A 63628-nucleotide genomic window follows, 5' to 3' on the forward strand; every position below is an offset into this window, starting at 1 on the left:
CAAATGCAATTAGTCATTAAATACAAAAGTTTCAACTTTAGACAAGTAGAAAAGAAAGTGAATCATATCTTTAAAATCTTGGTGAGGAAATGGAGTTTAAACATAGAAGAAAAAGATTTTATTAAAATGGGAAAGTGGATCAGATTTAACTACATAAAATATAAAAGTACTATATTAAAAAATAAGAAAAATATAGGAAAATATTTGTTGTAAATATGGCAAGCAAATGTTAGTATATTATTATCTTAAAAGGTCGTGCAAATAGAGTAAGTGTTCTGAAGACCAGAACACTATCTTGTGTGCTATTGTATTTCCTAAGTCTATAGATCAGTAAATACTTGCTGAATGAAGACATTTAAATAAAAAAACTTAAAACCTCAGGAGATAAGTGAGAAAATGACATGAAAATAATTCACAAAAGAAGAAATGCAATTATTCAATATGTAGGAACCTATTGCTAACCTCACTTGTGATATAAGAAATAGAAGTATTTAAAATGCCAATGGGTTATTATTTTGTCTATAAAATTAGCTGAGTTTTTTGTGTTTTTTTAACCATGGCATATAATGACAAGGCAGGCTCCTTCATGCTGTCATTGATTCGCCCACTTTGGAGGCCACTGGGACAGGTTCTGATGGTACTGAGATGGTCACTGTTACAGGAATCATGGGTTATATCTGACCAGCATCCCTCCATCCCCCTTTCTGACACACCCATGATGCTCAGGCAGTGCACTTACCTTCTGAGCCATGAGGGAAGGACACAATGAAAGGCTGCTCAGCCCTTTGCTGGTAATTTCAAACCAGCGCTGGCTGGAAGATAAGCCCTTTCTTTTCTCTGGTTGTAATTCAGTAAAGATGTGACTCTGGAAGCTGCCAGCAGTCATGTCTGTTGAAGCATGCAGAGAGTATGTCTGTACTAGGCCAAAAAAAAAAAAAGGCTAGTTTGCAGAAAGGATCTGATTGGCACTAGATTCCCCAGTTTCCATCATTCCTGAGGTCATTTTCTGTGTCCCTGCCCTCCCAATGTGTCAATGACATGAGCCAATCAACCCTCTTCCTTAGTTTACACCAGAGTGGGGCTACTCTGACTTGCAAGAGCCTATTAAATTGTTAGGAGTTTTATGAATGAGTTGTTAAAGAGTTAAAACTTGAAATCAGCCCAGATAGCAGTATTAACTCTATAGCCACAGGGGCATTTTCAGCCCATCCAAATTTGCAAACACTGAATCAGGGCTGATTTTTTTTTTTCCCCCTAAAGAGCCAGTTATTAAACATTTACTAGTGTGCCACTGTCTGTAAGCTACCCAGGCTGGATTTCTCTAGCAACCCAGAGAACTTCCTGCAATGCAGCCAGAGATGCTGAATCCCACCTGAAACTTTTATTATCCTCCCTTTACAACGGAAGAAATCTCCCCAAGGGGTCCTCAAAGGAGGGAAAACTCCAAGGGGGAGTTTTATTTTTAGCTGGGCTTTAGTCTTTGCTCCTCAAAGCAGAATTCTGATGCATGAAACTGTTCAGCAAGGTCACAGCCAGACACCTAAGGTGCAGTCCTCTCCCCTGACCTGAATATCAGGTCAGACCTTTGCGAGGAAGGGAGATTCAATGCCCATCCATCAGTGCTGGGTGAGATGGAGCCACAGAGAAAGAGATTGCAACAAATCTTCGTGTTTGCCTCTGACCCCAGCAAGGAGGGTCTCAGGCCCGCTTGCCACATGAGAGTTTTGAGAGCAAAGGAAATTCCCAGGCATCCTTTGGGAGTTCATGCTGTGGGTTGCCTGGTCTCTGAGACTGCATTCAACAGATTGGCAGCAAAAAGAGAAACTGTGTCCATCGCCAGACTTCTTCCGGCACAGATGACCCAGGGAGTGCCTGGGCCTCTGGTTAATCACTTCCCTCCTTTTCCTCCTGCTTTTGGAAAAGAGACGAGAAAGAGGACTATAAAGGAAGAATCAGGAAATAGGACCTCCCCTCCAGATACCCTCAGAAGTCTCTTGACAAGTAGGAGCATTAAAACTATTTGTACCTTCTACAGCAGGAATTTCATTTTAAGGAATCATTTCTAAAGAAACAATACAAAATAAAGGAAATGATTTATGCCCAGATTTGTTTATTAATGAACTATTTTGAATAGGGGAAAAATCTGGAATCCACACAAATATCTAACAATAGGAAAATGATTAGGTGAATTACAATACATCAATTTAAAACTACAATACAGTCATTTAACATGTTTTGAAGAGATTATAAAAGATGGGAAAAAATTCTTCAGTTAACTAAATAAAAATTAGGGTTTAAATTTTATATTTAGAATGACCAGCACTACAAAAAGAAAAAAAGGTAAACTAAACTAAGTAATAACTGAAAACTGGAATGGTGTACTCTCAAATCTTAACTGTGGTTTTCTCCTTTGGGTGGTGGAACTATTGATGGTTTTCAGTTCTGCTTTCCCACATATTTTCCAAATTGCATTCAATAAACATACTTAAAAATGGATATTATATATGGAGTATTCCTGAATATTTATCTTGTGCCAGGCCCTATGCTAAGCACTTTTATAGATTAATTTATTTAAATCTTCCAGCAAGCCTATGAGGTGGGTACTTTTAGCGTCTCCAGTTTACAAACTGAGGCTCAGAGAGCTTAAGTAACTTGCCCAGAATCACACAGCTGATAGCCAGGATTTAGAGCTTGGCCTGTTTGACTTCAGAACCAAAGACCACAGTGCACCCCACCCTCCCCAATAAGAGAAGAAAAGAAATAAAGAAATATATTTTTTATATATGAAATAAGCTTCTTTTAAGCAGCAGATCCAGGTTTCAAGGCTAGTTCAGGCTTACCTCTCTCGTGAGAATTTCTGTACCTGTCCCATGTCCTTAACTCTGGGACTGATGTCCACTCGCTTCTTTGACTCTTACACAGCTGCCTATCTTTTCTTCTTCTCTTTCTCTTTCCTTCCTTTCATCCTCTCCTTCCTTTTGCATCCTAGATGTCGGCTGCAATCTCTCTGCACCGTAAGATAAAATGAGCCAGATGCTCCCAAATTCATGTCCTAAGAGAAGTTTAAAAGCCTTACCCAAGATTTCTGCAAATTCCCTGGGAGCTTTCTTTCTTAAGATTACTTTCTTAAGGCGGTTTCTGCCTCCAGCTCCTGACTCCACTGAACTAGTTCATTCAGGAAATGGTCTCACCTTTCTGTCCCTGACCCAAATGGAAACTCAGCTCCTTCCTTGGTTTCTACAGAAAACCTGCTCTACCAGGTGATCTGAACATGGGTAGACTTTATGAAAAGTATTGGAGAGCTTTCCGCAGCTGAACTCAAGCAACTTCAATAGTAATAGTTAACATTCCTGTGAAAACAAAACAGAACAGGACACAACACTCTGCTCATAGGCCCTGGAAATGTATTATTTATTGGCTGCTATGCTCTGTGAGTATCCTACTGGATCCTGTCTCCCCCCACCCCCTTACCACTTCCATTTGCTTTCCTGCCCTGCCCTCACCTCACCCCCAACCCCAAACCCTTCTCTCCAGTGTGTATAGTACATTCAAGCCCCAACCTCCAAACTCAACTCCTGACCCGTCCAGGTGCCCAGCTGAACAAAATGACCTTTAATCAAAGTTGAATCCACTTTTCTTACAAGGCAGTTGTATTGCTGCTGCTGCTGCTGCTAAGTCGCTTCAGTCATGTCCGACTCTGTGCGACCCCATAGACAGAAGCCCACCAGGCTCCCCTGTCCCTGGGATTCTCCAGGCAAGAACACTGGAGTGGGTTGCCATTTCCTTCTCCGATGCATGAAAGTGAAAAGTGAAAGTGAAGTCACTCAGTCATGTCCAACTCTTAGCGACCCCATGGACTGCAGCCTACCAGGCTCCTCCATCCATGGGATTTTCCAGGCAAGAGTACTGGAGTGGGGTGCCATTGTTTTCTCCGCAAGAGTAATGGGAGAAGTATAAAAAGTTTGCTATCCACTAATACAACTGCCTCGGAGAAGGCAATGGCAACCCACTCCAGTGTTCTTGCCAGGAGAATCCCAGGGACAGGGGAGCCTGATGGGCTGCCGTCTATGGGGTCGCACAGAGTCAGACACGACTGAAGTGACTTAGCAGCAGCAGCATTACTCTTGACTATGTAAACAGAATTGAGACCATGCTTTGTGCCAGATGCTGGAGATATAAAAAACTGGAAAAATGCACAAGTGACAATTCTTAAGAGATTAGTCATTAAGTTCCTTAGGCTTCACAGCTTACTGAACAAGTAATCCCCATACTCAGCTTCCCTGGTGGCTCACTGGTAAAGAATCTGCCTGCAAAGTAGGAGACGCAGGTTCTATCCCTGGATCAGGAAGATCCCATGGAGAACGACATGACAACCCACTCCAGTATTCTTGACTGGGAAATTCCATGGACAGGGAGCCTGGTGGGGTACATACAGTGCATGGGATCACAAGAGTTGGACATGACTTAGCAATGAAGCCATTACCACCACCAATCCCCATACCAGGGGGATTATAACAAATATAATAATAATCCTAATAACAAAGATGCTAATAACAAACAATGAGGCAAAGTGTCCTGGGACTTTAAGGATGGAGCAGCCTGTAGATTGGGGCCCCTTAGAGTTTCAAAGGTGAGACCCACAGGAATCCTCAGTTCTGAGTTCCTTTCTATAGTCATGTGTTCAGCTTGTGTTGACATATTTCTCTTCTAAAACCTTCTCTTTGACTGTGGCTGCCAAGGTTCTTTCTATTGCATTACACAAAGTACAGCATTTATGATGGACATTAACCTCAATAACGTGATCTTGAGAATCACCCTGACGTGAAGAACATTAGGTCTGCTCTAGCACTGCACCACCCTGCAGGGCAACGTGAACGTCTGTCTACAAGACCATTTGGTGGGTTGGGCAACAGAGGATATTGAGGGCTCTCCAAGGAAGTCAACATCTACTAAAATACTCAATAAAGTCCATTTTCAACCTAAGTTTCCTGTTTCCTCTGTGTGTGTGTTTTCACTCTGCTTTCAAAACCAAGTGCACACCAGAGCTCTTTTGTCAGATTCTTTCCAAACAAATGTGGGCGAGGGAGGGCTGATCTCTGTTATCACAAAGGATGTTGCCTATCTTGACACAGGTTTCAACAGCTCCTTTACAAAACCCTGTGACTGTGCTTTATTTAGTCCTAGCTTGAATTTCGAGCATGGACCCACTGGTGGTCAAGACACTCAAACTGCTTGTCATGGAAGTTCTAATATTTGTGGAACAGGCTTCATGCTAGTCATTGTGTTAGATATAACATAATGTCAAATTCAATCCCCCCAAATCAGCCTATGAGGCAAAGGATACGTCAGAATTTTAAAAAGGAAAAAAGGAAACGGAAGCTCTGAGAATTTGCCCCAAATCACACAGCTGATAAACAGGAGAGCTAGAGTTTGAGGCCAGGTTCATTTGAGTCTAAACTCAGTTCAGTTAGTTCAGTTCAGTTGCTCAGTCATGTCCAACTCTGCGACCCCAAGGACTGCAGCATGCCAGGCTTCCCTGACCACCAACTCCTGGAGTTTACTCAAACTCATGTCCATCCCATCAGTGATGCCATCCAACCATCTCATCCTCTGTCATCCCCTTCTCCTCCTGCCTTCTCTTGCCCAGCATCAGAGTCTTTTCCAATGAGTCATTTCTTTGTATCAGGTGGCCAAAGTATCGGAGTTTCAGCTTCATCATCAGTCCTTCCAATGAATATTCAGGACTGATTTCCTTTAGGATTGACTGGTTTGATCTCCTTGCAGTCCAAAGGACTCTCAAGAATTTTTTCCAACACCATAGTTATAAACTAGTGGGATCTCTCAAAAGCAATAATCTAGTGAAATATAAATACTGGCTTTAACCTAGATGTCCATCAACAGATGAATGGATACAGAAACTGTGGTGCATATATACAATGGAATATTACTCAGCTATATGACCCTGATTCGATTCCTGGATGAGGAAGATCCCCTGGAGAAGGGATGGGCTACCTTCTCCAGTATTCTTGGGCTTCCCTTGTGGCTCAGCTGGTAAAAGAATCTGCCTGCAATGCCAGAGACCTGGGTTCAATCCTTGGGTTGGGAAGATTCCCTGGAGAAGGGAAAGGCTACCCACTCCAGTATTCTGGCCTGGAAAATTCCATGGGGTTGCAAAGAGTCAGACACGACTGAGCCACTTTCACTTTCACACACACACACACACACACACATATATATATATGTAAAAAAATGCACTGGAGTCAGTCCTAATGAGATGGATGAACCTAGAGCCTATCATACAAAGTGAAGTAAGTCAGAAAGAGAATATGCAATATTGTGTATTAACAAATATACAAATATTGTGTATTAACACATGCGTATGGTATCTAGAAAGATAGTACTGATGAATTGATTTGCAGGGCAGCCATGGAGACCCAGGCATACAGAACAGACTTGCAGACACAGTAGAGGAAGGAGAGGGTGGGATGAATGGAGAGAGTAACATGGAAACATATATATTACCATATGTAAAATAGATAGCAAGTGGGGATTTGCTATGTGACACAGGGAGCTTAACCCAGTGTTCTGTAAAAACCTAGAGGGGTGGGATGGGGTGGGAGATGGGTGAGGGGTTCAGGAGGGAGGGGACATATCTATACCTGTGACTGATTCATGTTGATGTGTGACAGAAACCAGCACAATATTGTAAAACACTTAGCCTCCAATTTGGAAAAAAAAAGAAAAAAAATCAGCTTTGAGTTAATTTCCTAGTAATTTGAAATTGGAAACCAAATATTTTATTTAAAGATACAATCAGGATTTGCCTTCACTATCATCATATTCTACTATTAAGTTTGAAGTTCAGATTGCAATTATTACTGTACTCTGGATTGAGATCATTTAGTTTTATTTTAAAAGAGACATGTGGTCGTTGTAAAAAGTTTTAATTTTATGAAATATAAAGTGAAATTAAAATGTCAATAGCCCCACAAAAAACTGAATGGATACTTCACCAAAGGAGAGCTACTGATGGCAAATATGTATATGAAAAATGCACATTGTTAATCATAAATGAAAATTTAAACCACTCATTAGAAAAGCTGAAAAGTCCAATCATGCCAGATACTGGCAAAGATACAGAGAAACTGGAACATTCATACAGGGCTGTTGGGATATAAAATGAAGCAACCACTTTGAAAACCAATTTTGCAGTTTCTAAGGTTAAACATATACCTAACACATCATCTAGCTATTCCACTCCTAGGTATTTACACAAGAGAAATGAAAGCACATGTAACTACAAACAGTGGTATGTGAATGCTCAAAGGAGCTTCATTTGTAATATCCCTAAACTATTAACACTCCAAATGCCAATCAAATGAATGTATAAGCAAGCTGTGGTACATCTATACAACAAAATGCTATCTAGCAATAAAAAGGAATTAATTACTGATACACTTTACAGATGAATCTTAATGTCTCTAAATGAAAGAAGCAAGACCAAAAATAAGACACATTATTTGATACCATTTATGTAAAATTTTAGAAAATGCAAACCTTTACTGACAAAAAGCAAATCAGTGGTTTCCTGGAGATGGGGGGTAGGGCAGGGAAGGATGGGAAACAGGTATTGGGAAAGGGCGTGTAGAAACTTTTGAGGGTGATGGATATGTTCCCTGTTGGGATTGCAGTGATGGCTTCATAGGGGCTTATACGTGTAAAACATTAAATTGCACATTTAAATATGTACAGCTTATTGCATGCCAGTTATACTTCCTAGAACTGTTGCTGCTGCTGCTGCTGCTGCTGTGTCGCTTCAGTCGTGTCTGACTCTGTGCGACCCCATAGACAGCAGCCCACCAGGCTCTGCCATCCCTGGGATTCTCCAGGCAAGAACACTGAAGTGGGTTGCCATTTCCTTCCACATGCATATATACACACACAAGCATACACATACACACAGTAAGCCCAAAACCTGCTCTCGAACTTACTTCTGATACCAATTTTACATTCATCTTTGGAGACATTTGCACAATCACATTATACACTACAACTTGGGGTCACATTATACCCCCAACTTGGTTTTTTCACTGGGAGTCTTTTATTGTGGGTACACACAATTCTACCTCGTTCCTATCAATAGCTTACTGGTAATCCAGTGTGTGAATGTTTTGTGATATGTAACATGTCCTGTATTTGAGGACTTTTTAAGAGACTTTCAGTTTTTGCTGGTTAATTTTTTCAAATCACTACAGTTCTTTTCTGAGTCACGGGCACCTGACTTAGAAGTTTTCTGTCCATGAAAACAAGCACCTTGCTGGTGCCTTCTCCTGTTCTTTCTCCACGCACCTAGCCAGCAACCAAGCTGTTCTGGCTTACTTACTCCACCTGGTGGACAGTGTGGAAAATTGCCAAAGCTTTATTATTTTTCCAGTGTGTGGGTCTTGTGGACCTGAGTTGGCCATTCTCAAATCCGTTTTGTCCCTGGATGCCAGAGTGATCTTTCTAAACATAAATCTTATCCTCTCACTCTCGGGATGAAAACTCCTCACCTAAAATAAACCCAGAACTCCTTACTGGAACATACAAGGTATTAATACTCTGGCCTTTGCCCAACTCTCTGGCCTCAATTTTGGTAACTCCCATCCTGGCACTTTGTACTCCAGAAATACATGACCAATTATAATTCTCTAAACACACAGTGCTGCTTCCTACATCCGCACTTTTGTATCTGTTAGTTGCCCTCCCCAGAGTGTCATTCTGCCCTCTCCTATTCCACATTTGCCTGGTAAACTATTTAGCCTTCACAACCCTACCAAAGAGTCCCCTCCTCTCTGCAGTGGGATTTGCTTTGCAGTTTACAGTCTTGTCCTTTTGGAGGCTACAAGGAAACTATTCCAGCAAATGGAGAGTTTCTTTACTTTTTTCCCAGGGGAGAAATTGTGAAGTCCTTATGACTCTTCTTTTTTCCTCAGCAGTCCATGGGGTTGCAAAGAGGTGGACAGGACTGAGCGACTGAACTGAACTGGGACTCAAAGGAAGATATTTCATCCATTCACTCATTCACTCACTGTTCGAGGCACCAACATAGGCACTTAGGATACATAAGTGAATAAAACAATGATCCCTGCCCTCATGGAGCTTCATTCTGACAGAGGAAGAAAAACAGTACTAATACACATGTGTATGCAGGCTGTCACGCAATCGTGTCAGACTCTGCGACCCCATGGACTGTAGCCTGCCAGGATCCTCCGTTCATGGGATTCTCCAGGCAAGAATACTGGAGTGCATTGCTGTGCCCTCCTCCAGGGGATCTTCCTGACTCAGGGATCAAACCATTGTCTCTTACCTCTCCTGCACTGGCAGACGGGTTCTTTAGGTTTTGTAGTATTCCAGAAGATGTTAGGGCAAAAACAGTCAAGCAAATCAGAGAGTTCTGTCTATAAAGATATACGTATCAAAATGTACAAGCAAACAGACTATCACTGCTATGGGAGATGATTTCCCTGCTGTTTAAGGCTCTTTGAATTGGATTTCTGCTCCTCGAAGCCGAAAGCATCTGAACTAAACCAAGGCACTCGCCTTGGCGTGCCTTCCTTAAGAGCAATAGTTGATATCCTAGCTCCATCTGTTCCTTTCACAAGGAAAAATTAATTACAAGGAGATGCCACAGTCTCAGATTCCATTTAGGGATTTTCCTGAGGGCCTTTGATGACACTATGTTCTTATTCATGCACCATTCAATTATTTCCACCCCAGGTAATCTCCTTCTCGATGTCAGACATGGAATTAAGAAAACTGCACCTCAAAGGGAACCGCCAGGTCAGGATTCCAAATGAGCATAACCAACTGCTATTCACTGATATGATCTGTGCAGAGGACCAGGCCACCAGCACAGTCCCAGGACAAGCAGCATCATCTCCAGCCTGAATCATTACCACAACTTCTCAACTCTTGCGCTGCTGGGCAGTTGTCCTCACACAGCCAGGGTGATTCTTAAAAACATCTATCACATCCTGTCCCTTTTCTTCAATCACTGTTTATCACTTCCAGGCTCTCTGTGAGCTGGCCCTGGGTGACTTCCAACCTCCCATCCTGCTCCACTCCTCCACCACAGCCCAGCCACACTTGCTTCCTTGCTGGTTTTTTACGTACGCAGATCTGCTTCCACCTCCTTTGCATTTTTCTCTAACATCTCTTTTTTTTCTCTCCCTTTTTCTATACAATTAAAAAAGTAGATTGGTGAGTCTTAAAGATAAAACAACTAAATAATGTAGAATGTAGCCATTTGCTTCTTCTTCTTTTTTTTTTTTTTTTAAATTTGTTTGGCTGTGCTGGGTCTTAGTTGTCAAAAGCAGGATCTTTAGTTGCTGCACAAGAACTTAGTTGTGGTATGTGGGATCTAGTTCCCTAAAGTGAAAAAATGAGAGTGTTAGTCACGCAGTTGTGTCCGACTCTTCGTGATCCCGTGGACTGTAGCCCGCCAGGTTCCTCTGTCCATGGGATTTTCCAGGCAAGAATGCTGGACTGGGTTGCCATTTCCTACTCCAGGGGATCTTCCTGACCCAGGCATCGAACCCGAATCTTCTGCACTGCAGGTGGATTCTTCACCATCTGTGTCACCAGGGAAGCTCCTGGTTAGTTCCCTAACCAGGGATCAAACTTGTGTCCCCTGCCCTGGGACAAAGAATCTTGGCCACTGGACCACCAGGGAAGTCCCTGCCCTTGCTTTTTAAGTCTGCACACATTCCGATTTCTCCCCTCTGTGCCTTTTGTCATGCTGCCCTCTTACCCAGAACACTGACTCCCTTCTTGCAGCTAACACACTCACTCCTGGACTCAGCCTTAGGGCAGTTCATTCATTCGACAAATGTCTATGAGGAGGGGAATAATACACCAGACACTACACCCAGCACTGGAGAGACAGCCATGAAGAGTGAAGCAGCCCTTAGCTGCCTGGGTTCCAGTGCGAGGAACAGATTTAACAGGATAGTTAATGAGACAGCCATGGCATCAGTTTCATCTGCATCCCCAAGAAAGTGACTGACAACTACTTCCATGTCCCCAAGAGAGATGTCAGACTCCTTACAAATGAGGGGGTCAAGATAAGTTTTGTGACTGGTGGCTCCTCATCCACTCAGACACAGAAAGACTTAAACTTAGAGAGTCCAGGGGAGACACAACATCTGAACAGTCAGGGACGCCATGGGAGCATACGAGGGTGCCTGTGAAGAATTATGCGAAGGATGAGGACAAGAGGGACAAGAAGTTTAAGCTGATTGCCTAAAATGACATAGCTAGTAGGTAGTAAGGCTGGGATTCCAACCTAGAGTTATTTTAGTAAGCCCACTCTTTTTTATGTTAATTTCCACTAATTTCTCCCACTCCAGATGTCTTGTTGTTGTTTAGTCACTCAGTCCTGTTTTTGCAACCCCATGGACTGTAGCCTGACCGGCTCCTCTATCCATGGGATTTTCCAGGTAAGAATACTGGAGTGGGTTGCCATTTCCTCCTCCAGGGGATCTTCCCAACCCAGGGATCAAACCTGCGTCTCCTACATTGGCAGATGGATTCTTTCCCACTCAGGCAACAGCAAGGCCCTCAAATTGGCTACTAACCTATGGAAAGGGTCAACTCTCCCTGGCCTATCAGGAGGTATCGGCCCAATGTGCTTGCTGTACCCATATTATCTCTGCTCTTTGTTCTTAATTAACTCACTCTTTTCTTCAGTACTTTGTGTCTGGAAATTCTTTTCCAACCCATGTTCGGACTGCCATGACAGATAAGATAGAAGTATAATAAATGGTATAGATGAGCCTTCTGGTATGTGTGAATCCAAGGCATTCCCCCTTTCCAGCAGAATACATTTGTTCTTCATAAAGAACTAGTTTGTACCTGAACTAATTTGCTCTTTGAAAACTTTGATCTACATAAATACACTTGGAAATCATTTTTTAAAATTTATACTTTATCACAATAGTCTTCTTTTAAATAGCGAAGTCAGCTTGAGCATTAAAATTCTTTTGACCATATGTTTTACTCAGATTTCCAGGATTTGCTGATTATGTACTTAGAGGTATACTTGTATATACTTAAAACCCTGAAAGTTGAGAGTTGTTTTCTTGGGTGGGAAATTTTTAGGACTTCAAGCCTGGGAGGCAGCATCTCAAGTAGCCCTGAGAAACTGCTCTGAGGAGGCAGGGGATGGAGTCAGGTTATATAGAAGTTTGCAACAAAGCAGGCAGATAGTCTGAACATCGAAGATTATTGTTAAGAAAACCAGATATCTCAAGTTTAGGAATTTAGCTCTCTCTAAGTATGGGAAGATCGGCTCACTCAACTCATTCCTTTCATATGCATCTCAGCTCTCTGGGGTCAGCATCCTTCATTTTCACATCTCCCCTACCACCTCCCATTGTTCTCCCTTTTGGGGGCCCTCACGTTTGGAGGGCTGGAATCACGGATGGCTGTGACATTCTTGTTTAGAGACATGGCAGGAAACACTCCATCACACACTTGTAACGTGAACAATGTCTATCAGAGAATCAACCAGAAGCACTTTGCTGCTCTTCTTGTAGCAGAATTTACATTTTTTTTGTTCTTTCTCTGACTGCTTCATACATACATATGAGAGACACATAGACAGCTTCATATTTTAGGAGAGTTGGCACCATTTCATTCTTTTTGCTATTTGGAAGGTACAGCCAGCCACCCCAGTACCTGGTCCAAGCAACCTTCCAGAATAATGGACTGTGATTATAAATACTTTGGGCACTTAGTTGATACAGTGCTGGTATGCTTGTTGACATGTTATGGAAGTTAGATAATTATGCCAATAGGTAATACCTTGCATGTCACTCTGTGTGTGTGTGTGTGTAGAGAAGCCATGAAATGAGTTTTGGTTTCTATTCTTGACCAGTTCAGTGAGTCACTGAATATCTTTTTGCTCAGTCATAAACCCTACAATACGTTCCACTAGAACCCCCTGGAACTTGGGTAAAAGCTATTGTACCGACACTTAAATTTTCAGGGCTCTCAATTTTTTATCCTCAGAAATAATCCAATTATTTAAGTTCCATACCACTTTGCTTTATTATCAAAGGGAAGAAACCCTTAAGTGGTTGTTGGTGGGACAAACATCTTTTAAAGCCAAAGTGAACTCCTTGCACTTTGACTAAGAATTGGGCCTGAAGGAAACAAGTTGAGAAATAAATATTATTATTCCACCCCCACAGCATAAATAATTTTGACATACCTTACTGAAGGGCCTTTTGCAAATCTATTGCTTTCCATAGTTTACATAAAAAGCTCCTTTTCTTATCATGACTTTAAAGAATATGAATACAAAGGAGATGGGAAGATTACTGTGTGCTGTTAATAGCCCTCCATCAGTAAGATAGGACATTCCATGATAAGAGCAGTATCACTGTGAGGCATGTGAAATTACATTAATAATGTATGAATGAATACATTCTCATTGTTTAAAAAAAAAAAGCCATTTGTATGCATGTAGAATAAATGAGAAACATCTACCAACTTGCTTCCTGAACAGTTGAGAGGCTAACTTTTCATCTCATTTCTATGCATTTCATATATACAAAATACTTATAGGGGCCTTCTACTGACAGCTCTCATTCAAGTATAAATGGTATCACAACACAGTGACTGTTCTATAATTCATGCTTTTATGTTGAACACTATCTGAAGAGTCATGTTTCTTAATCTTTTCCTTTATGTCTTCTGGGCTTTGCCTTTATTTTTTTTTAATTTTTAAAGATTTTTTTTTTCTTACATGGACCATTTTTGAATTTGAATTTGTTACAAACGTTGTTTCTGTTTTACGTTTTAGTTTTTTGGCCATGAGGCAAGTGGGAATTTTAGCTCCCCAACCAGGGATTGAACCAGCACTCCTTGCATTAGAAGGTGAAGTCTTAACCACTGGACTGCCAGGGAAGTTCCCTTCTATTTTAGAAGCCCTTTCCCCACTCCACTGGGTGCTTATTTTTCTATTTTTTATTTAAATATATTTTAAAAAATTTTACAATGGTGTTAGTTTCTGCCTAAATCTTCATCCATGGTTGAACAGGACTGGGAAGACATTTAGAAAACAGCTGCCTGCTGGCCTGGAGGTGGAGTAGAAGAGCAGGACCGTCTTGGCTGAGCCATCACCTCTTTGACCTCTCACAGGCCTCCTTTGAGCTTCGGCTCCCTTTGGCCCCTCCCACTTCCTGCCCAGAGTCGTCTCCTCTGTTGGCCCTCACAGTCTTTTTTGTTTTCCAGGAGAGGACTGTGTTTCCCAGGTAAGTGGAAAGGACTCATGGAGGAGGGTAAAGGAGAGTATTAAGGCTGGTTTTCTTTTTAGTATGCTATGTATGATGGTAGAGGCAACTGGAATGAGAAATAATCTCCAATTTTACACCAACTCAATTCCGTGGAGTCAGGGGAAAAACTGGTTTTGGTGTTTTGGAAACTTGATCAAGAATCAACATTTTGTATGCCTATGGCTGATTCATATTGACGTATGGCAAAAACCATCACAATATTGTAATTACCTCTAATTAAAATAAATAATTTTTTAAAAGAATCGATATTTTGATTCACTCTCAAAACCAATGATCTAAATCTGCCTTATATTCAAGACCAAAAGAATAAATAATGACAAAATCTGTCAAAAAGTTGTGGTTAAATTTTGAACATGCGGTGATCAATCATCTAATTCATATTTTAGCCAAATTATTTTCATCCCTTCTACTTTCTATTGATTTTTTCCCCACTTTATCAATTTTTAGTCCTTCTTAGTACCTTAAGATGGACAAGTGAGAGAAAAAGAGATGGAATTCCATTCAATAAAGCTTTCTGTTTACTGCAGTCATATTATGTGAGGGGTTAGGTTCTAAAGAGAGACCATAAGGTAAAAATCATGTAAAGTCAAAGTTATCCTTGAAAATTCCTCAAATGAACCATAAGACCTAGGAAACACCTTGTCTTGTTTTGTTTTGTCTCCAGAATTGAAGCTGATTTATGGGTTGGTTTGTTTGTTTTTGGCCACGCTTGTGGTTTGTGGGATCTTCCCTAATCTAGTGTCCAACCTGGGCCCAGGGAATCTCTGGAAGTCCAGTGGTTAGGACTCTGGGCTTCCACTACAACGGACCCAGGTTTGGTCTCTGGTTAGGAAACTAGGTTCCCACAAACTACTTGGTGCAACGAGAAAAACCCAAAACAACAACAACAGAAGCAATATGATTTGGCTAGGGAGTGAAAACAGTGAGTCCTAACCACTGGGCAATGGGAATTCCTGGAAATGGATAAATGTTTCTTCACTTGAGCATTAGATAAAATAATTGACTTGTTGGGGGATGGATTAAAAGGGAAGATAAGTACCTTCAAACACTAGACTCATTCTGTATGGTGAAGTCAGGACCAGTGACACCATTTTCAAGGTCACATGCAAAATGAAAATGCAGAGCTCCTTGTTCAAAAATGAGTGAGAATTTCAAGTAGGCAGCAGCAGAGCTTTAAATTAAGTATGAATCTCCTCTAAGCATAGGGTCATAAGCCACTGCATGCCCAAGAAGCTAGCCTTGAATAAGGAGCTTGGACCCGTAATGAGAAACTTGGAAACGGACATCAACTCAGGAAGTGAAGCCTCACAACTCCCATAAAGAGAAGAAGGGGTTAACATCACTGCCGGGGTTTCTACCATGCTTTTGTGCTCCCTACTCCACATCTCATTGGTGTCAGGTTGAAATTGCATTACGTTGATGCTGGGAAAGATTGAAGGCAGGAGGAGAAGGGGAAGACAGAGGATGAGATGGTTGATGGCACCACCAACTCAATGGACATGAGTTTGAGTAAACTCCAGGAGTTGGTGATGGACAGGAAGGCTTGGTGTGCTGCAGCCCATGGGGTTGCAGAGTTGCACATGACTGAGTGACTGAACTGAACTGAGATCAGCACACGATGCAACCCCACTATAAACGTTAAGCTACTAAGAGGTTGCAAATCCACATCAAAATTACATTTTTGGATCTTCTGATTTATTCACGGATTCACTGTAACTTAAAACTCAGATTTAAGATGTGTCAAAAGAAGTCTTTAAATTTTTTTGCCGAGTAAAAATGTCGATCTGCCTTGAGTAATCTGCCAAAGGCAATAGATCAAATTTAATCTATTGTGTAATTTACAGGGAAAGCAAATTGCATTACCATGAGCTCTCGAAGTGCTTCAAAAAAGAAGTTAAAAAAATCAAGTGTGACTATATGTCTTCTTCACATAAACAGTTAATTATTTTACTTAGTAAAGAGATTGCCTTTTCAGAGTTTGGTTTTTTTTTTTTTTTTTCCGGAAGGTCATGAACTAATATGTGCAAAGAGGATTTTATTTTATGACTGCCTGGGCTCTTTGGGTAAGAATATGATACAAGGCTCTCTCTGATATTTTAAGGAAGCTGCCTAATATTTTACAGGACTATATTGCTTCATAGTGCTTTTATATACAAGCCAGTCTAAGGGCAATTGGTCAGGAGGTTTCCTGACCAAGAGGTTAACTGACCGAGAGGTTTCCAGATAGCAAGTTATTTAATGTTGATGTAATAGAAGATTATTTTTCCAGGAGATTTTTCTCTCTGACATGGGTCTCTGATGTTACCCTACCTTTTATGCCTCAAAGTTCTCACCCCAGCAGATGCTGAAACTTGACTCATCTGTTTTGACAAAAATTGCTTCCTTGTGGCTTTGAGAATCACACATTTGAGCTTTAAAATATGTGCCATGCCCAGGATCAGGCAGCTGGTGACCCAGGTAGATTGGACAACTCTCCTGACTCATGCTTACCTGCTTCACGTTATGTAATATGACAAAACAATACTTAACAAGCTCCTGCAAAGCTAACAAAGAAAGCAAAGCTGCCATGTGTCATTGTCACAGTGTCCAGAAGTTTGGGGGATATTTTTAGTTAATCTTTCTATTGTGGAGTCTCTAGGGTGGTGATAGCAGTTGTGTGGTGGTGGTTATTTGGCAAGAATTGAAATTAGAGGCTTCTGTCAACCTGACTTCTGATTCCAACAAACGGCATAAGCTAGGTTCATAGGAAAGAACCTGGGTGGCAATAGCATTTTCTCTTTAATCTCTTGATTTGTACCAAGTTGTGTATTTTAGGAGAAGGGAGGAAAGAGTGGCATTAGGAGACACAAATACAAATTTATTCAGATCACCAGCTTAGGTTGTTCAGAGTGGTTTGCCAGATAGTTTCAGCAACTAGCACTGATTGAGTGCTTACTGTGTACAACCCTAAGCACTTTACATGCTTTATCTCATTCCATCTTCACAATAGCCCAGTTAGATGGTTATAATATTTTCTCACTGACCAAGATCTCATAGTAGTAAATGTCAGAGGGAGGGTTTGAACTCAAGATAGGGCCATTTTTAACACTGAATGATTCCATCTAGGTTAACTGACTTTTCATCCTCCTTTAAAATGTTGCTTTTTTTTTTTTTCTCCTACTAATAGAACCAATTTTCCCTCCACCAAGTGAAGTGAAGTGAAGTGAAGTCGCTCAGTTGTGTCCGACTCTTTGCGACCCCATGGACTATAGCCTACCAGGCTTCTCCATCCATGGGATTTTCCAGGCAATACTGGAGTGGGTTGCTATTTCCTTCTCCAGGGGATCTTCCCGACCCAGGAATCAACCCGGGTTTCCTGCATTGCAGGCAGACACTTTACCCTCTGAGCCACCAGGGAAGCCCTCCCTCCACCAAACCGGACATGATTTCAGCACTAAATGGAAGTATTTGAGCCTATACAAAAGTCACTTACATTCTTGCATGAAACTCTCCCTCAAATAACCCCCAATTTACACCTGGCAGAAGATGCAGTTTTCCTGTGTGCAGTTGGGGGAAGGGTGTTTCTGTAGACTTCGAAGCACACCCACAACAGAGCAGAACTGTAGGCCTGACCGCACAGAGCTCCTCTGGGACTGCTTATTTACATTAACCACTGTCGAAACTTCTGAAACTTCTCTCGGAGATAGGTGTTGCCAGAACCCTAGGGGAAGTTAGATGCTTTATCTTTTGCGCGCAGACGAAGTTTACGTCTTCTGAGAGCCTGGGTGGGTGTGACTCCCAGGAGCTAATCGTCCTGTCCCAGTCATATGCAAATCTGGACTCCTGTTTCTGTGGAGGTGCAGACACAAACATAGGTGACAATTTGGTTGCTGACGTGCGTGGGAATGCACTTGCCCAGCAGTGGGTTAGATTGTCTCTGTGTAGACCGTGTGATAGTGGGAACTTAATTTGGATCGCCTGGTCTAGATGAGGGGTGTTTGGGTCGTAAAAGTTCCACCTGCGGCAGCTTGCTGCATTGCTCACGATGGTGTGGGGCCCTGTAGACCAGTGGGGTCAATCCAGGGCTTCACGGGACTGTCCTCCGGCGGCTCCGCCCCGCCCCCAGAATCCCGGCTCCGCTCTGTCCCCCAGCGCCCCGACTGGCCCCGCCCCCAGAGCCCCAACAGGCCCCGCCTCCAACACCGGGCGCTGGGGAGGCACGGCTGTCCCAGTTCCGTAAACACTCCTCTCCCCGCCCCTAGCAGTACCCGGACTGCACCACTCCCAGCCCACGGGGGGGAACCGTTCCCTCTGGCATCCAAAATACCCCCAATCGAGCTCTCCAGGGTCTCTTTCATTCGAGGTTGAGGCAGATGTTTTCTATGAGGTCAGGTCTGTCAGAACTCTGACATCAAAGCTGAAGTGCCCTAGATTTACCCCTCTCCTTGATGCGGTCTTCCCCCCGCTCTCCGCTTACGTGGTGGCCACTCCGCGGCTGCCTCTCTAGAGTCCCTCCCGGCCCTTTAAATACCGCGTGGGGGCGGGGGGGTGGCGGAGAGGCTGAGGGTTGTTGGACTCGTGAGTTTCCAAGGTGTTTGTGCGGTCCTGGGCGAGGGAACACTCAAAGACCCCTGACGAGGAGTCCCTCAGTCGTCGTTCTCCTCAGCCTGTGTTCGTGCCGGACTCGGTGCGTACCATCCCCGGGGAAGAGGTCGCGGGCTCTGAGGTGACGGGCCAGATTGGCAGAGGGGGACGCGTCCCCCCAGTAGCCGCCCGACCGCCTCCCCCACTTCACCTCGGAGCTGCGTCCTGGGACCCGCGGCCAGGGGCGGTAGAGCCCGGCTTCTCGCTTCCCCAACCCCCTCCCCCTATCCCTTGTTTGACCTCGAACCGCCGTCCCACGTGGGAGCGGGGCGCGGGGACCGAGTGGCCGCGGCGGGTGTTGGGGTGGCCGCGGGCTTCGGGCCCTGGAGGGGCCGGGGTCGGGGTCGTGGCCGCTTGCCCTCTGTTTACCTCCCGCTGGACCCATGCCAGCGACCGCGCCACGAGCGGCGTCCCACCATCCGGGCTCCGGGAGGGGGCACCTTGTAGCCTGCGACCGCTGGCCGGGCTGGGGTGGGTGAACCGAGCCGCGGTCAGGGCTGGGAGGGGCTCCGATCGTGTGTTTGGGGTTTGTTGCCGGGGTTTCCTCGGTACTCGCCTCGGCCTCCGCTGTCCCCTCCCCCAAGGGTTTGTTTTGACAGGAAACGTGCTGCTGAAGGGGAGGGGCGCCCAGGGGACGTGGGCGAGGGGTGTGTAGATGCGTTCCCGCGACGGTACCCTCAGTTACCGGGAGGAGGCGGGACATGTGGGTCAACCCCAGGTTCGAACCCCTGAGGGCCTCCGGGGTGGCTTGTGCTTCCCAAGGCTGCTACTTTGGATGGTGCCACTCCAGGTCACAGCGATGATTTGGGGTGGCACGTGGACGAACATGGTTAAGTGTTTTCATTAATGTTAAGGAAAACTGTTCCGTTAAACCGAGCGATTTCACAGTGATACAAAGTTTCCTTTCAAAGCAAATCTATTTAAATCCAAAAATCTTGTCCAGATAAAGAGACGTGTTTGCTAGAGCACAGGTGAGGATGGAGATGTGGAAACAGTCGTGAAGAAAGGTCGTCAGGTGACTAAGTCTTGGGAAACATCTTCAATGGTTATCCTGTTATTGTCCCCAGTGGGCCCCTTGGCTCCCAAGATCCCCGTGGTCCCATGGTCTCCAGCCCAGTCAAAAACCTTGCTTGTCCAACCTGCCAAATTTAATGAGGTTATGACAGTGGTTCCCACTTTAGGGGTGCCCAGCCTGCCTTTTCGTCCTGCCTCGGGGGATTTCATCTATCATCCTGGCAGCCCCTGGAGGTTGCCTGACTTAAAGTAACCCAGGGCTGAAGATACCCATTCGTGTATGAAGCAGCTTCAGTGCCCTTTTGTGGAGGGTTGAGGGCCCAGAGGAGGAAACAGGTACTAAAACAGGTCAGCCAGAGGTGGGAGAAGTGTTTTCAAGTGTGCACAGTCCCTAGAAATCCTTTCCCTGATGCTGTAATGTTATGGGTGGCATGAACATCTGCTTTTTAAGACAATGACTGGCTTTGTTGGCCTTTATCTAGCTCTTTGTTGGCTCTAATTTGATGAAGACCAGTATTCTGTAGCTGAATGGAGCAGGCACCTACCTCTCTGTTCTGTTTTTTGCTTTGCTGCGTGTGGATAGCTCTTTAGCACTGCTAGTGTTTAGTAGTGGTTCTAGAGCAGCACTTTGCAGAAGATGAAGATTTCCCATATCATCTGCAGGGTTTTCTTCAAAGTCCAACCTGACTCCTGTGAGTCCCTACCCTTTACTATAGATATATGAATGCTTGTCCTTGCACCCAACCTTGATCAGGTCTTGAAGGATGATACCTGCTAGATGTTTCTTGAAATTTTCTTTTTCATGACTTAACCTTAATTGGCTGGGTTCCCATTCCTCAGGGCCCTGCTGGATAATCTGACTAATTCACTTCAAAATGCTTCTGACTCATGCTAGCTGTAAGCAATTAACCCTTTTGATAATATTTGGGTTTTACAGAGGGATTTTGCAGTACATAAAGAAAGACTCCCTGATGGAGGATTTTCAGTCACTCTGGTGTGGTGGGTGAGAATGATTTTGGTCAATGAACTCTTTCAGTGATGCCCTTTGTGGTATGGCACTGGAGCAGAAACCCTGGGGGGAAGGTCAGCTTGTTATCACATGTGCAAGGGTCCATGTGGTAATGGATAGATCAGTTCAGCAGCGTGGGAGTGGAAAGAATGAACAGTTCTCCACATTTTCTATAGGCATCCTAGAGTGGTAAAGAGCACAGGCTTTAGGGATCCACTGCCTGGATTAGAGCTGTGCCTCTGCCACTGCTGTGAACCCTAGAGCAAATTATTTAACCTCTCTGAGCCTCAGGTTCTTCCCTCTAAAAAGAGAGCAATGATGATTCCTTTGCTAACAAGGTTATAATGAAGATTCAAGAAGATAAAACATTTTAAGCTCTTGTTATAGGGGCTGAATCATAGTAAGTACTCAATAACTGTTACCTCCATTGTTACTTTTTGCTACCAGTTTAGCATTAGGAGGGTGGAAAGTTACAATGTGAAAGTTTCCTTAAGCTCTGGGACTGTGAGTCTTTGCTAATTTGAATTATTGCTGCCTTGGAAACGTGTTGAAATAGGCACTGGAAACTGGAGGAAGAAGACATAGCTTCTTCCTGAAAGGAGTTTAAAATTTAGTGGGGAGACAGATTTGCAGACAATTATCTTTCAGTGACCGCATAATGGGAATATAAACAACGTGACTGAGGCAGAGGAGAAAGGTAACCCAAGTTGTCTTGTGAATAGTGTGACTTAATTTGTGTATCAGTGATGCTCACTGAGCTCTTGCTCTATCCCAGGCAGCATTCTGAGCTCTAAGATGACTAATTAATGCAATGAGTAGGGAACTCAAGGAAGGTCACTTTCAAGTTGTAACATTTGCTTTCAAGTCTGAATGACAATAAGGCTCCAACTGTGCAGTGATCAGGGAAAAGAACATCCCACTGGAAGGGAATAGCAGGTGCAAGTGCTCCAAAGAAGGAAGTTTGGCATGTCAGAGTAACCCAAAGAAAGCCATTATGTTCAGAATATGAAGAACTAGGGGGAGAACGGTAACAGAATAAAGGGTTACTGCTGCTGCTGCTAAGTCGCTTCAGTCGTGTCCGACTCTGTGCGACCCCATAGACGGAAGCCCACCAGGCTCCCCCATCCCTGGGATTCTCCAGGCAAGAACACTGGAGTGGGTTGCCATTTCCTTCTCCAATGCATGAAAGTGAAAAGTGAAAGTAAAGTCGCCCAGTCGTGTCCACCTCTTCGCGACCCCATGGACTGCAGCCTACCAGGCTCCTCCATCCATGGGATTTTCCAGGCAAGAGTACTGGAGTGGGGTGCCATTGCCTTCTCCGAGAATAAAGGGTACAAAGGCCAAATCACAGAAGGATTATAAACCACTGCCAAGAGACCTTGTAGGAGAAGGGGACCCACCTGGAGAAGAACACTTAAAAGGGATTTCTTTTGCCTTTTCTGAAGGGTTCTGGACAATTTCTTGTTTTATTCATTAGGCACTGTTCAAGAAGGACATTGGGAAAGCTTGACTGTCTAGAAGAGATTTTGTAATAGAGTGCTATCTAAGCTAACATAAGAGTGGGAACAATCAAGATCATAAAACTACAGGAGACTGGACTGTTCTGAATTAGACTTGAACTTTTGGTACAGTACTTCTTCTTCTAACCTTTTACTTTGCAGTAATTTCAAACTTACAGAAAAAGTTGCAAGAACAGTACAAAGAACTCCCTATTATCTACCTTTTACTCATATTCACCTATTAGCATTTTGTTCCATAGGCTTCATTGTTTTCTCTTTTTCTCTCATTTGAATCATTGGAGAGAAAGTTGCATATATCATAGGCCTTTATTCCTCAATGGAATAAAGGACACTTTTTCCTTGTCCTGTGCAATGGAATAAGCACACTTATCAACTTCAGTAAATTTGACCTTATAATACAGACAGTAGATTTAAGTACTGTAACCGTGTTGTCAACTGATGCAATAATGTTTGTTAGAGCATTTTTAAATTTGGTACAGGATACAATCTGGGATCATCTACTGTACTCAGGTGTCAAATCCCCTTTCATTATCCTCAAACTTTCTTTGTTTTTTTTTATGACACTGACATGTTTTAAAAATTTATAATTTCTAATAAGAATAAAATAATATTTCATATCTGTCAAGCACTTAGTAGGAGTTTAAATACATAAACTATTTCAATTACAACAGTTCTATAAAGTAGATAATACTGCTGTCCCCAGTTCATCTAAGGGTAAGTTCCCTGTCTCCAGTCTATAAGTATCACGAGTTGAGATAAAGAATCCAGTCCTCCTGGCTCCAGAACCAATGTCCTTACTGCCTTGGAGACATGTGCATGGTGACTGGTGCATCTTTGCAGTTCTAAACCAGTGCCAGATCATTTGCAGGTAGATTTTGCTGCAGAAAGAAAATAAGAAAGTAAAGTCAGTTACTGGACGCAGCCTACGGATCACTGGCAAATTAAAAACTGATTTCCCCCTTATATGTGGTGAAATGCAGGATGAGCCCCTTCAGGTCTCTGTAACTTGTTCCTTCTTCTCTAAAATGCCAGTGGTCATATAGCTATTCATTCCACAATAAATATTTAAGTGCCTCCTGCCTCCCTGTCATTGACCTTGGAAGGAATGATTATACTGCCTTTATTATTACAAAATGTGAAACAGTACAATGGAAAATGTGATTATTCTCTTTGAATAGTGATACACCATAGTGCTTGAGGCTTTGTTTTGGTGTTACCTCCACTCTTCACATTGACTTTACCTTTGGCCATTGAGTAAATCCTACCATGTGGGATGAGATGTGGTGTTCCCAGAAAGTTGTCTAGTTTGTTTGTGAGTTGCACTGGTGAAGGTTAAGTAGATCTAGTTTGTTGGTATTAGAAGCATTACATTTCTTAAAGAAACAACCTGCTTTTGTTGCCACTATTCTAAGAGAGAATCCAAAATAGCTTTAAAGGCAGTCTAATTACCCTTAATGCTTTTGAGTCAATTAGCTTTGTCCCCAGATGACCTATGTGGACACCTGAGACCAAGAAAGGTAAGAGCAAGTATGAAGGAACTTGCAGAAGACTGTTTATACCATGATGCACCATTTGCTTTTGATATTTGTATTTCAAACAAATGCAAGAGTTCTGTCCTCGGTCAACTCCCAGTCTTTGTTATCTGTAGGGGAACATGCTTTTATCACCACAGAATGAAACTATTCTTCCCTCCAGAGGTTCTAATGCCTAAAATGATGAAAACAACAACTACCAAAGCAAATAACACTAACAACAGCAAACATCTGTATCCTGTTTACTCTGTATCAGACATTGTTCCAATATATACTGCCTGAATGAAATCTCTCACCAACCCTATGAATTAGGTATTATTAATTTCAGAATGCAGGCCATTTCTTTTGGCCTCAAAGAAAAGTTTCTGCTCAGATCCATGAAAACCCAGCTGTCATGTAGAGGCTTCTACCAATTAAACAGGATTTCTGAACATTTTGACGCTTTTACATTTTTTTTACATCCCCTATGCCAGAAACTCTACTTCCAGTGAATTGTTGAAAGAAAGCAAGCTGTGTATGTGCTATGCTCAATCACTTCAGTTGTGTCCAACTTTTTGCCACCCCATGGACTGTAGCCCACCAGGCTCCACTGTTCATGGGATTTTCCAGGCAAGAATACTGGAGTGGGTTGCCATTTCCTCCTCTAGGATATCTTCCCAACCCATGGATTGAATGCTCGGTTCCTGCACCTCCTGCATTGCAGGCAGATTCTTTATCCACTGAGCCAGCTGGGGAGCCTGGAAGAAACCATAGTTGCATGTTATTGAGCATGTCTGCCATGAAACATTTGATTTCTCAGAACTTCTAGTGATGTGATGCTTCACAGAACTCTGGGTTTATATAGCATTTTAGCAGTTCCTCATAAAAGGCACCTGATATCTGGCCCAACCCCCTCAGAAAAATGAGGTGAAGAGAGCAGATGCATTGTGGGTGAAGTCAAGCACCAAATCAACAGCAGAGTCAGGCCTCACACCCGGGACTTCTACCTCCCAACCTTTTCATTTTTTCCCAAATCTTTGTACTTACCTGCCTCGTTAAACACAATTAAGAAGCCTATGAGGTGTGCCATTCAGCTGGAGTATAAAAATGAAATGGACAGTTTTAGCTATTAACCTAGTTCATAAATTCCAATGGATGAAAAGCTTTTATTCACTTTTACTTAGAAAAATAGCCAAAGTGAAGAGAAATGATCTCAGAGCATCATGGCACAGTTGTCACAGTTGAATGAATGAAAGAAATAATGAAGTGGAAGCAGAGCTTAAGGTATTCTAGTTTAAGAGTATGACAGGACCAGGGAATATTGAGTCCTAAGCCTCAGAAGGCAGGTAGAGGTGGTAGGTTCTTTGCTCCAGGCCTTAACCTGTGACAGCAACAGGTCTGTAAATGTGGAATATCAGTTTGTGAATGTTCTGGTTGCAATTGTACCAGATGGAATTCGGGATTCCGATTCAGCTGACACCGAATGAATGCTTGTCACACACTTGATGGTGGACAAGACACAGTTTCTGCCTTAGTAAGAGGAGTCAGAAGTAGCCAGGGGAGGAAAATAACTATGAGAGTCTAAGTACTATTGGGCAGATACCAGAGATGTGCTTCAGGTAGACAGAGAAGAGTGCCCTTAGCTCTGGCCAGGCGTAGAGGGAGGGCTTCCTGGTTTCCTTTCCTTGAAAACCAGCATTTTCGAGAAATGCCATCCATGAGAAGTAAAACGTTGCAAAGAGAGAAAGCCAGAGGGAAGGGCAAGCACTCCATTTTGGGACTTGGGGTTTGGTGGAATTGAAAGGATTAGAGTGGACCGTTTTCTTCTTCCTCTAGCGCCAGCCACACCCACACCCCCTTCTATCAGATGGGAGTTAAAGCGCAAGGCTAGTTTGCCTGGGGTAAAGGAGGTAAGCCCACCACTGAGAATGCCAGGGGTCAGACCTTTTGTAGCCTGTGTCCAAGGTGTTTGGTTTGGGGACTCTGGGAGTAGTGTCTCTGTGGGGAAGCTTTCTGGCAGCTCCAGCACCACTCCACTCCCTCCCCTTCAGTCTGCAGAGGCAGCCTCAGAGTTGGTGATTTTCTGTTTGCAAAAGTGGAGGGCTGAGCAAGGGTGCATTTCTATAAGTGGCACGACTATAGAGATTGCTTGGGTGAGGCCAGGGGCAAGTGCCCTTGACTTCTGACCTTCAGTAAGTCCCTCTTAGGCCCATCCATTTCTCTGTCATCATCCAGAGGATAAAAAAAATAGCCCTGTTTCTCTCAGCAAAGGCTCAATCCCTCCACTTGGACAGCTTGCCTGTCCTTTCTGTTGCTTCCTCAGCAGTGCCTTGGTGTCCCCTTCCTTGTCCTCCAGCATCTGACACACAGCTTTAGGTAACTGGACTTTAGAGCCACGAGAGGATGGCCTTGCATATTTTGTTCACTGTTACTTTTCCCTGGGCTTGGTGCACAGTAGGTGCTTAATACATTTGAAAGGGACCATTCGATAAAGGACAGAAATGGTATGGACCTAACAGAAGCAGAAGATATTAAGAAGAGGTGGCAAGAATACACAGAAGAACCATACAAAAAAGATCTTCACGACCCAGATAATCACGATGGTGTGATCACTCACCTAGAGCCAGGCATCCTGGAATGTGAAATCAAGTGGGCCTTAGAAAGCATCACTACAAACAAAGCTAGTGGAGGTGATGAAATTCCAGTTGAGCTATTTCAAATCCTGAAAGATGATGCTGTGAAAGTGCTGCACTCAATATGCCAGCACATTTGGAAAACTCAGCAGTGGCTCCAAGACTGGAAAAGGTCAGTTTTCATCTCAATCCCAAAGAAAGGCAATGCCAAAGAATGCTTAAACTACCACACAATTGCACTCATCTCACATGCTAGTAAAGTAATGCTCAAAATGCTCCAAGCCAGGCTTCAACAATACGTGAACCGTGAACTTCCTGATGTTCAAGCTGGTTTTAGAAAAGGCAGAGGAACCAGAGATCAAACTGCCAACATCCGCTGGATCATGGAAAAAGCAAGAGAGTTCCAGAAAAACATCTATTTCTGCTTTGTAGACTATGCCAAAGCCTTTGACTGTGTGGATCACAATAAACTGTGGAAGATTCTTCAAGAGATGGGAATACCAGACCACCTGACCTGCCTCTTGAGAAACCTATATGCAGGTCAGGAAGCAACAGTTAGAACTGGACGTGGAACAACAGACTGGTTCCAAATAGGAAAAGGAGTCCGTCAAGGCTGTATATTGTCACCCTGCTTATTTAACTTCTATGCAGAGTACATCATGAGAAACGCTGGACTGGAAGAAGCACAAGCTGGAATCAAGATTGTCGGGAGAAATATCAATAACCTCAGATATGCAGATGACTCCACCCTTAAGGCAGAAAGTGAAGAGGAACTAAAAAGTCTCTTGATGAAAGTGAAAGAAGAGAGTGAAAAAGTTGGCCTAAAGCTCAACATTCAGAAAACTAAGATCATGGCATCTGGTCCTATCACTTCATGGGAACTAGATGGGGAAACAGTGTCAGACTTTATTTTGGGGGGCTCCAAAATCACTGCAGATGGTGACTGCAGCCATGAAATTAAAAGACGCTTACTCCTTGGAAGAAAAGTGATGACCAACCTAGATAGCATATTCAAAAGCAGAGACATTACTTTGCCAACAAAGGTCCGTCTAGTCAAGGCTATGGTTTTTCCAGTAGTCATGTATGGATGTGAGAGTTGGACTGTGAAGAAAGCTGAGCGCCAAAGAATTGATGCTTTTGAACTGTGGTGTTGGAGAAGACTCTTGAGAGTCCCTTGGCCTGCAAGGAGATCCAACCAGTCCATTCTAAAGGAAATCAGTCCTCGGTGCTCATTGGAAGGACTGATGCTGAAGCTGAAACTCCAGTACTTTGGCCACCTCATGTGAAGAGTTGACTCATTGGAAAAGACTCTGATGCTGGGAGGGATTGGGGGCAGGAGGAGAAGGGGCTGACAGAGGATGAGATGGCTGGATGGCATCATGGACTTGATGGACTTGAGTTTGAGTAAACTGCAGGAGTTGGTGGACAGGGAGGCCTGGCGTGGTGCTATTCATAGGGTCGCAAAGAGTTGGACACAGCTGAGTGACTGAACTGACTGATTGAAGGAACTTCAGGTATTTCCAGGCATTCTATGGGTAGTTGTGGTTTCATATTCCGACAGTTTTAAAAGCTCAGAGAACCTCATTGCTGGTTCAGGTTTAAAGACACTCGATGCACTTTTATTGTCATTACCATCTATTCAGGATTTGAGGTGCCTCTCTCCTCAGGCCTGGGTTTCCCCTTAGTGTCAGCTAGCACCACACTCATGTATCAGGGCCAGCTCCTTCACAGGCATGGCTGAGGATCCTGAGTTCTGGCCTGAGCATCCTGCATACCCCAGGTCTCCTTTCCAGGGAGTGACTGGGCCCACTGCCCTGCCCTGCCCTGCGAAGCAATCTGATGTCCCAGAAACAGCCCTGGATGTTGAGTCCAGGGACTGGCTTTGTGGCACAGCAAGTCTCCCAGAGCCTGTTCTCCCCCAGCCTGTGAACCAGCATCTTTGTGCCTGCTTGTTCATTGGGTGGCTGTGGGTACTTGGTAAATTATCAAGTACAAACCAAAGATTGGGCCTTATGCTTTATAGTGTGGCAGTTTGTGGCAAAATGGATGAGGAAAACCTATACACTTGCCAGCCAGAGCTGTTACTTAGTAGCTCCTCTTTCTCTAGGAGGCTCACAGACAACTAAAGAGACTGATTTCAAAAATATTTTATGTAAAACAAAGAGGAATAGTAATAGCTAACATGTGAATGCTGTGTTAAGCACTTTAATAAGATGAATCCTGTTTCATCTTCAACCAGCCCCATGAGGTGTCTGTCAGCCCAGCTTTACTCCGGAGGGAGGAAGTTGAGTGACTTCTCCAAGGTCACCTGGCAAAAGGCAGAACCAACTTCTAACCTGGAGCCCCACACTCTTAACTCTTGCCCTCCCACACTTCAGCAGCCCTCTGAGGAGAGAGCATGTGCTCTGTACATTGTTTTTAGAGGATCTGTTTTTGCTGGGAGCTGCTCCATGTTCACACTGAGTATGTCCCATGGGAGCTCATACCTGTGCCTCTGGAGTCCCTTTCTGAAGGCAGTCTTGCAGGCCTAGTAACAGGCTGGCCTGGGTGCCATGGGAGGAAGGAGGTAATCTGCTGGGGGCCTTTCTGGTGTTGTGTCACAGAAGACGTGGCTGTCTATGCTGGAGGAGGCACGGGCACCACTGGTGGAAGCACCGTGCAAGGTTGACGCAGGGTCTGTTTGTCTGTGCAGGTGCTGTCTCTACCCACACTCCCGCAACACAAAATGCCCTTCAATGGTGAGAAGCAGTGTGTGGGCGAGGACCAGCCATGCGATTCTGACTCTTCCCGGTTTTCCGAGAGCATGGCTTCTCTCAGTGACTACGAGTGCTCCAGGCAGAGCTTCACAAGTGACTCCTCCAGCAAATCCAGCTCTCCGGCCTGTAAGCCGACAGGGAGTAGAGCCTGGGGGGTGCTGGGCATGGTTCTAGACACACATGTTTGTTTTATCTTTAAATCAATATTTTAAAAAATACTTATTTATTTATCTGGCTAGGCCAGGTCTCAGTTGCAGCCTGCAGGCCCTATTTTTAGTTGCAGCATGCAAACTCTTAGTTGTGGCATGTGGGATCTAGTTCCCTGACCAGGGATCAAACCCACGCCCCCTGCGTTGGGAGCGTGGAGTCTTACCCACTGGACCACCAGGGAAGTCCCTAGATGCATGTTTGAGTGAGAGCAAAGTCCTGACTTCCCCTCCTTTCTAGACATATTGGAATGTCACTTGAAGGGCACCCCAGCTGTCTTGTACACACTCTCAGCAATAAATAGCCACTGAATATTAAAAAGCAGAGACATTACTTTGCCAACAAAGGTCCGTCTAGTCAAAGCTATGGTGTTTTTCAGTAGTCATGTATGGATGTGAGAGCTGGACCATAAAGAATGATGAGCACCAAAGAATTGATGATTTTGAACTGTGATGTTGGAGAAGACTCTTGAGAGTCCCTTGAACTGCAAGGAGATCAAACCAGTCAATCCTAAAGGAAATCAGTCCTGTGTATTCATTGGAAAGGCTGATGCTAAAACTGAAACTCCAATACTTTGGCCATCTAATGTGAAGAACAGACTCATTGGAAAAGGCCCTGATACTGGGCAATATTGAAGGCAGCAGGAGAAGTGGATGACAGAGGATGAGATGGTTGGATGGCATCACTGACTCGAAAGACATGAGTTTGTGTAAGCTCCAGGAGTTGATGATGGACAGGGAAGCCTGGCATGCTTCCCTATGAGGCCATAGGGTCTCAGAGTCAGACAGGACTGAGCAACTGAACTGAACTGAAGTTTACAGTCCATCTGTTTTTATTTTCATCACAGTCTCTGATCTTTGGTTTGACTGTAAATCAGATCTTCCAACCCCACCCTGTCTTCTCTCTCACTTGGTGGAAAACTGCTCCTCGAGATCTTTTTTTGAGTCACATTCAGGCAGAATTCAAATCAGTCCTTTCTGATTTACGTGGAAGGAAACTTGCCTCAACTCAAGGGTCAGGCAGGAAGTGAATCTAATGGGTTTCCTGCTGATTTCAAAAACCGTTGTGCAAATCACCCCAGAAAAGGGGTGCCCATGAGGAGAATTACTACACCAGGGATGTGAGAGTTAAAAGATGGCCATAGAGACATCTTTTTCCTTTTTTGTGTGTGGATGCTAGAGATGTGCAAAGCAGTGTATTTGTCTTTTATTTATTTTTTTTAAGCTTTTTAATTGACATTTTATATAGAAAATATAACCCCTTAAGTTGTCAGTGCAAATGCAGAGAGAAGCAACTAACATTAATATGATCAAATACCCTCTTTGGAAAAAGCTTGTTCATCTGTATTTAAGTTAGTACATTCTCATTTTTTAAAACATGGAAAAGTAGATAGAAAAGAAAATATTGCCTGTAACGTCACCCAAAGGTGACAGCTGTGACAGTGTTTTGTCGTATTTTCATTCTTCACATAGACATACATGTGCACATGTACTCTTTTTGCTTACTATTTTAACTAAAACATTTACTCATGATAATGTTTTTTTAAACATTTTTATGACTACTTATTACTTTATCAAGTGAATATAACATCAGTTTATTTAACTTCTGTTTATCATTGGGCATTTAGTTCATTTCCTTTTTTTTTTTTTTTTTGCTTTACAAATAGTGCATTATGAACATTGTAGTGCATAAAGCCTTTCGAAGAATTCCTTTGTATTTAATTAGGTTCCTGGACTAAAGGGTACAGACATTTTCAAGGAGAATGTTGATGGGAAAGAGAATTGGCAAAAGAATTTGTTAGCAGCCACCCAGCTTTCAGTGCTTTCTCTCATTCTTTATACTATATACAGGGTTGACGTCTCCAGCAGGGCACCTGGGCATCCTGAAGAAGGATTTTACTAATTGTGTACCACCATTCCTTCCATTCCTTCCTCCTCCTCGTCTTCCTCTTCCATCTCCCTCTTCTCCACCATCTCCTTGTCTGCTTCTCATTTCTGAAATTATTTTAGATAGCAAAGCACTGGTGGCAGTCAGCATTATTTAAGGCAGTGGTTTTTAATTAACAGAAGCTGAGAGTTCCAGGAATGATTTCAAAAAGACATGACTTACTAGAATAATTTTTGAATAATATTTTTCAAATAGCTGAAATAATTCTTTATTCCCTATTTCCTACTGAGAAGTAGATGATCAACTTATCAGATTTATTTTAATTATCTGCATTTATGGAATTTTTGCCACGTTCCTTACTTAAATTATCTTGTTTAATTACTTCAGGACAGTCCTTCGAGCAGGTTAAGTTATGCTTCAGTGAGGTCAAATGGTAACCACCAATTAGCAAAACTTATAATTATGCTATACTGCATAGTTTTAAAAAATCAGTTAGTTCATAGTGAGCCAGCTTAAATTAATATTATGAATTACAGTATAAAAAGTAGTCATCAATTTCCTGTAGAGTACATGTAATAGATGCAGATAGTAGTATGTGCTGAAAAATGAAGTGATTTAATTTTTAAAAGTAACTTGTAATAGCCTATACTAATAAAAAATTTCTAAGAAACATTTGACAGTTTATTATCAATACAGTAACTGAAGCTATCAAAGGAATTTAAAAATTTTTGAAGCCATAAGTATCAAGCATGGGAATCTACCTGCTTTAGTATACATTCTTCTTACTTGTAAAACCTTGAAAATAATACGCTGGAGTAGCTTAAACCTTGTGTGCATCAGAACGTGTCACTAGTTGGCAATCCTCTTCCACAATTCCTTTGTTTTCTTTTCAGCAACGAGCCCTCCCAGGGTTGTGACATTTGACGAAGTGATGGCTGCAGCAAGGAACTTGTCAAACATGACTCTTGCTCACGAGATAGCTGTAAATGAGAACTTTCAACTGAAACAGGATGCCCTCCCTGAGAGCAGGTAACCTGGAGGCATCTGTTGTGCATGAACTGTGCTGCAGGCTCTGTGTGTGTGTATGTGTGTGTCCTGCAAACACAAATATTCACACTGATTCCTGGACAGTCTCATATAATGTCTACTGGGAGTTAACAGTACAGTAAGCCCCTACATATGAACCTTCAAGTTGCAAACTTTCAAAGATTCGAGTGTGCCCCTGTATGCCAGCTGTTGGACTGTGCTACTGTACTTTTAAAGGTACAATACTGTAAGACTAAAAATGTTGTATTTTTTGTGTGTGCTTATTTTTTGTGTATTACTTGTGTGAAAAATATTATAAAACTATTACAATATAGTACTCTACAGCCAATTGTGTGAGTTGGGTACCTAGTCTAACTTTGTTGGTACAGGCATGCTAAGTCACTTCAGTCATGTCTGACTCTGCAGTCTCATGGACTGTAGCCCACCAGGCTCCTCTGTCCATGGGATTCTCCAGGCAAGAATACTGGAGCGGGCTGCCATGCGAACCAATTGGACTTACAGACGTGCTCTCAGAATGGAACTCATTCATATATAGGGGACTTACTATATTTAGTTCTCTAACAAGGTCTTTTATTTGTTTTTAAAACCATTCTTCTAGGGAATAGGTCACTCATAGAGTTTTAGAATTCAGTTTGTATGTCACTTCCTGAGCGGAGCTTTTCCTGACATTCCTGAGCCCACTAGACTACATGAAATCACCTTCTAAAGACTCCTAAAGCCCCCTCTCCCTCTGTTAAGGTGTCTTATAATTGTTAAGGTGTCTTATAATATTAGGTTCGATGTCTGTCTTTTCCACTGGACCCAAAGCCCTGTTAATGGAGAAACTATGTCTATATTGTGTGCTCTGTTCTTATTGCCCAGCAGAGTGCCTGACACATTGTACATGCTCAAGAAATGTTTTCAGCCTGACTTATTAAAAACTGATATTCAGATTGTAAAAGATAAATGAATGCAGCTGAGCTGCCAGAATGATGCGTCTGTCTAGAAGCCTAGATAGGAGGTAGGAATCATAACAGCATAGGGACCCCCGGTTAACATCATGCCCAAGGGATCTCTAGTTAGAGCCATGTCCTTATACCCCACCTCAGTCTTTCCAGTTTTGGTGGTTCACAAGTCCCCTGGGACAAAGAGAAGAAAAGGCTTGAAGCCATGACTGCAGGTGAATAAGTTTTAGAGGCAAAATTGGCCCATGGATAACAACACTGAATCTGAAAGCTCACAGTGCCATTTATAAATCAGGAGGCATTCTCTCTATCAGTGAAGACAACATATATTTGATTCCATTCAGCAAGTTTTTGTTTTAAAGCAGGAAAAGAGTAAACATAGTAGTTTTCCTTTTTAAAATTATGGATCATAGTCCTCCTCCTGGGGATGTTCATAATAATCATGAATACTTTTTAAGATTACTGGCCAAAGTAGGTGTATCTGTTTGGTTTTCTACGGTGATCGCATTTCACTACGATCCTTTTTATCAGCTCTGCTGCTCTACCCCCAGGCTAGGTCGCCATCGTCTCTGACCTGGACTCTTTCTATCCTAGCTGGTTGTCCAGTCTTCATCCTTAGCTCCTGGAAGTCCATCCTCCACATACACAGTCAGCCACAGTTATCTTTCTAAAGGGTAAATCAGATTAAATCCTGATTTTGCTTAAAAACCTTCAGTGGTTCTATCACACTTAGAATAAATATTCCAACTCTATAGTATGACTAGCAAGGCCCTTCTTCACCAACCGTGCCTCTTATTCCTTCCCTCCTGATTGCTTCAGCCACACTGGCTTCCTTGGTGATCCTGCGGCACACCAGCTTGATCCTATCCCGAGGATTTTTTCCGTCTTCCTTCTTTTTTAATGTTTTTCCCATAGGTCTTTACCAGCTGCTTTCTTTTCCCCATTCGTGTCTTAGAGAAGCTTTCTTCTACCGCCCCATAGAATGGGCACCCTCTTCATCACTGTGGACCGCATTGTCTTCCTCTGCCTTCCTTGTGGCTCTGAAATTGTCTTACTCACTGTCAGTGTGTTTTTTGTCTTTCTGTTCCTGCCAACATATAAGCTTTTTGAGAGCACACTCTTTTTGAAACACCCCAGTGCCTGAAACAGGGACTACCACATATTGAATTTTGAATAAACATTTATTGACTAATAAAAATGAATTTTTAAATTTAAAATGAGTATGATTTTTGAAGTGCAGCAAAAGACAAATTGGGAATATTTGTGCTTTAAATTCATAAGTTGCAAATACAGACTGAATGAGGGCCCTTTAGAATCAGACAGACCTTGGGGTTTGACCTGGCTCTGCTGAGACTGTATCTGAGCCTCACATTCTCCACAATACTCACTCTGAATGCATGCTCCTGGGCATGTAAGTGCCTTGCACATGGGTATTTTGATACTGTGGAAGATAGGAATTCCCCTTTTCTTCATTTTCTGCCATGGCTAGAAAATGTGAGCAAGAGAAACAGCACACAGGATTCGGACACATTACCTTTGCTTAAAAGTGAAATAGCATAGCATTAGCTGTTGCCCTTTCAGATAATTCTCCACAGTGGCTAAGTTGTTACTATTTTTTTTTCATCAAAGCATCATCCTTTATTACTTTTGACAAATGAGGAGACAGGCAATTGCTCTCAAAGCACTGTCTCCTTTACTGTTTAAAAAATGGCTGACTCTCATATTTTACCAAGTATTTTCTTGGGGAGAAACACTTGGTAAAATAAGTCAGATTTCTGATACTGGGTAGGAATACTTATAAATGATTTGACTGATCTCATCACTACCCACCCAAAAGTAGAAATCTAAGAAGTTTGGAAAACTTAAACTCTGACATCCTTCAAGGAGCTATAAAGTTGTTTTAGCTCATTCCTGCTTGGTGCATTCAAGCCAAATACCTGCGGCTTGTAAAGTCAAGAGCAAAAATCCATTCCTGCAATGTGTGCCTTTCTAATTGTTCTGTAATTGCTTGAAAGCATTTCAGACATTGGGAATGACATTTATGTTGAATAAATCTACTCAGGCAACTAGACTAAGTTTTAACATTTAAAGTGGCTGAGTAGAGTATAGTATTTGCAGTTACAAAAACAGTTTTAAGTCACGCTTCTCAGAAAGCTAGTTTTTATTTCTAACATTATTGTATATTTTAGCTATTTGAGCTTTAAAAAGAAAAATTTAAGTGATATGCTCAACTGTCAAATTATCAATTCATTTACCATGCATTCAGTAAACCTTCAGTAAATACCAAGCACTATGCTAGGTGTGGTGGCAGGTACCTAGAAGAAGTGGCCTCTATCTGAGAGAGGCGCACAGCCCTGTGAGGGATAGAAACTTCAAGTGATTACAGTTCAGGGAAATATGTGCTTTTCTAAAAGCAGTTTCAAAGTGGTATAGGAGTTCGGTGGGGATGTGTATTTTAACACGCATCTATTTTGGGACATTGACATTGACAGGATAAAGCAAGGTGGCCACCTATTCTATTGTGAAGCTTTCCTAGGAAGGCTCCTATTTCAGCAGTGTGGTCTGGCCAACTTTAAATGGGACATCTAAGCTGGAGCTGGCAGGCATTCAAATGCATGTCTCCTTGGGGCCAATCTGTTCTGTTCCATGCCACGAAACGTCCGCTATTAAGGAAAGAACAACTTGGCCACCTCATCCGAAAAACCTAGACCAGATCTGAAGATCTGTGTAGGAGACTAGCTGTGGGAACTTCCCTGGTGGTCTGATGGTTGAGATTCTGCTGCCAATGCAGGGGTTACAGGTTTGATCCCTGGTCTGGGAATTAACATCCCACATGCTGTGCAGTGTGGCCAAAATATTGGAAAAAAAAAGGGGGGGGGGTGGATGGGTGAAATAAGGTATTTCCTTAGGATGGAATTTTGTTTATTTTTATTTCTGGCTGCACCAGGTGTTGCTTTTACATGGGCTTTCTCTGGTTGCAGGGCATGGGCTTCTCATTGCTGTGGCTTCTCTTGTTGTGGAGCTCAGGCTTTAGATGCGGGCTTCAGTAGTTGTGCACAGAAGTTCAGTAGCTGTGGCTCCAGGCTTAGTTGCTCCATGGCATGTGGAATCTTCCCAGACCAGGGATCAAACCTGGGTCTGCTGCACTGACAGGCAGATTCTTATCCATTGTGCCACCAGGGAAGTCGTAGGACAGAATTTTATGAACTTGTTGAAAGCTATAGGAAGGAAGCACTTAAAAAATTTAGGGGAGACACTGAAGACAGAATATTAAATGAAATAAGTATATACTATTGTACAGACCACTACTATAAAAATTGTATTAAGACCATTCATTGAAATATGTCAAATATGTCAAAAGATTAATAATAGAATTATGAGCAGTTTTTAATACTCTGTTTTTCTGCATTTCCTAAGATTTATACAATGTGCATATTTCTTTTATAATTAGGAAAAATAGTGCTTATGTTAAAAAAAAGTGATTCATTTCATTCCCATAGCTTGGCCGGTCGAGTGAGGCACATTGTCCATCAGGCCTTCTGGGATGTCTTGGAATCAGAACTGAATGCAGAGCCTCCCGAGTATGAACACGCCATCAAACTGTTCGAAGAAATCAGAGAGGCAAGTTGATGTTGTTTGTATTCATTAGTAATCCTCTGCCCCCACCCCGCCCCAGAGGCTGTTTTTCTGTTAAGAGTATTGGAGGCTTCTTTTGAAACACTGAGCCAGAGTTTTTGGAAGAGTTTTTGCTTGCATCTCTGAGAGGAGGATGGAGACGGGGGAAGAGGGCAGTGACAGGAACACAGGCCCGTGCTTAGCTGGTAGGTGGCGGCTATGGTGCTTCAGAGCACAGAGCCCAGATTAGATAGGTCTGCTTTAGTGATCTGCTTCTGCTTTCTCCTAAGTCTCAGTCTCCTGAGTGAGTGAAGTGAAAGTCGCTCAGTCGTGTCCAACTCTTTGCGACCCCATGAACTATACAGCCCATGGAATTTTCTAGGCCAGAATACTGGAGTGGATAGCCTTTCCCTTCTCCAGGGGATCTTCCCAACCTAGGGATCAAACTCAGGTTTCTTGCCTTGCAGGCAGAGTCTTTACCATCTGAGATGCAAGGGAAGCCGAAGTCTCCTGAGTAGTTGCAAGAATTAAATCAGATGACAGTCATGGCTAACATTTCACAAGACACTTGCTCTGTGCTAGCACTAGAGTATTCATTTATTCCTTACCATAATGCTATGAGGTAGTTATGCCTGTTACTATTTTATATAAAGAAACTGAGTTCCCTGACTCATCCAAGGTCACACAGCTTTGAGGGGCAGAAGGTATTTGAACTGAGGCACTCCTGCTCAGAGATCATGCTCCTAACCACATGCTGTGTGTATGAGTACAGTGTCTACTGTGTTGTGAATAGGTTGCCCCCATAGTATATAATGTGCATGCATGCATGCTAAGTTGCTTTAGTTGTGTCCGACTCTTTACAACCTTATGGACTGTAACCCACCAGCCTCCTCTGTCTATGAGATTATCCAGGCAAGAATACAGAAGTGGGTTCCCATGCCTCCCTCTAGGGATCTTTCCAACTCAGGGATTGAATCCCTGTCTCTTACATCTCCTGCATTGCCAGGAGGGTTCTTCACCACTAGTGCCATCTGGGAAGCCGATAATATATATTTCACATGTAAATATACTGTATTATACCAATGGGGCCTGTGGGGGTGTTGCCATTTGCCCTTCTTTAAAAGGTTCTTTTGGATCCCTGATCTGCAACTTTCTCTTTCTTTGCATGATTTCTCTGTAAACTTTTTCAAGTTCTTTCAATACTATTGCTTCCTTACCAGTTATTTTCATTATGATGGTGTTAGTAACTTCCCACAGGAGGGAAGGGAAGGCTTTCATTCAGAAGTGCCGGGGTCCAGCCCTAGTGGATCCAGGGTAATTCGAAGGGTGGACGGAATCAGCGAAGAAAAACTTACTTATTTAGAAATGTAAAGAGAGATTAGGGAAGAATAGTATAGTAGGAAAATTAGTGGAGAAAAGAGGCTGAATAACTTGGTTTACTCAGAGAGCTAATAAAACCTCAAGACAAGAGGTTTGCACCATCTACGTAGGCCACTGGCACCCGCTTGAATAGTGGAGGGTACCCCGCCTTGGGCTCCCTCTCGTGTGGGTCTTAGAAGCCAGGGCAAGTAAGTAGACATGGTGAGCCTACACGCCCCACATGGGAATTCAGCCAGAAAAGAAGGAGAAAAGACCACACGGGGGAAACCAGTCTTTCCAGTGACTGGCTCATCCTTTATTGTTTGGGAAAGCCTTTTATACTTCTGGTTGTACATAGAGATCAATGGATAATACAAAATTATGCAGCATCAGCAGCCCTGACTCTTATCGAGACCAGGCTTTCTCTCTGCGTACCTAGCTGTATACACAAGTCTTAGGTGATTTACATCATCTTCTGGCCAGGAGGCCAATTAACATTTTACAGCCCTTTTCTGATAAGGGTCTGTCAACCAGAAAACTTATTTGCCCTTAAAAGTGTTGTTCTTCCCAAAGTCTGGTGCCACTCTCAGAAAGCACTAATTAAGGTCACATTCTTACATAGCAAAGACACAACGATTTATAACAAAGAGAAAGTTTACTAACTCAAAAGCCTAGTGTTGCTAACATCAAAACTACTATATTCCTTTTTCTATATCCCAATTACATTGATTAATATCCTCCAGGTGCCTAAAAGATGAAGAATATGGAGGTCTGGCAGCAGTCATTGACTCAACAGTGAAACCCATCACCAGTATAATTTTTAGCTTTTTAGGAAAGGTTCTATATCTTTAAGATGCTTTAAGCTTCGTGCCTCTCGCAGTTGGGGGCTGTAAACAATCACAAGTGTAGTTAAACCTGTCAGGCAAGTTAGAGAGCCATCAAAGGGGTTTGAGCTGAAACACTCCTTTTATTTGCAGGAGACTGTCAATTGGAGCTCTAAGTTAACTTTTTCCAGAGAAAGGTGGTGGGGAATAGCCCCCTGTTATGTCAAAAGAGTGGAAAGCACAGTACAATAAAGCAGGCAGACTCTGGTTTTTGGGGGTAGATGTTCAAGAAAATTCAGCGAGGCTCCCTTAAGGCCCGACTCGCCTTTGCCTGTCGGACCCCTTAACCTCCTGACCTTTACCATGGACGGGACTCCTCGTGCTGGCTCCCGGCACAGAAGATAGAGCTTTCTTTTTAGGATAGGACCCTGTCATGCTTCTCTGATCCACCACTGAGTCGGGGCAAACTTCTATGATATCCAGGGCATTCAAATACTGAGGGCAGGGAGCTTGGTCATCTAGACACTGAATTTTAAAAAATGACAGCCTTTCTTCATGTAATGATGCTGTTCATTCTCCCTGTGCAGATTCTTCTCTCTTTCCTGACTCCTGGTGGCAACAGGCTTCGCAACCAGATTTGTGAAGTTTTAGACACAGACCTCATTAGGCAGCAGGCTGAGCACAGTGCTGTCGACATCCAAGGCCTGGCCAACTACGTCATCAGTACCATGGGAAAGCTGTGCGCCCCTGTGCGAGATGACGACATCCGAGAGTTGAAGGCTACCAGCAACATCGTGGAGGTGCTGAGGTTAGTGCCGGCTGCTTGCATTTTCTTAAGGTACCTATGAGTGCATTCAGAAGGGAAATGTGGGAATTGAGGGGCACAGAATAGTAACTGGTCTCCCAAAGGAACCCTTAACCCTAGGGGAAAAACTGACTAAGCAAGGGGTCAATCATTTATTGTGTGCGTGGAACTTTCACATAGAATGAGCAAACAAAGGTGTTAGTTGGCAGTGCTGGGCCCTAGAGATGCAGTGATGAAAGGGGCAGATATGATCTCTGACCCCAGGGAGTTTACAATTTAATGAGGAGACAACCCTGAACAAGGAATTACAGTTGTGATAAAGCTCTGTGGGAGGGGAAGTAGAGAGGATTAATAGGGACCCCAGCAGAGGCACCTAATCTCGTCAAGGATACAGGAAGCTTTGATTAGGTAGGGTATTGGAGCTGCTTTGACATGTAAACCTTGAATTCTTAGTGATTTAACCACTAAAAGTTTGTTTCTCACTCATGCCACAGTCTGAGTCAGGGATTCTTGGTCAGGCAGCCTTCCAAGAGCCAGTCAGGGACCCAGGCTCCTTCTCTCCTTGGCTCCACCCAGGTCTTTGGAGTCCTTTACATTCAGCTGGTGAATGGGGAAGAGATCATGAGGAAGGCATGCTGCTGCTGTTTAGTCGCTCAGCGGTGTCTGACTCTTCTGCGACCCCATGAACTGTAGCCCACCAGGCTCTTCTGTCCATGGGATTTTCCAGGCAAGATTACTGGAGTGGGTAGCCATTCCCTTCTCTAGGTGATCTTCCCAATCTAAGGACTGAACCCACTGAGCCACCCAGGAAGCCCTGAGGAAGGCCTATTAAATGTTTAACCACCTCGCCCCAGAAGTGACATATTCCACTGACTGTGCCTAGTCCTGCGGTCCCACGTAGATTGAAGTGGGTCTAGGCAATGTGATTGCTGTGTGGAATCACATTTCCCAGCCACACATCCACACTGCAGAAAGGGAAATGGACCTTTGGTGGTTGGTTAGCTAACTCTGCTGCAGCTTCCCTAAGGAAGTGAGGTATACAGTAAGATCATAAAGACTCTAGTTTGGCTGTGATCCCAGAGGAAAGAGGAGTCTACAGCACTTTGTGCCACTAAGACAAATTCTTCTCCCTAACCCCTTTTGTGTGTGTGTGTGAATACAGCCACATAGAGAATTAAATTTCATGTAATAGTATTGGAAAGGGAAGGGGAGGAAACTGGTTTGCATATAGCAAGTTCCTTATTTTCTGACTTTGAGAAAGTTGACAATTTCTTAAGTCACACTTTCTTCATCTGTAAAATGGGTTGTAAATATCCTTAAGAGTTGTGCTCAGCTTTGGCAGGTTGAGATTCTTCAGCTGTGGAATCCTTGCTTTGAATGATCTTATTACCCATGTGTGATAATCAAATCTGTGGCATTCATCTTGCTCGTATATTGAGCACTTAGTGGTTGGTACTGTCCCTGCATTTCTAATATGCTATCTCATTGACTCTTCACAACATCTCTCCAAGGTTGATCTTGTCCCTTTCTTTCACAGGTGAGGAAACTAAGGCTCAGAGAGATTGAGTAACTTGTTCCTGGCCACAGAGCTGGTCAGTTGTGAAGCTCTAATTGAACACAGGGCTGCCCAGCTCTGAAATGCAGTGTTTTCCCTGGTGCTTCACTGTCCTGTCCTTCTCTTTTTTCTTTTTCCTTATTTCCTTAGGAATAGAAACAGGGTATACTATATTCAGACTCCTTAAAATTTCAGGGACTTTCAAATGAAAATTCCTTCTTGAATCTTTTTTTATCTCATTGTTAAGACTCACTGTTTATACTTCTTAGTGTCTGTCAGTCTATGGCTGAATGTAATGAATCAGTTGGAAGTATATTTGCTAAAGCAAATACTCTTGAGATCTCTGGAAGAATACATTTGGAATGCATGTGTAATGCCTTTTATGAAACGTGTCCTTGTCAAAGTGATTGGAATTTCAAAACCGTTTCGGAGATGTTTATCTTTTCCAGCCTGTAAAATAAATAATAGTTAGTGAATTTCAGATGATTTTCTTGATTACCTGTGTAACTATTTTAACTCTGAAATTTTTAGACAAATATTCCATGTCCTGGACCTCATGAAAATGGACATGGTGAATTTTACAATTCGGAGTCTCAGACCACATCTTCAGCGCCAGTTGGTAGATTATGAGAGAACCAAGTTCCAAGAAATTTTAGAAGAAACTCCAAGTAAGTAAACTATGTGTGGATATATATTGAAATGGGGTGAAATATGGCATTTTGGTTTTTGATATCTTAAATAGTATTACTAAAGACTTTTGGCATTTCTGTTCAACATTTTTTTGACTTCTAAAATTAATATTACAAACTTACAGCTGTTAACTTAGATCCCAGGAACTGCGTAAGCACTACTCTTTATGCATTAAAAAAAAGAAAGAAACATTTATTAACCACCTGCTGTGTCCCAGATACATCTTGGGTGCTGTAGATATGAACAAAAAATAAAGTTGCAGCTCCCAAGGAGATGGCCGAGAAGACATGACAGAAAAACAAGCATATGTGGTCAGATGTGTTATTTAGTGCTATGAATAAAAGTAGGATAAAGAAACAGACAGTAATGGGGCAGGAGTGAGGGTTAGAGGTTATTTTTTTTTTAGGTGAGGTGGACTGAGAAGCCTCTCAGAGAAGTAACATTTGAGCAGAGTTTGCAAAGGAATGAGGAAGGGCCATGTGAAGATGTGAGGGAAGAACATTCCAGCCAGAGAGAGCTGCAAGTACAAAGGCCTTGCAGTAGAAACTTGCTTGTGTTTTGCACAAACACAGGGCAGACAGTGTGGCTGGAGTAGAGCAGGCAGGAAAGAGTGGTTACAGTTGAGGCCAAGAAGTAGACCGAGGCAAGCCCTATAGAGCCTTGTTAGGAAATAAGAGGAATTTGGATTTCAGTCCAAATGTGATGGGGAGTCATTGGAGAGCTTGAACAGGGACGCAGCATCTGCTTTTTATTTTTAAAACATACTCTGGCTCCTGGGTAGAGAATAAATCATATGGGAGCAAGAAGGGAAACGGGGACACCAATTAGGTGGTATCACAGATGGCGGATGGTCCAAATGGTGGTGGTAGAAGGTAGTGAGAAGAGATCAGGTTCTGGTTGTATTTTGAAAATGGAATAACAAGATTTGCTGCAAGTTGGATAAGGGAAAAACGAGAATGGAAGATGACTCTAAGCAACTCGATGAATAGTGATGCCTATTAGTGAGATGGGAGAGACCCAGGAAAGGAGGGTGGGAGATGGGATGAAGTCAGAGTTCAGTTTTGGACCTGTGAACTTTGAGATCTTGTTTGACATCAATATGAAGATACCGGAAGGGATTTAGGAATGAGATTGGAGTTTGGGGGAATGGTGAACACTGGGAGTGTACATCTAAAGCCATGGAACTGGATAGTAGCTGACGCATATAGAATGCTTACCATATTCTAAACACTTTACCTGTTTTAACTGATTTAATCTTTCTAAAAACTTTAGGAAATTACTTCCTATTTATGGATGAGGAAACTGAGACAGAGAGAGGCTCAATAACTTGCCACCATAATACAACTTGAGAGCTGTAGAGCTGAGACTCACCCCAGAAGTCTGACTCCACACTCCTGTCCACTCCATGCTCTTATCCCAGGGTTACCCTGGGTGAAGTTACCTAGACAGTGAGTGTAGATACTGAGTGGGCCTGACCTGGGACTTTTGCATACTAGAGCTTAAGAAGAGAAGAAAGATCCAACAAGAGAGACTGTGTAGCCAGGGAGGGGAAGAAAGACAGGAGAGGGTGGTGTCCTGCAAAACAAGTGAAGAGAAAGTGTTCAGTGATCAGCTGTGACAAGCGCTAAGTGGTCAAGAAAGATGAAGACCAAGGCTTGATTGTGGTATGAGACCGTATGAGGCTCCTTGGTAACTGTGATGGGAGCAGTTTCAGTGGACTAGTGGACATTAAAACCAGACCAGAAGCGGAGAGGAGGAAGTATGACCTCACTGAATCCTCACAGTTCCTCAGTGGGGGAGGTACTGTTCTCCCTTCATTCCACAGGTGAGGAAACCGAGATGCCAGATGTTGGACAGTTGGCAAGAGGCTAGCTCACTGGTTCCCTTATTAGCAAACCCTTGACAGCAGCATCTGGGCTTCAGTTGCAACCACAGTCTAAGTCTGGGTTAGGTGATCCCCCCATGCCACCTTCCCCCTCGTGGACTGTGCTCTTCTGTCAAGATGGTCAATATGATAGCCTTATGTATACAGAGCCAAACACATGCCTCCTTTAGAGGGATTCCAGCAGACTGGAGCCTGTCCAGGGAAGAGGGCAGGGGCATGGAGGGTGACATGAGGAACAGTCAGTGAAGCTGGGCCCATAGTGCCTAGTACCAGGGAGACTCAGGTGGGCCATGAGCACTGCCTGCCCTGTGGTTAGTGATTCAGGGCTTTGGTTAAGTTCTGAAGAGCAGACTAGGACCCATGGGAGGGAAGTAGCCAACAGCCAGTTTGCACACTAGCAGCTGGAGCTGCTCTTTTAACTTCAGAATGGACTTCCTGTCACTCATAGTAGCCCATGCTAGCTAACATTTTGTTTGCACACTTACTGTGTGCCAAGACCTTATTATGTGCCAAACACCTTACATTTATTAGCTTATCCAAGCTTCACAAATCACCCTATGAGACTGTTATCACCTACTGTTTATAAAGGAAGAAACTGAGGTTAAAGTAAGAGACTGCTAGTGGGTGGAAGAGCCTAGATAACTCAGGCGTGTCTCTGCCCCAAAGTGTATGCATTCAACCACTATGCAAAACTGACTCTCTCCAAACAGTATACCAACTGCCTTGGGAGTATTTGCAGAGAAAGTTCTAGCATTGAGTGGCAGATATGACTAGATGATGTCTAAGGATCCTTCTGCAACAAAAATTCTCTTGACTTTAGGGTTACATTGTTTTGACTTCAAAGCCAGAGAGGGATTATGGGAAATAGAACCCTACATCAACCCTGGATCTGAAACCTGAACTATTAATATGATAACCATGTTCTTAGCAGCATTTTCCTGAGACTCGCTGGTTGGTTTCATTTGCGTCCCTGTGTGTTCATATACATGTGTACAAATGTCTCCATGTCTTGAGTCAAGATGGGCCTATAATCTTGAACAAAACCCTTAATGTAGGGTTGAACTACAGTTTTGTTCATCTCAAATGATTTGTTTCTCTCCTTGAAATCCAGACTTAGTCACTTGTATTTCACTCGTACCTTTCACATTGACTCGGATATTTCCAGAGATTTAAGAATAGAATGAATCCAGCTGTGCAAATAGGTCATTATTGCCCTGCTCTAAATATGTTCCCAGAGAAATCAGGAGTCCAGGAAGCAGAGTGTATGTCAGCTGTTAATTATATCCTCAAGTCACGCTGCCAAAAGTCGGCCACTGTGCCCTGCTATCAAAATAAAAGTCTTACAGTACTGCATAGAAGTACAAAAGTGTTGGATTTATTTGTGTACATGATTTTTGTAAATAATTATTTGGAAAATCAATATTTAGAAGTACTCTGGGTTTCCTAGTTGACTCCCCAAAAGATTGTATTTTGCCAACAGAGAGATTTTATGTCATCTCCCTATTTAAAATACACTCAGGAAAGCCTTACGCAGTGATTGGGTATGTGTCTTAAATGTTAGCAAAATAACCACATTAAACCCAACAACTAAATTATCTGTGGAAAGAATGGCACATAACCCCTAGGCCACAAGTAATTTTTCAGATACTCAGAAAGAAAAGGTTTTATTTAGATCATCTCTTATATCTGATAAAATGTTCTCAGGAACTTCATTTCATGTGATTCAGAAATCCTCATGGGACATAAATATTTTTCAAAAAATAAATGAAATTGCATTATGATTGTCTTTACCTGGCACCCAAGGCATTCGGGAAATATTTATGGAACATTGTAGAGATGAGCAAGCTGATGCTCAGCAGCAACCTGCCCAAAGACAGAGGCGCACAGCCGAGAAACAGCAAAGCTGGGACTGGAAACCAGGTCTCTCCTGGCCAAGCCAGGAGTAAACCAAGCTGCTGCCTTCATTCCTTTCTTTGGATTTTTCAGTTTTGTGTTGTATCAGTTGAGTTATATCAGAGGCAACAGAAACTCACTGGCTGATTTAGCAGAAAAGGAAATGAATGGAAGGAGAGGGCAGTTCACAGAAAAGCTAAAATTTCCTGAGACTGCACAAGGCCAGAAATCAGGATGGCATCAGGAATCTGGAGAGGAAAAAACAAGGGGAATTTCCCAGCTGCGTCCTCAGATGGTTAATGTGCACTTCAACATGGACCATCCTTGAACGCTGTAATCATCATTCAGAGTCCCAGGAAAGAGTCTGATGGGCATATGTCTCAGCCAGGCCAACCCCTGGGTAGGGAGGTTGCCTGGTCCTGGTCATGTGGCCTCTAATTAAATCCGCAAAAAGCATGGAGTGAAGGAAATGATTTCTCAAAATCAGTGCCAACAAAAGGGAAAGTGAGGTATAGCTAGGCATAAAAGAGTCGATGTCACGGATAAGCAGACTAGATTCTTCTAACTGAAAACTGGAATATTGGGTGTGAATATTTTCCAGAATATTGAAAATAGGGGCCAGGCTAGCTCTCGGTCTTTGCAATTCTGAACAGGCACCATTCAGTAAACCAGGAGAATGGTGCAGAATACATGAATGGGAGTCCCTGGCATTGTCCAAACCTTTAGATAACCCCTATTTTCAATATTCTGGAATTTCAAAAGAGTTGGACATGACTGAGCATCTGAACACACGCTCACATACACAGAGCTGGCCTAATATGTACAGTAGGAAGTGTTCCCTCCTCTTGCTTTCTGAAAGTTTGCAAAAAACACCTTATATCTTTTAGTTTGATTTGCATGCACTATGTATATCAGTAAAAGGGAATGATATCTTCAGGTGTCAGGGATCAAAGCAATTTGCCAATCTGAAGGAGACTATTTGAGTCAGTCCTTAAGCCCATGGTTAACTCCAGAGATAGGGAGTTAAAAAGGAAACCTGCCAGGTCTCATACCATATATAGAGAGCAAAAGCTTTTTGAGAACCTACTAAGTGACAAGTACCACTGGGAAAATGTTTGATTAGTTTCCAAAGCAAGGTACAGTATTTAGTGTATGGCTGGTGCTCAGTTGCCTTTGAAGAAATTAATGGAGAGGCTTTTTTTCACAGGGAAAACCAAGTACCAGTGCCTCTGAGGGTTGACCTTGCTCTTGGAGCCGCTCAGAGCAGTCAATATTCTTGCTTGTGGGAGTGAAATCTCAGCAGCGTGCGTGTGTGCTTAGCTGTGTCCAACTCTTTGGGGCCCCTGGATTGGGGCCCACAAGGCTCTTCTGTCCATGGGATTATGCCAGCAAGAATACTAGAGTGGGTTGCAGTTTCTTCCTCCAGGGGATCTTCTCGACTCAGAGATCGAACCCATGTCTCCTGCTGCTCCTGCGTTGGCAGGTGGATTTTCTTTACCACTGAGCCACCTGGGAAGCCCCTGAAATCTTAGCGGATCCCTTAGAGAAAATCTTTGTTTCCCTCTAAACTCTTGCTCTTTCTGCTTTACCAATTGTACTCACGCCTGGTTACATATAAGGATCACCTGGAGTGTTCAAACACAGATGCCTGAGCCCATCTCAGGCTGATTAAATCAAAATCTCCAAGAGCTGACACCCAAAATCTTTTTTTTTTTTTCTGTAAATTCCCAAGGTGATTCTACCATCAGCCAGCACAGAACCTCTGTGCTACACTGTTGCTTTTGTTTGAGATAACTAAATGGGCTTTTAAATGTGTCAGTTGTAAATGATTACACTTGTATATAAATGCTTATTACTGACACATTGTAATTATACCCGAGATGGTTTCCACTCTTACTCTCTGTTGGATCCCTTTTAAAGACTGCAAGTCTTTTACTTCTTTATAAACAAAACTGGGAAAACCAAGAACAACATTTGCCAACTGAAGAGAAGTAAAGTTGTGAAATTCTGGGGGTGGTATTGCTTTAGTATAGCAAATGGAGCTGCTCACAAATTACCCCTGTTTAAGAGCTGGGTCTGATGAATTTCAGGGTGACTATTCTTTATTTCATTCTCTGGGTTTGTTTTTTTTTAATCTGCACCTGTGTTCAGTCCGCATTTTTAAGCAATTGACACCTTATAAATTCTGCTGCTACTGCTAAGTCACTTCAGTTGTGTCCTACTCTGTGCGACCCCATAGATGGCAGCCCACCAGGCTCCCCCATCCCTGGGATTCTCCAGGCAAGAACACTGGAGTGGGTTGCCATTTCCTTCTCCAATGTGTGAAAGTGAAAAGTGAAAGTGAAGTCGCTCAGTCGTGTCCAACTCTTGGTGACCCCATGGACTGCAGCCTACCAGGCTCCTCCATCCATGGGATTTTCCAGGCAAGAGTACTGGAGTGGGGTGCCATTGCCTTCTCCTTATAAATTCTACCAAATGCATATTTTTTTTTTATAAGAAATGTAGTCAATGCCATTGCCTTCTCCTTATAAATTCTACCAAATGCATATTTTTTTATAAGAAATATAGTCAATGGCACCCCACTCCAGTACTCTTGCCTGGAAAAATCCCATGGACAGAGGAGCCTGGTTGGCTGCAATCCATGGGGTCTCCAAGAGTCGGACACGACTGAGCGACTTCACTTTCACTTTTCCCTTTCATGCATTGGAGAAGGAAATGGCAACCCACTCCAGTGTTCTTGCCTGGAGAATCCCAGGGATGGGGGAGCCTGGTGGGCTGCCGTCTATGGGGTCGCACAGAGTCAGACACGACTGAAGTGACTTAGCAGCAGTAGTCTAAAGAACAATTTATTTCTAGGGGTAAACCTTAGAACTGGGTCCGAAGTAAAAAAAAAAAAAGTATTCATATTAGCATGTGGGGAAAGGCAAACCGCTGATCAGATACTCCAAGGGGTCTGGAACCCAAAATGTTTAATCACCACTGCTTTTAATCTAGATAACTTCTCTGCACAAGACTCAAGGTCATGGGTGAGCTGGCCTGTCTGTCCATCTGATGCTATCTGCTGCAACTCTCTCCTCCCTTCCCCGCCTCTTTATGGACCAGCAGTACAGATTTGCTTGTAGCATCCAAATTGCCATGCTTTCCCATTATTCCGTCTCTCTGTGTGATCTGTTCTCCTAGCCTGGAGTGACAGCTCTTCCCTCTATCTGCCTTGTGTCACTTACGGAGTTCTTCCTCTTAGACTCCACCGTAGACAACCTCTCCTCCCTCCACCCCACTGCACCTTTGAGTACTCACTGTCTTCTGCTGTAATCGTGAGCTCACATGACTGTCTGCCCATCTGGACCGTAGGCCCCTTGAGGGCTGTGGCCATCTTACTGTTCATCGTGTGTGGAATGCACAAATGAAGGAGTCTATCAGCTGTAGGACAAGCGTGTGGCCTTTTCCCTTGCAGGTGCTCTTGATCAAACTACAGAGTGGATAAAAGAATCTGTCCATGAAGAGTTACTTTCTCTTTCTGAAGCTACTTTAACGCCTGGAGCCGAAAACAACTCCAAGCCAAGCCTGAGCCCTACGTTGGTGCTAAATAATAGTTACTTGAAACTGTTACAGTGGGATTATCAGAAAAAAGAATTACCAGAGGTGAGTTTTTTTCCCCCACTTTGGCTTCCCTCAAGTTTTCAATATTCTAATTCTTAAGTTCAAACAGTGTATCAGCTGGTCTGTCTGTGTTGCATGTGGTTTAATGACCTTAACTGGAATCAGATGAAAAACAGGGATTTGGATGTAACACTGCTGATTTTACACGTTCATGGTACTGAGCTTCCCTTTCTATTTTTACATCATAAATATGCTAGACACTCATGACAGATGGAGCACGTCTTCAGGAACTGACAGAAAAGCTGAATCAACTGAAAATGATTGCCTGCCTGGCCCTTATCACCAATAACATGGTGGGTGCTCTCACAGAAGGCCTACCTGAGCTTGCAGTCAGACTAAAAAGGATTTCAGCTGTTCTACTTGAAGGCATGAACAAAGAGTGAGTTCCAGCATTTTTATCTGCTCTCCCTTGTATTCCAGCTCTGCATGTGTTTCAGAGAACACGAATAACCTTGGAAAATCTGGATGTGGTATTCAGGACCATGCTTTAGAGAAGCTTAGCTCATGCCTTCTTTCCCTAGAGTTTCTTTTCATGTCTCTGAAGGCTTAGATGTCCCTCACCGGTAGGGAGAGGTCTTTTCCATAACAGGTACCAGGGTGAGTGTAGTGTTTCCACTTAGGACGGATGTGTGTACAAGATCTCCTTTGACAATGTTGTGGAAAAAACAAACAATACCTAGAAATTCGTCATGCTCAGAGTCTATCAGAGAGGCTTTCTGATTCAGTTATTCTGACTCCATCATTTTTCTGCAACGAAATGTTTACCAGCTTCACAGATCCAGCCTCTGTGAAGCCTACAGAAGTAGTGACATCTCTGTCCTTCAGAGATGTTTTACAAGTCAGTGAAAGTTTTGTCTTTGCCAAATTCATTTCTCAGTGTCAAACCATCATTGAATACTAGAATCTCATTTCAATTTTGCATTATTGGGAATCCTGTCCAAGTCAGAAAATTTCTAATCCTGGCCAATGACCAGGTGTTTCCATGGGTCTCCTATATGTCAGCTCCTCTTGCTGACTGTCCTCTCAGGTGCTTTCAGGGACTTTACACCCAATACATCCAACATCCCATCTTCCTGCTTGTTATTCAGAGAGCACATGCATGATTTGATAAAATCCTAGAATCTTAAAAGCCAAACTAGCCCCAGTGATTCTGGCAATCCAGAGTTCTCATTTTGACCTAAAGCTCAGAGAGAATAGGATTTGCCTTGGGCTGTACTCCACGAAAAGGTCAGGCCAAGGCCTGAGCCCAAGCCTGACTGTCAAGTCCCTGCCCTTTCTACTGATCCTGGTGCTAACCTGCCAGGCTCTTTTCTTTCACATTCCAGGACCCAAGACCTATAAGGAAAAGAAACCTGCTCTGATTTTGCAGAAACCTGCTCTTAGCATTTCCCCACACTGGGTAACCATTATTTTCCAGGAATTCTAATTTATTAAGCCTTTAGTGAGTCCCCAGATACTGCTTAGTGTTAGCTGCTCAGTCATGTCCAACTCTTTGCAACCCCATGGACTATAGCCCAACAGGCTCCTCTCTCCATTGAATTCTCCAGGCAAGATTACTGGAGTAGGTTGCCATTTTCTACTCCAGAAGATCTTCCTAACCAGGGACTGAACCCGCATCTCTGCATTTCTTGTATTGGCAGGCAGATTCTTTACCACTGAGCCACCTGGGAAGCCCTCCAGTACTGCCTAAGTATTCATATGAAGCACATAGCAAAATGGTTACTAAAAGGACAGGCTTTTGGGTTAGACAAACCAGGGTTTAAATCCTAGCTGTGCTGCTGACTTGTAATGTACCATTGAATAAGATCCTGAGTCGCTCTGAGTCTCATGGCCTCACTTGTAAGAAGGGATATAAAGATACCTACCTTAGAGTTATGGCAACTTAAGATGACATTTGAAAAGACCCTGATGCTGGGAGGGAATTGGGGGCAGGAGGAGAAGGGGACGACAGAGGATGAGATGGTGGGATGGCATCACTGACTCGATGGACATGAGTTTGGGTAAACTCCGGGAGTTGGTGATGGACAGGGAGGCTTAGTGTGCTATGGTTCATGGGGTCGAAAAGACTGAGCGACTGAACTGAACTGAAGATGACTTGTGTGTAGCATTTAGTGCAGGTGTGTGGCACGTGGAAAGTGCTTGATAAATGTTAGCTCTTAATAACTATTTAGTTGTTTGTTAAGTCATCTTCTTTATAGTTGTTCTGCTTATCTGATTGTTTTGTGTTTTGTCTAATTCCTCTCACCACCATCCCCCCTTCTCTTACCTTTAATCCATTTTGCACAAAGTTGTCTTAAAGATCCTTTCTGAATAGCGAGATGCAATTTTCAATATCATTCACAATAGTGTGGACACAGCAAATGCTGCTTCCTATTATACCTTTTTCATTACCTATTAAATAACCACCACTAACTACTTTTTACATCTTTCTGGACTGTATATATTTGGAACTATTGATCAGCTACTTGAAAGTAACAGTGGGAAAGAGTCTCTCATTTTTCATCATGATAGGTCAAGAGTTTTAGGTAATTTGTCTTTATGGTGTTGGCCTCTGAATGTCTTTATTTCTTGTTTTTGGCAGGTGTTATAGGTTTCCCACATAGGCATGGATAAATGAATTGTTTCTATCTTATTTTCTAAGCACATTAAAAACAAAATCTATGACTGAATCCCCTCAGGCCAGATGGTTTATTTTGTAAATTAAACAAATATTTTCTATCCTTTTCTGATAGCCCTGCCTGAAAATGGGGTTGCAGATTCATTTTTAGGGACCTCATTTTTCTGTCTGTGCTTTTCATATTTCCTACAGAATTGGGTGGTTTTAAGCATTTAAAAGTCTGATGCATATAAAGCTTGGTGGTTGGGAGGAGTTGCCTATTTTCTAAGGTCATCCTAATAGGGGTAATTTTTGTCTGTATAAGAGAAAATTGGTAGACATTTGAAACAAGCTGGTATATTTTTTAAACAAAACAAACAAAAACCTGCTGAATAAAAGCTGTCCCTGGTGGAATTATTGTTTCATATTTTGTAGGACCTTTAACTTGAAGGAAGTCCTGAATTCTATTGGCATTCAGACTTGCGTTGAGGTTAACAAGACCCTAATGGAGAGAGGTTTACCAACTTTAAATGCTGAGGTTCAAGCTAACCTTGTAGGCCAATTCTCAAGCATTGAAGAAGAAGACAATCCTATCTGGTCTTTAATTGGTGAGTCCTTATATTTTTATTGGTTTCTGCTTCAATGTCAATATGCTTTACCACGCTGGCTTTGGCTAATGTTAAGTATCAGTCAAATTTTAGTCTTAAACAGATTACCTGCTTCTCTTGGTGAATAAATATTGAAAACATGAAGAAAGCATTAATCTTTTCAAAGGTTTGGGACTCACTGCTGCTTATGTGTGTATATGTAGTGGAGTGGGGGGATGTTTCAGGGTCTTCTACCTTTACTACCCAGCTGATAGGGTTTTTGAAGAAAATAACATCATGCTGCCATCATTTTAAATTCCTAGATCAATACAGCAATCCAAACCAGGTGGCAGTATGTTCACAGAAAGTAGACACATGCTCTGATGGAAGCTAACCTGTGTGAGCTGAGGCCCCTTGCTTGATCAGGCTTAGAAAGACTAAAAGTTAAAAGGCCCATAGAACTGAGAGGCATAGTGGGTGGATTTTTTTTCCCTGCTTGATTGCTAAGAAAACAAATATCTCAGGATCAAATTGTGTTGGTGAGTTGGGGAAATGGAGAATGTATCAGGGCTTTTTTCTGTTACCTGTGACAGATAATTTAAAACTCTAAAGTGGCTTCCCAGGTGGCTCAGTGGTAAAGAATCCGCCTGTCAAGCAGGAGACCTGGGTTTGATCCCTGGTTCTGGGAGATTCCCTGGAGAAGGAAATGGCTATCCACTCCAGTATTCTTGCCTGGGAAATCCCATGGACAGAGGATCCTGACGGGCTACAGTCCATGGGGTCGCAAAGAGTCAGACATGGCTTAGTGACTAAACAACAAAGTGGCTTAAGCAGGAAGGGACTGTATTTGCTCATATCACAGAAAAGAGCAGTTGGGGGGGATTGGCTGCTGGCACAGCTTAATCAGAGTTCAGATGATGTCTTGGCACTGTTTCCCCCTGGTGGTCCCTCAGTGCTGCCTTCCTCTGGGATGGCTGTCTCTAAAACAGTCTCTTCCCAATATAACAAGATGACTTCCACTCCAGCCTGCATCTTTCCATATTTAAATCAAGCCAAAAATAAAAAAAGTCAGTTTCCCTCCCCTCTTAGCTCAAACTGTGACCCTAGAATTGAATCCCATTAGCTCCAGTTGGTGGTCACATCCCATTTTTGGTGGCCAGAGTGGAAGAAACTTAACCCTAAGACGTGTTCAGCTCCTGGAAACAAAGTGAGTCAGCTTTACCTGAACACCTGATCTGAAACTAGGGAAGCAATTGTTTTCCCCAGACAGAATCAGGGTGCTGTGGCCATAAGAAGAGGATGGGGTGACGTGGGAGACAAAGCAAGTGTCAGCTGCAGTGGGAGAGGGACAGATGGAGGAAAGAGTGTGGAATTTGAATATCCAAACATTCCAGGAGGAATCTGCAAGTTTTCAAAGCACCACACTGACTTCTCTAGGAACACAAACACTGGTTATTATTTAGCTGAGATTCTTAAAGGGTGTCTTTCAACCTGATCCCTGGGGACATGGGATGCTGGTAATCTAAGCCACCCAGGCCACTGAAGGGCTCTGGTGTGCAGCACGTGGGCTTCGAGGGGTGGCAGGGAGGAAAGTCACACACACAGCCTAACCTCAGCTGCCTGTGGCCAAGCCCTGCCCGTCATGACCATCACTGCTGACAAGCGTGTCACAGCCTGTCACCTCCGGCGGTACAGCCAGCACTTGGGCCATGGTGCTTCTCGGAGGAGGAGGGGCAGGCTGTCAGCCATCTCTGCCTCATACCAGGAGACCCTCGCTAGTGCACAGGTCTCATGAGGAGGATGGGATGCATCTTTGCTCACAGCAATTTCCCCAGACCATGGGGGGTGGGGCCCAGAGATGACCTTTAATAGATATCTGAGGGGATGACAGAGGATGAGATGGCTGGATGGCATCACTGACTCGATGGACATGAGTCTGAGTGAACTCTGGGAGTTGGTGATGGACAGGGAGGCCTGGCGTTCTGTGATTCATGGGGTCGCAAAGAGTTGGACACGACTGAGCGACTGAACTGAACTGAGGTGTCAATCACAGATTGGCACTTGCCATCTACCTCTCTAAGGATTAAATCATGTGCTGCTGCAGCTGCTCACCTCCAACACCCCCTGAAAGGAGTTCGGGATGGAGAATAGAAAAGAGGCACTCTGTGCTTGGGGAAAACTGGCAGGATAGGTCTTCACGTAGTTAGATATTCTCCGGAGCTTTTTATGAGCCCAATTCACATATCTCCTCTTATCTGGGAAAACACTAAAATCCTTCGTAGTGATGACTGTTTCTCGTGACTAGCAGAAGCTTCACGAGACTAGCAGAAACCTTTTGTAAAATGTGTTTTTTATTGCATGTATTCTCCCTTCACCAAAATCACATATATACTGTCCCTTTCCCCTATGACTTTGGAACAGTCTCTTGGAGCTATCTGAGGTGCTATCTCCCAGGCTGCAGTCCTCATATTGCCTCAAATAAAACTCAATTTGCAACTCTCACATTGTGCATTTTTTTTTAAGTCAGCAGTGGAGTGGATGAATGAATGCATGGAGACTTGGAGCAGTCAAGTATCTCTCACCTGAGGCCATATAACCAGCAGGTCTCAGGGTAGGGAGTCTTCCTGTCTCACTCACCTTCTCATCTGCTCTGATGGGTACTCCAGTCAGAGCTGGAGCCCTGCTGCCCGTTGGCAGGCTGGCCAGAGCCTTGGGTGTTCTCTGTGCTCTTGCTTTAGATCAGGGAACTACTGGCAGCGCCAGAGAGAGAGGGGGAAGCTGGGGGCCAGGAGATGCCCCACCCTGAGGAGGCCTCTTAAAATCCAGTCAAGCCACTTTTTCCACCCAGCCCTCCCTATTCCAAGTTTCCTGTTCTTTTGCAAATTGAAAGTATTTTATAACCTTGTTCAAAGTATTGTTGCCTAGCAACTTGCATGACTCACTTGAGCGTCTCTCCCTAGGCTCTGGAAGCCAAGGCATGTCTTTGGCAGGGGCTGGGTTTGGCTGCTCCTAAATGGACAGACGCTTCTATCACTTTAGTCTTGGCCTAAAAACTGACTCGTCCACAGAAGAGACAGAACTACTTGTCAGCATAATAACAGTTTTGAAAGACCTGCATTCTTTAAACAGTCTCACAGAAAAGTGTCCAGACCATAACCGTGACAAAAATAGACCCGGGCTCATGAGAGTCGAGCAGCCAGCCTAATGGGGAGTTTAGTGGACCATTTGCTCTGAATTCTCTGCCCACAGAGGAGCAAGAATATATTAGACCTTAGAGGGATCCCTGGGACAGAAGAAGGGCTCCAGCTTAGCCCTAGCTTTCCTCCTCTGTTGTTCATGGTACCCACAGTCTGCCTTCTTCGTTCTCAGTTGATGTGCTATTTATTTACAATAAAATCACAACTCCCACTGTGTTTGCATGCTAATGGCCACCGACATTTTTAAAAGGTAATTTTCAACTGTACAAACGATCCCTCCATGAATAATTTCCTCTCGTTGAAAAATTATGGATAAGGCTCAGGTCTTCTTCAGCCCCCATTCCTCTCTGGTTCCTTGCATTTTCAGTTTGGGGTTTATCTTCATAGACCTTTTTCATTCCATTCTCACTTCACTACAGTCAACATTTATGACATGCCTGCTGCCTGCCAGACCAGGGAAATAAAGGCTAAAAAAGTAGCCCTCACCCTCAGAAAGCCTACTGTCTGAGAAATGAGAGAGAGAAATTCTCAAGTAACAATAATAAGGATTGAGTATATAATAAGGTTGAGTAATAATAAGGGTATAAAAGATGGTAAGGAAAGCCACAGAAAGGAGGTGACTTTAGTATCAGTATGATGTTCTTGACTTCGGCAGAGATGAAGTGAGATGGAAGGGCATTCTAGTAACAGGAAATAGTCTGGGCTAAGATATGGACATGGGACACTGGGCACTTTGAGTTCCAGGTCAGATCTGGCTGAAATGTATGATTTGGGGTAGACGTGTTTGGATATAAGAATTTCAGTAATATTACAGCTGTCTGTATTAGATGAGTGTATTTAAATGGCAGCCCACTCCAGTATACTTGCCTGGAAAATCCCATGGATGGAGGAGCCTGGTGGATTGCAGTCCGTGGGGTCGCAAAGAGTCAGGCACGACTGAGCAACTTCACTCACTCACTCATTTTCCTTAATAAATGTTCTTATTTGTGAGATTTCTGTTTCCAGAGCCAGAGAATGTCCTTGGAGCAGCCTGGGCTGGAGCAGGTCTGGCTTGTCCAGTGCCATTTGTCCAGGACACCACAGCTTCCCTTTTCTAAGCATTTGCATGCATTTGTGAAGTCTTCGCAAATGCAGATGCACCGAAGCAGGAAGAGTGGAGAAGGTGGCAGTGCTAGTTGGGGTGGTCCTTCCTCAGTGCCTCCAGATTCTTGCCCACATTGGGGGTGGTCGTACAATTTATTTTCTAACCCGGGACACTGTTGAAAGTGTTCTTTTTATTAAGACCAGGACAGCAGGTGTCAACTTCAATTATCCTGAGAAAACCTAGATGTATGTTCCCCTTTGCCTTGTGGCAGTTTGGGCTCCCAAGTTTGCCAGATCTGTAGATTTTTCAAGAAGAACCAAAAATTTGATTTTCTATGTGAAAGCCCCTCATTTTAAATAGCTTCTATTTTTTAGAAAAACACTGTCTGGGCTAAACTAGCAATCCTAGTTTACATACTCAGCTTTAGGATATATAACTAAAATTATGGACATTTGAATTTTTATAAAAGATTCCCCACTCTGCCCTGAAAGTGCTGTGTATGTTTTATTAGTTAGCTATTACTGTGTAACAGATTTCCCTAAGACTCCATCTATAATTGCTCACCAGTCTGTGGGGCAACTAGGCAGTTCATTTGGTCTTGCTGGACTCAATGCATGCATTTATGGTAAGCAGCCTCATGGGTAGTTAGCTCTGCTGGTCTCGCCTGGGCTGTCTCAAGTGTTTGGGATTTGGTTGGCTACTGGTTGGTCTAGGATGGCCTAAGATGGAACAGCTGGGCTTCCCTCAACATGGGCTCTCATCTGGCCCAGGCTTGTTTCCATGGTGGTGGTAGGCAGAAAGGGCAGATTCAAACCATGCCTCTTGAGCATGGAACTCACACACCATCACTCCGGCCACGTTCTGCATGGGCCAAAGCAGGTCAGAAGGCCATCCCTGATCCAAGACCTGGGCACCCGGGCTCCAGCCCTGATGGGAAGAACTGCCAGGCTACCTTGGAAAGGGCATGAGTATAGGGAGGGGGTAAAGAATTGAGGATGTTGTTGCAATCCATCTACGACAATTACTATTCTCATGTTTAAAAAGTACATGCTTTAATAATAGGACAGATAAACATATTTTCTTTTCCCCCAGATAAACGAATCCAGCTATACATGAAGAGCCTGCTTTGTCTGCCAAGCCCTCCAAGATGCATGCCTCCCGTGCCAGGAGGCCTTGCTGTCGTTCAGCAAGAGCTGGAGTCGCTAGGCTCGCAATACGCAAACATCGTGAATCTCAACAAACAAGTGTACGGACCATTTTATGCAAATATACTCCGAAAGCTGCTGTTCGGTGAGGAAGCCACGGGGAAGGCAGAAGCTTCTTCATCTACTAACTAAAGAGGAAATGACACTGGCAAAGAGATTGGAAGCCCAGCACTTAGGTACCCAGTCTGTTTCCACCAGCGGCATTACAGATGGGGCACATTCTCGATCCTGTGTGAGGCACAGTGTTAGCCCGAAGTTGTGTAACCCAGTAATGTCAGCATTGCAGAGACATGCACATCACAATGTCCCCACATGTGCACCATTTTCGAGTCCTAAAGAGACTTTTTAACGAACAGAAAGCTATTTGTATTTAATTTTATTACCTATATAATACTTGTAAATGTTTTCTTAAGCATTTATATCTGGCTTATTCATTCAACCCTTAAGGAGTTGTATTTACTCACCTGTTACTATCAGATCTAATGATTTTTTTTAACTTTGGTACAGCTTCTTAAAGGGTTGAAAGTTGTGATCATAACCAAGTGGACTGATGTTCTAAATAAATGATGTGAAGTAAGGATAATTGTATTTGAAATGTACAAATCAAATTTTACTCATATGTAATAGAAACTTACATAGTCCTCAAATTCTACAAATATACCTAATCACATTTGGTGATACCGATGGTCAGTATTTGTTTAGAATTTAAACGTATTAAATACATTTTTATGCTATGTACACATTTTAGATAAAACCTCCCTTGATGATTTAATGGAAACAGAAACAAACCCCTTCTAAAATCTCATTCTAGAGGGTGGATTCTTCTTGCAACTTATGCTGCTCTCTGAGAGAAACACTTTTTGCACACATCTCTTTGTGAATGTCCTTGCATTTCTCAGGCCATTGGTAAGGTTTATATACAATTTTAATATTTTTACATAAGGCAGGAGCGGTTTGAATTGGTAACTTGAATTTACTTGTAAGAAAAAGTTGATAAAATGGGACCCCCATTCTCAGTGAAATTCACATCTGAAAAAGAAACAGATGTACTTTGGATTCTTTTTCTTCTTTAAGCATATAATGTGCTAGCAAATGCCTTCTCTGTGGATTTAATTCTTACCCCACCGTGACCAAGAAGCTCTTCTCAGTACCATCATCATTTGCCATTCTTGTGCATTAAACTTTGCCACGCTGGCACTGCTTGTCAGGATCCTAGAGAAATCTGCTTGTCTTTGAATTACATGCTTCTGAAGTGTTGAGGGAAACACTACTGGATAATGCTTTATTTGCATAAAATGCATTTTTGATGGTTTGATTTTCTGAGGACTCCTTGAATCTTAGCGGTCTGGTGGAGAAGAGCAAGTAGGAAGAAAAAGATTAATCCTTCTTTCTTCCTTACCTCCTCTTCCTCACCATGACCTCTACCATTATGGTGCTACCTAGTGATTTGATGAAGGCCTGGGAAGTTATTGTGTGGATAACTTATCTCTGATCCTTACATTTTGGAGGGATCTGCCAAATTGAGGAAACGTTGAACATCAGCTTTTTTCTCCCAATGACCAATACATATATCACCATTTTGTCCATTTGAGCAGCTATGTAGAAGTGGAATTTACTGAAGAGCACATCATTGGTCTTACCCATTTTTTCCCTCCTCCTGTATGTCCATTCTGCCTGTTTCCTGTGCTTAGAAATCATAAGGTGCTATAGATTTTTATTTGCATTTTCTCTTAAGTTGAAATTGTTTTCAACTGTTCACTTTGGGGCCTGGATAGCACAGAGGGTCTGAAAGGTAGCGTGTAATGTGATTTTTTGTCACTTTCCCAGTGAACTGTATATATAACTAGAAGACCAGGTGGTATACTTTTTTACTATCAGATTGGAATCTGGCTGGTATTCTTATATACTTGATTATACTATAGTTGCCAGCAGGAAAACAATGTGCAAACATTTTTTTTTTTTGATGCATTTTAAAATGAAGGGCATTCTGCTTTTTTTTTTAAGTGGCAAAGTAAATCTCAATGTCCCATCTGGATTTAAGCAAGTACATTTATTAGGATTCTTAAATCCTGTCCCTTAGCATGTTGTTTATTTGGTTTTTACTTAAATGTTTACTTCTACTTTTGAGAATTTTCTTAACATGGTCTTGTTTTGTAATGTCAATTTTCCTAAACACCACACACACATTTTCATTCTTCTGCTAAAACATGTATTGTGCACACTAGTTACATTTTAAAACATTAAAAATTATTTCAAGATAGATGGTGTCTCTGTTTTCTAAACCACCTTTGGGTAGCTCGGGGCTGGAATATTGCACACTCTTTATTACAGTGGTTCTAGAAGGAATCCTCTACTTAATGTCAAAGCCTCACAGACATCAATCGTGTTCATTCATTCATTTAGTGAACAAATAGCTATTGAGCATCTACTATGTGTCAAGAAGTATCCTAGGTATTTAATACACAGATGACTAGATAGACACTGTCCTGAGAAGTTTGTAACTTAGTAAGAAGGACAAAATTGTGAACAACAGCAATAAAGTGTAATTCGGGCTATGCTTTTAAAACAAGTACACGTAGTACAGAAAGTGAAGAACTAAAGAACCGCTTGATGAAAATTAAACAGGAGAGTGAAAAAGTTGGCTTAAAACACAATAACACAATATTAAAAAAACTAGGATCATGGCATCCGGTCCCATCACTTCATGGAAAATAGATGGGGAAACAATGGAAACGGTGACAGACTTTATTTTGGGGGGCTCCAAAATCACTGCAGATGGTGACTGCAGCCATAAAATTAAAAGATGCCTGCTCCTTGGAAGAAAAGCTATGACCAACCTAGACAGCATATTACAAAGCAGAGACATTACTTTGCCAACAAAGGTCCGTCTAGTCAAAGCTGTGGGTTTTCCAGTAGTCATGTATGGATGTGAGAATTGGACTATAAAAGAAGCTGAGCGCTGAAGAATTGATGCTTTTGAACTGGGATGTTGGAGAAGACTCTTGAGAGTCCCTTGGACTGCAAGATCAAACCAGTCAATCCCAAGGGAAATCAGTCCTGAATATTCATTGGAAGGATTGATGCTGAAGCTGAAACTCCAATACTTTGGGCACCTGATGTGAAGAACTGACTCCTGATGCTGGGCAAGATTGAAGGCAGGAGGAGAAGTGGACAATAGAGGATGAGATGGCTGGATGGCATCACCGACTCGATGGACATGAGTTTGAGCAAGCTCTGGGAGTTGGTGATGGACAGGGAAGCCTGGCGTGCTGCAGTCCATGGGGTTGCAAAGAGTCGGATATGACTGAGCGACTGAACTGAACTGACACATAGTATTAGAGGAAAAATCACTGGACTCTTTCACGGATCACCCTTGAGCTAAAACGTGAATGATAGGCAGGAACTTGCCAAGAGACCAGGAAAGGGAAAGGCGCAAGAGGCCAAGTGCACAGGAGGCACAGTCATGTGGAGAAATGGTGAGCCCAGGGAACAGCCTCCAAAAGAGGGGAAGTGACGGGAAGAAAAGCACGCAAGGGAAAAGCCTTCTGGGATGTCATGCTCATGTGTGTGGGGTTTGTTCTGAAAGAGGTAAAGAATCAGGGAATCCTTTGAAAGTTGCAAACAATTATGTTTGGGAAAGATTGCCCTGGCAAAGCACATTTGCCATTGGTGCTAGAATATTATGTGCTGTGTACGTATGTGTACATGCCCTCAAACCTGAACACGTGGCACAAGCAGCAGAAATGGACTCTAGCTAACAGGCAGAAAGAGAGTTTATTGGAGAGGTTTACATACTTCACAGAATCTATTTTGTTTGGGGAATTAAGCTTGGCAAATGGGTAGGAACCGAGGCAATGCAAGTGCAGGGCCTCAGCCAAGCGGGATTCAGAGATTGATTTCTCAACTGTCCTTGCTGCTTTGCCTCATTTGCTCAAGATTTAAAGTCCTAGATATCAACATTCAGTGGGACGAATCTCTGTCAAGGGCAATGCTCTTAATTTGCATGAGATGGAATGAGATAGTGTCTGACACTTAGATTCCCATGTTCCTACCAAGGTCACCCAACTAATGATTTCTTTCAAATAGGAAAGGTGTCCGGAGGAGCAGAAAGAGAAAAACAAATCCACTATCCTTTACATTTATGAGGTCTTTTGAACTTGACTGGGAGAAATGTGTGAGGAGACCCCTCCCCCCACCCAGTATTGCCTCTAAGAATGACACTGTAAGATGATTCCAGGAAGGGCATAGTCAGTGAAATCAGCCTTTACTGTGTGCGTTGATGAACTGCTGAACACATAGCTCTCAAGTCACCATGGCCTCAGCATAGCCTTATTTCTCAAATTATAGTTCCAAGTTTAGGGAAGGTTGGTGTATGTATCAAGGGCCTTAATTCAGCTACTCAGAAATCCAACTTCCATTCATCTTATAACTCAGCAGTCCTCAAAACCTTCAGCATCTCCTGAATCACTCAGAAGACAGGGGAAATAAATGGATTGCCCACTTCTATTCATGGTGCATTGGCCAGAACTCAAAATCATCTGGCTCCAAGTGCAAGCAAGTCAGGAAAATGTGCCCAGGAGAAAAGAGGTGGACATGGGTATTGGGTATTGGTAAGCATTAGCAGTTTCTACCTCAGATCCCGCCAGTTTCCTTGAATAAGCTCTATAAATCCTCTTTTCTAAGAAAATAAGTTTAAAGTCATGTGTCTGCTCTCATCTTTTAGTATTAGCTCCCCAGAACACCGAGTTGAGAGGATTCTGAAGCCAAATCCAGGATAAGCAGTAAAGAATTCTGTGGCTGATTGGCAAAGTATGCCATGAGTGTGGGGCCTGCCACATTTTATGCAACATATATTTTTTCACTTGAATCCTCCTTAAAACTAAAATTCAATCTGTTCTTCCTCTGGGGATGTTAAGTACCAATAGCTCCCACTCGTTAGTCAGTAAAAGTGGCACAGGACCAAGAGTCAGGGGACTTGAGTTTGAATTCACTTATTTTTCATAGCTATTATGACCTCAAGTCAGCCTTCTAGTCTCACCCTGAACATCGACTTCCTACCCTACCTGCCTGCCTCACAGAGCCCTAGTGAGAGTCAAATGAGATGTATTTGAAATTGTCTACAAACTTAAGCATAATGTGGCCAGAATACATTACAAAAGCTAATTTATTAGTCCTAAATC

At 43.0% G+C, this 63628-nt stretch overlaps 1 protein-coding gene across 1 annotated transcript; it reads left to right on the forward strand.

Moving 5' to 3' along the window:
* The first annotated feature begins 18874 nt into the window (after nt 1–18874).
* TCP11L2 (t-complex 11 like 2) lies at nt 18875–60662 on the forward strand. Its single transcript, XM_052639339.1, has 10 exons — nt 18875–19008; nt 29345–29534; nt 32396–32531; nt 36994–37114; nt 39879–40099; nt 42183–42319; nt 49574–49761; nt 49977–50158; nt 52811–52983; nt 58336–60662. The coding sequence occupies exons 2-10, from the start codon at nt 29378–29380 to the stop codon at nt 58578–58580; spliced, it is 1560 nt and encodes a 519-aa protein (XP_052495299.1). The 5' UTR covers nt 18875–19008; nt 29345–29377; the 3' UTR covers nt 58581–60662.
* Nucleotides 60663–63628: the final 2966 nt, after the last annotated feature.

Source organism: Budorcas taxicolor, chromosome 5 (genome assembly GCF_023091745.1).
Source record: "Budorcas taxicolor isolate Tak-1 chromosome 5, Takin1.1, whole genome shotgun sequence".
NCBI classification, from domain to species: domain Eukaryota; kingdom Metazoa; phylum Chordata; class Mammalia; order Artiodactyla; family Bovidae; genus Budorcas; species Budorcas taxicolor.

Coding starts and splice junctions, on each gene's coding strand:
- TCP11L2 (XM_052639339.1), top strand. CDS start 29,378: ATGCCCTTCAATGGTGAGAAGCAGTGTGTGGGCGAGGACCAGCCATGC. Junction 29,535..32,395: donor CAAATCCAGCTCTCCGGCCT/GTAAGCCGACAG, acceptor TTTTCTTTTCAG/CAACGAGCCCTCCCAGGGTT. Junction 52,984..58,335: donor TCCTATCTGGTCTTTAATTG/GTGAGTCCTTAT, acceptor CTTTTCCCCCAG/ATAAACGAATCCAGCTATAC.